The sequence below is a fragment of the Diadema setosum genome, chromosome 2, assembly GCF_964275005.1.
Source record: "Diadema setosum chromosome 2, eeDiaSeto1, whole genome shotgun sequence".
NCBI classification, from domain to species: domain Eukaryota; kingdom Metazoa; phylum Echinodermata; class Echinoidea; order Diadematoida; family Diadematidae; genus Diadema; species Diadema setosum.
In genome coordinates, this window is record NC_092686.1 from 26285159 (window position 1) to 26357247 (window position 72089).

At 38.7% G+C, this 72089-nt stretch overlaps 4 protein-coding genes and 1 pseudogene across 4 annotated transcripts in view; 2 read left to right on the forward strand and 3 right to left on the reverse strand.

Annotated features, from left to right (window-relative positions):
* The first annotated feature begins 4392 nt into the window (after positions 1–4392).
* Positions 4393–33932, forward strand: LOC140243664 (amidase-like). Its single transcript, XM_072323332.1, has 9 exons — positions 4393–4613; positions 4949–5121; positions 5706–5845; positions 27011–27211; positions 27872–27946; positions 29277–29445; positions 30937–31037; positions 31566–31749; positions 33724–33932. The coding sequence occupies exons 1-9, from the start codon at positions 4393–4395 to the stop codon at positions 33930–33932; spliced, it is 1473 nt and encodes a 490-aa protein (XP_072179433.1).
* Positions 16593–18638, reverse strand: LOC140246335 (acyl-coenzyme A thioesterase 8 pseudogene; annotated as a pseudogene).
* Positions 33933–36624: 2692 nt separating the features above from the next.
* LOC140241283 (alkaline serine exoprotease A-like) lies at positions 36625–46684 on the reverse strand. The gene is made up of 8 exons (XM_072321037.1): positions 46532–46684; positions 44030–44176; positions 43239–43371; positions 41739–41851; positions 41321–41462; positions 40507–40691; positions 38380–38551; positions 36625–36909 (listed from the first exon to the last, which is right to left on the reverse strand). Exons 1-8 carry the CDS (start codon positions 46637–46639, stop codon positions 36779–36781), a joined length of 1131 nt encoding a protein of 376 aa, XP_072177138.1. The 5' UTR covers positions 46640–46684; the 3' UTR covers positions 36625–36778.
* Positions 46685–49808: 3124 nt separating this feature from the next.
* LOC140243675 (alkaline serine exoprotease A-like) lies at positions 49809–57533 on the reverse strand. Its single transcript, XM_072323343.1, has 8 exons — positions 57420–57533; positions 55662–55808; positions 54625–54756; positions 53911–54051; positions 52404–52545; positions 51494–51678; positions 50563–50734; positions 49809–49939 (listed from the first exon to the last, which is right to left on the reverse strand). The coding sequence occupies exons 1-8, from the start codon at positions 57531–57533 to the stop codon at positions 49809–49811; spliced, it is 1164 nt and encodes a 387-aa protein (XP_072179444.1).
* Positions 57534–62564: 5031 nt separating this feature from the next.
* The window catches only part of LOC140243686 (uncharacterized), an 18647-nt gene continuing 9122 nt past the window's right edge, over positions 62565–72089 (forward strand). The window contains exons 1-4 of the mRNA XM_072323352.1: positions 62565–62792; positions 68303–68558; positions 69393–69459; positions 71072–71124. Of these exons, the coding sequence (XP_072179453.1) occupies positions 62565–62792; positions 68303–68558; positions 69393–69459; positions 71072–71124 (604 nt within the window). The remainder of the gene's footprint in view (positions 62793–68302; positions 68559–69392; positions 69460–71071; positions 71125–72089) is intronic.

Consider the following 72089-nt stretch of genomic DNA (forward strand, 5'->3'; position numbering starts at 1 on the left):
TTTCACATAATTTCATGCAAGCTAGTCTGCATAACTAACCCAAACATAAATATTATATTTGAGGTCACTGCCATCACTGAAGACACGTAAGCTTCATTTCTGAAGTAATTGACCGCTCACATTCCTGAGACCTGTTACTATGAACCAATGCTTTGTGGAATGTGCATACATACTTTGATTATAACGTCAAGGCATGATTTGTACATGATTAAACATTTAGGATTAAACCAATGAAGCCAAACATCAATATTTGCAATCCTACACAAATTGTTAGTGATGTTCTAAAAGTCTGACCTCACATTTTCCTTAGAGGTCAAAGTTGGATATACACAGGGTAATGACCAATGTTCTGTGGAATGAGAAGACACTTCTTGTACAATGTAGTATAAATGCTAATAGCATAATGCATGATTGCACACCAGGTATACATTTAACCACTGAATATATATCAAATATCGGTATTTTGATATTTTGAGGTGATTGACTTGTCACAGTCCTCAGAGGTCAAAGGCAGAGACATGTAAATAATTTCCCTTTATCTGAGGAATAGGAAAACGATTCAGTTGTAACACAAATGAATTTTTTAGGACATCGTTATGTTTATCATCAACCAATTGCACCAAATATCAAAATTCTGATAATTTGAGGTCAATAATTGACCTCTGGAGGTCATAAGAGGTCAAAGGTAAAAACCTGTCAAGGATCTATGGAACATGAAGACAATTCCAGTGTAACAAAAATGAGTTTTTAGTACATCATTACCATATTATTTAACATTAATCAATGACGCAAAATTTTTATCAAATTTGAGGTCATTGACCTCTGGAGGTCATCAGAGGTCAAAGGTAGAAACCTGTCAGGGTTTTATGGAACATGAAGACAATTCCACTGTAACAAAAATGAGTTCTTAGTACATTATTACCATATTTAACATTAATCAATGACGCAAAATATCAATTTCTATCAAATTTTAAGGTCATTGACCTTTGGAGGTCATCAGAGGTCAATTCAGACTTACCTCCCGATCTTAAAATGAATCTGATAACAATGTACTAACACTGGTGAAAGTTTCATGCTTTAGTCAAATTTTGCACAATTTTTCGGCTTATCTGCTCTACTAATGTGTTTCTAAACCAGTCTATTGTTACACGTCACACACCCGCACAACCCCGCGAATGCACTTTCACCTAGACAGCGAGCATAACTTGCATGTTTCCCTGCGGTGTATTATTTTGTTATTTAGTAATATGCAAGCTATGTTCAGTCTAGAGAGAGGTACTTTCCAACACCGCTATGTTTTTCCTTAATTTATCAACACGATAACACTGAAAAAAAAAGGGTCGGGTGTTAAATATGAAACATTAAGTTAAATTTCCGGTGCTCGGTTGTGGTGTAAATCAACACCTTTTGGGTGGATCCAAGTCATTAAGAGAGAATATACGTGTAGGAGAAATGATCATAGACTGAGATATATGGCAGGTATCGTATCTATTTGGGAACTTAGCGATGTTGATGGTATCAAGTATCAATCCAATTCAACGTGCATTTGCAATGCATAAACAGATTTGTATGTTTGAACTCGAACTTTTACAACTCATAACTTTTTTTTTTCAGTTCAGTTCAGTTTCATTTCCCTCCAATATCCAACAAAGATTACGACAAAATGCAAGTATGCATTACACCTTCACATTATTTCGTCACTAAAAGGAAAATACATAACGCAATAATAACAGCAAAGTAGAATAACTAAGAACATCACTGCATACTTTTTAAAGATTGACAAAAGGAGGGAAACTGAGTGATCCACTAGAAAAGCAAGGCTTGTAATACGTGGATCACTCAAAACGTAATAATATAATACGTCCCTAAACAACCTTAAAAATACACAGTAATCATTGAGTTTAAACAAAAGAAGTTCCAGCTGATCTCACAATATTACAACCTGGTGCAGGCACTATTCGCTGAGCCATGTTACCAAACAAAAGGATGAATAAGAAAGAATAAAAATCAAACAATAGTTGATACATACACACATGCTCGTCCGATATTTCCCTACGGTGGACTCTGCTTCTCTGCTTTTTCCCATTAAGAGATTACCGGAGAGATCAAAGGTTGTACACAATCAATTAACTATACACAGTGTGTACCAAAAGACACATGTTGATTCGTTTGTACAAAGTTATTATTTTCTCGGTTACCGGTTTAGGCCTTTCTCGTACAGATTCAAACTCGGGAAACAGGTCCACGAGTTGTCTATGTGTAGCTGTGACCTCGGATCTTTACGTACTATCTCCCGACCCTGGACTGGACCCTCGCTTCCGTGGTTCGCTGACTGCATTATACTACAGCCGAAACCTTGTCTGATTTATAGAGTCTGATCTTTAGAGAAACTATAAGCACATTCACATAGAACGGAGGACGATGGCAGAGCATAGATACGGAAAAGGTAAGTATTGGATTTAGATTACAAATTCATTCAAGGTTTTGAACTGGGTGAAACTTAATGTAAAGTGACCTGACATAAGTACTAACAGTGTGCGTCGGAGAGGATACGAGTGTCTATGGAGGATCTCTAATCCTGTACATAGATACCCTACTGGAAACATCGTAATCTAAAACGCATACATGCACTTGACTGGGCATTCACGCTTATTTTACGAGAAGTAAAATAGGAATATCGATAACACATATCACGAGAGGGTATAAATAACCGCATAATAGCTGCCGTGCAGTATACCGCAGGATACGTTTCACTCTTCTACATTTCTCCCGTTTTTACCGTGCTTTTGGTGTGTCTCGTCTGTTGTTGTCGACAGAACTTGGGAGTTGCGCTCCGCCATTTTGAAGTGCGCATGAGAATGTTCTTTGTATTCAGTAACTATAAAGTGCAAAGTTCATCATGTCTGCGCGCTATCCCAATGTGGAGACAAATCTATTGTTAAACATCATGATTATATCTGACTTCGAAAGCAACCAAAGGATAGAAGAGTGAATGCCATTGCAGGAGTGGGCTCCAAACTTAAACTTGACTTGCGTCGATTTATGATACCCTAAATTAATCATTGTGTGGCTAGCAGAATACCTATATGTGGCATATATTTTGTGATATTTTCGGCTATTTTTCTTCAGATTACTTTAGGATCCGCCAATCAAAAACAAAAACAAAAACAAAAAACAGAATTCTAAACTAAGATTATGCCAACGACATCATCCGCCAATCACTGCATGCCATATTCTAATATTAACAAAGACAAAGGTATGCACCTCATCCCCCTGGAGTGAGCATAACTTGCATGTTTCCGTACAATAAATTGTCATCATACTTTGGTTTGGAGGTGGGCGTTTGTTGGCGGACCCAAGCAATCTGTAGAAAAAAAAAGATAGAAGCAAACGTATTATCATTGTATGGCACGTATGATAGATTTACATTTACCCACACACGTACGTAATTATCAGGGTAATGTAAATTAATAGAAGTCAGCATGCATTGTGCGTATTGCACCTAAGTATCAAAGCGCAATGGGTGATTTCAAGTTCGGTGCTAGTGCTAGTGCTAGTGCTAGCCGCCAAATAACAGCGTTAAATCGAGCTCCAACACCGACGGTCAGATTAACAAGGCTATACCGATCAAAATCATCGATCACCAGCACTAGGTGTTGGAATCACAGCACCACGAGCTCCGCGGGAATTGCGCGACGAAAAGTGATGGCGCGTGATTACAGTCAAATATTAAAAGATGTAGCCAAAACTGCTTAGTTTAAGACGGATGAAAATGCCACAAATTCCATCCATTCCCCAAAATACAACTATCTTAATTTGGCTCCCAGGCTCAGATTTATAGCAATGTCTGGAGTGTTCGTGTACGTTACGTGGGCAACCACGGCATTGGCATAGACTTTGCACGTAATATGTGCATCTATTATGGAAGTGAATACGGGTCTCGCACGGCAACGCTAACACCAGCACCGAACTTGAAATAAAGAAAATGATAATCCCTAGGGGCTAGTGTTAGTCAATGGGGAAAAGCACGTAAATCGCTAACACAAACGGCGGAGCTCGGTTCAGCAGACGACATTCAACATCGAGCCCAGCGCCAACTACCGGACATACGTCATAATTTTAATTTTCATTAACAAATAATGAAAATAGAGTCATCTTGTTCCATTCCACATAAACTCTTCATTTGCTCTTTGTCAATCGCCATGAAAGATTTAACACAACTGTCAAGGTCACGGAGAAAGCGTTTTCTATTAGGCAGTCTAAAAGAACTGAGACGTTCGTTAATTCATCAATGATTGTGACGTCATAAATTCATATCCAGAGCAGTCAACCTGAAAGCAGACAAAGTTTCCTGTTTCTTTATCACCAAAAGGTTGTCTATACCGGACACCGATGGTGGTAGGACCGACACTTCAGGAACTCGAAGAACTCTCTGTCGAACTCGACCTTGGACTAAAAGGTAGCCCTGAACTCCGGGACTACCAGTCCGCCATCGATGACATTGTGAGGGGGATCAACGAACTCGACGAGCTGGTAGAACCCACTCCACTGGTCAAATACCCACGGACTCCTGGTCAACGACCAAGTAAAGCCGATAATCCGTGTAATGCTTGGTTAGCAACAGATTTTCTCCAGTCTCACTCAAAAAAGAAAATCAATAGTTGTAACTGTAAACACATTTTGGTAAACTGGTACTAAAGACGAAAAACACGCGTTAGCCAATCATTTAATCCGAACGATTTGACATTCAAGTAACAAACGCAACGAACAAGATTATGCATGAGGGTGCGTTTGATGGCTAAATGTTAACTTTTTATAACTTTTATAAATCCTAGGGCATTAATAACAAGGAGATTTGAAGAAAAACTTTAAGGATTTGTTTGGCCAGCCGACGCGTCTCGTACCCAACATGTGTGAAGGATCTGTTATCTATCGTTACTCCTTGCAGGTATTATAAATCCACGATAACTGGAGCACCTAACGGGAAACTGTCGGGAAAGCGTGTAGCCATCAAGGACTGCATTGCGGTAGCAGGAATCCCGATGATGATGGGTTGCCACGCCCTGGAGGGCTACGTTCCAGATTTCGACGCTACGGTTGTGACTCGAGTGTTGGACGCAGGTTTGTATGACTTCATTATTTTATGTTTTTCAAAGAGCAAGCTTTTGTTTTGATTTCGTCTTCCCTGGTTGGGTATTGTTTCACGCGATATTGCAATGTTCAGGACTGATGAATTTGATAAGTGCATTTAGCACCTGGATTGAAATGCATGAAATAACCAAATATTCCAACTATTCAATTAAGGATCAGTGGTTGATAAGAGATATCGGTTCAATACCCGAGGCGTACTGTTTTACGCGAATAAGAATTTTGAAAGCTCTCTGACGTATTTAAGATTCATGAGTAGCTATGTGCAAATTCTTGTAGTTCTCTTTCTTTTCCGCTATCTATGTATTCCAAACTTTGCCATGCATCGCCTAGAACCGTCTACGTGAAGATGGATAGAAATTTAAAAAAAAGAATAGATGTTGTTTGCAATAAGGACTCTGCAGACAAAGGGGAAGGTATGGATTATGTCTTCATTAAAGTTAGGCAGTCAAAAAATGGAAAACAAAACTAATGTGAAAGACCCATCTCCCCTTCTCAAACACATGCACTCACATACTCACATGCACACTATGTTGTTCATTGCATGTGGAATAAAGGTGGCGTCATTCTGGGTAAGGCTACATGCGAAGACAACTGTTTTTCTGGGAGCAGCTACACCAGTGCGTTCGGACCCGTGTCGAACCCATACGATGATACCCATGTTGCAGGTGGATCGAGCTCGGGTAGCGCGGTATTGGTGAGTATGATGTTAAGGCCAAAAAAAAAAATGGTTTGTTTGCCCTTCGCGACCGACCGAAAATCACGGAAATTTCGGGTCGCGTTTTTTTTTTTTTTTTTTTTTTTTTTTGCTCTTTCAAGTTTATTTTTTTCCACAAATTTCACCTTCTACAAATTTGTGAATGGTTTTAAACCCAAAATTATCCATTTTAAGCTAGAGAAAGAATAAAAAAAAAAAGTCTAAAAATGTTTTTTTTTTTTTTTTTTTTTTCATCTCATCGACCCGTCGTAATTTTGTTCGGGCCGCGCGGGTCCACAGGCTACGTTTTACAGCATGCATTGCATGCTACAATGTAGCAACCTTTTTGGCTCACATGCGTGCACGCGCACGAAATCCAATCAATGCATGTATATCATGCACTTTAATAGTACAGGTCATGCCAGACAAGAAGCATTGATAGAATTAGAAGCGCACGCATTTCTGGGTCATTTTACTCACGATCCGATCCCGGCTTCGCAGCAGCGTGGCGGGGGTTGACATGTTAGAATTAATTTACTTGTGTCGATTTTTAGAAAAGTAAAAACATATTCGATATTCAGCGATAGAGTAAATGGATCTGATTGCGTTCAGTTTCATTTTACACAGTCATTTCACAAATGAATATTTTCATTCGTTCAGAATGATCTCACAATGAAGATAGGCGCAAAAAGGATCACGAAATCGGCCCTTCCGTGTACTTTTTAGGAACGTATGCACAAAATGTGAAGAGATAATACTAGGGAGAAAAAAAAAAAATCATGAAATCATCGCAGTCCCGCTTACATATTTGAGGTAGAAATCGTCCCAAAAAGGATCATGAATTCGGCCGGCCGCGTCGTACACCTTTCAAAAGCTCATGTACGAAATGCGAAGAGATTATAGAGGAGAAAAAAATAAATAAAGGACACATTTGGTACGTGCATCATAAAAGATTACAGCCGAATAAAAATTCATGAAATCAACGCAATCCCGTTGAAATTTGAGGAAACAATAGGCGCAAAAAAGGATCTTGAATTCAGTCCTGCATGCCGTGTTGGTTATCAAAACGCATGCACAAATGCGGCGAGATTATCGGGAGAAAAATAAAAAACACATTTTCACCCTTCTGGTGCGTGCATTACAAAAGATTACATCCGAAGTAATCAATGAAATCGCCACAAACCCGCTGATATTTGAGGTAGAAATAGGCGCAAAAAGGAACGTGAATTCGGCCGTGTCGTATACCTTTTAAGAACGCATGTACGAAATGGGGAGAGATTAGCGGGAGAAAAATAAAGGACACATTTTCATCCCCTTTTGGCGCTTGCATCATATAGATTACAGCCGAGTAGTAATTCATGAAAATTTCGCAATCCCGTTGAAATTTGAGTAAACAATAATAGGCGCAAAAAGAATCTCGAATTCGGCCCAGCATGCAGTGTATAGTTTTGAAAACGCATGCACAAATGCGAAGAGATTATCGGGAGAAAAATAAAGAACGCATTTTCAACCCTTCTGGTGCATGTATCACAAAAGATTACAGCCGAAATAATTAACGAAATATCGCAATCCCGCTGATATTTGATGTAGAAATAGGCGCTAAAAGGATCGTAAATTCGGCCGTTACGTATACGCATGTACGAAATGCGAAGAGATTATAGGGAGAAAAATACAGGACACATTTTCAACCCCTTTCGGCCCGTGCATCATAAAGATTACAGCCGAATAATAATTCATAAAATCATCGCAATCCCGTTGAAGTTTGAGGAAACAATAGGCGCAAAAAGAATCATGATTTTTGGCCGTGTCGTATATCTTTTAAGAACGCATTTACGGAATGCGAAGAGATTATGGGGAGAAAATAAAGAACGCATTTTCAACCATTCTAGCTGGTGCGTGCATCACAAAAGATTACATTCGAAGTGATTTACTAGTATGAAATCGTCACAATCCCGCTGACATCTGAGGTAGAAATAGGCGCAAAAAAGTATCATGAATTCGGCCGTGTGGTACATCTTTTAAGAACGCACTTACGAAATTCGAAGAGTTTATCGGGAAAAAATAAAGGACGCATTTTCAACCCCTTTTGGCGCGTGCTTCGTAAAATATTACAGCCGAAGTAATTTATGAAATCGTCACAATCCCGCTAATATTTGAGGTGGAAATGGGCGCAAAAAGGATTGCGAATTCGGCCCTGCATGTCGTGTACCTTTCAAGAACGCATGCACAAATGCGAAGAGATTATCGGGAGAAAAATAAAGAACCCCTTGTATCGCGTGCATCAGAAAATATCACAACTAAAATAATTCATTAAATCATCGCAATCCAACTGACAACCAAGAGCAGGTTACGCAGCAAGTTCGTGCGCCGATGTTTAGAAAAAGTCGCAAACGCATTTGATACAATCTGATTTTGTTCATTATCATTTTACACTAATTCACAAACAAACATTCTAATTTTTTCCTGTCTTTATTTTTAAATTTCTTGTGCAATAAATAATGCAAGTTTAAAAAAAAATATTAATCTGTAAAATGTACATGGGGGGGTACATCCATAAAAAACAAGAAAATAAGTTTGCAAGTCATTTAATGTTTTTTAAAATGTTGTCGTTGTTGACCGGTAAATTTTCTGTTCGGACCTGTAAAAAATGGTAAAACGGGGCATTTACCGGTCCGACAGAGACAGGTCGGACCGGCAGAAAAAATGGGTTAGTGTGCAGCCCTTCACAAGATGGCTACTTTTGCAGCATCCGTTACCAGCTGTCATGGCACCAAAACTGTTTGGAGTTCAGTTGCCAGCATCTCACTGGAAGGTACTTTTTTTGGAGCTGTTTGCAAAATTTAACAAAAATGAACGTTATAAGTGTTTGTCAGTGAGTGTTTCTGCCTCACGTACCGGGCCCTATAGCAAGACGTAAATTTGAATGAATCTCTTGGAGTTTTGAGTGCATTGACATGGAAAAAAGGGTACCCTGATATTAAAAAAAAAAAAAAAAAAAAAAAAAAAAAACGACCTACCGACCCTCTTGGGTTTTGGCAATTAAGGGCAAACAAGCAATTTTTTTTTTTTGGCCTAATGGAGAAAAACAGCCAGAGAACTCAATGTCGCTGTCTGCGTGGTTTATCTGAAATAGACAAAGAACTTTGAATTTCGCGTCCTTCGCAAATGGGATGGTGTCACCCTGTCCCGAAATTGGCACAAGATGGCTATACGAATGTGACATTTTATTTATTTTCTTTCTTTCTTTCTTTCTTTCTTTTTTTGTGTGAGGTTAGCTCCGAATTGATAGTCAAAAGTCAATCAAGAGCCGAAGCAAGTACGAAATAACCGGAGGAAAAATATGCCGACCGCGTGATCAAGTCCGTACGTGTGGGTAGGCTCTCAAAATTTGATTTTCTCACCCTTTTGATTCAGTCTTAAAGGCAAAACCAGTGTTTTAGTCTCCGTCTAACATAACTCCAAGATGAGTTCGGATGCCAAGTCAAGAGATCCACCAAGTACCGAGAACCCGCCAGCGAAAAGGAAGCCCTTGTTGGAAAAAAATGGAGAGCTCTGCACCGCCGCAATCAGCTGGATGTTTCGGGCGTGGGTAAGCTCGAAGACTCGCTCACACCTCCAGCTTGGTTTCAAGCCTTCAAGGCGCGCCAGGAGACACGCTTTGCGACCGTCCTGTCTGAGTGCAGAGAAGAGCATTCGGCTATTCGTTTTGAGATGGGTAATCTGAAAGACGAGGTGGTTAAGTTGAAGGCTGCACTATGGAGCTCAGGATAGATTGACGACTTAGAGAACCGCAGTCGTCGGAATAACATCATCATCCGGGGTGCACCTGAAGGAATTGAAGGGCGTGATTGTGCCAGTTTTGTGTCATCGTTGATTGGAGAGTCTGTGAAGAGAGAAGCTATACAGAGAGCACATCGAAGTGGGCAGCAGGCCAGATGGGTTGCCACCAGCAATCGCCCCCCGCCCAGACCGAGGCCATCCACGTGGGCTTTGGATCTTTCCTGCAGAAGGAGGCTGCGAGAAAATCTCTTCTTGAAGCGTTCAAAGCAAAGTCGTACACCCATGAAGGGGTCACCTCAAAGATGTTTGTCTCCGATAATTTCTCAAAGAGGATCCAACAACAGAGGAAGGAGAAGCTACAGAAGTTGAAAGAGCTGAGAGCCAAGGGTCAAAATGCCTTTTTCATATACCCAGCTTCTATCAAAATCAGAAATGCGTCCGGGCAAATAGTAGATCCTTGAATGACCTTTTGTGAGCCCAAACATTTAGAACTCAAGACCAAGTTATGAAGAACAATATTTATAGTGTTCTATTGTTTGAGGGTGCTTCATTGGCATTGCGGAGTTTAATTCCCACAAAGGACAAATGAGAGTCCTGGACCTTTTGTTATCTGTTACAATCTCGCAGAACTTTTCGCATTGTTTTTGTTTGCATATGTTCAATTGTTGTTTAACACATATCGCTATGGTCAGTCAAGTGTTGAAATCACCACAAGTTTTATGTAAAAGTTGGAATATTTTCTCATTATCTTGTCTTTACAAGCTGTTGAGTATTTTTGTTTTGGGTACGAAAATGATATTACAAATAAGATCATTTAATTGTAGGGGTTTACAAGATAGTTTTTAAAAAATTTAATCATTTTGAAAAAAAAAATACTGATATATTACTTTTACAAGAAACACATTCTGATAAGGGAAATGAAAAATATTGGTCATCACGGGGGGGGGGGTGTCAGTCTTGGTTTTCTAGTCATACATCCAACAGCAGGGGAACCGCAATTTTGTTGAAAGCAGGTTTAAAAGCTACAGAAATATCATGCTGCAAAGATGCAGAAGGACGGTACATAATTTTAAAAGCGATTATTGAGAACATTTCTCATATGTATTGGTTAATGTGTATGGTCCAAACAGAGACTCGCCTGAGTTTTTTTGTCAACCTTTTTGGACAAATAGAGCAAATTGGTGCCGCCAATTTAGTGGTTGCAGGTGACCTCAATGTCACTCTAGGCCCTTTGGACTATAAAGGCTCCAGTAAATGTCATTCTAATGAATTTGCTAAACAAGAATTACATACACTTATGGAGGCGGGAATACAACTTGGTAGATTTATGGAGAAGGAATAATCCTGACACACCCAATTTTACCAGACACCAAAAAAAAACCCGAAGTTTATTCTCGACTAGATTATATTCTGATATCTAATGATCTTGTTAGCAGTGCTAAGGATCCAGATATTTGTGTCGGTATAGACTCTGACCATAGTGTGGTTGAGTTGAAATTTCTTGGCTTTGCTTCGTAAACGAAGATTTAGGGGCATTGACGTCCACGTCTGGCGCAAGCTCGCTTGTGGCTGAAGAGGCCAATTCGTGACAGGCACAATCGACCACAACGGCTGCAGGGGAATGACAAGTCCAGGTTTTGTGTTGTGGCAACACGGTTCTTCCTCCTTCTTCGCTTTTCTTCGAGAGTAGCCCTACGGTTGTTCTCAAAGGAGGACACTGATTGGTGGACTGTTTGTCGCCAGGACCCTCGGTCAGCGGCAAGGGATGACCACTGCCGATAGTCGATGTTGCAGGTAGATAGAGACTTTTTCAGAGAGTCTTTGTACCTCTTCTTTGGTGCTCCTCTGTTACGGTGCCCAGTGGAGAGTTCACCATAGAGAGTGATCTTGGGTAGGCGGTGATCCTCCATTCTCGTGACGTGCCCTGACCATCGCAACTGCGTTTTCAACAGCATGGCCTCGACACTGGTGATCCCTGCTTGTTGAAGCACATCCACGTTTGTGATGTAGTCGCTCCAATGGATGTTGAGGATAGAGCGCAGACATCGTTGGTGGAAACGTTCCAGGAGTCGTAGGTGGTGTCTGTAAGTGACCCAGGACTCAGAGCCATACAGGAGGGTGGTAAGTACCACAGCTCTGTAAACACTGATCTTTGTGACTTTCTTGAGGTGCTTGTTTTTCCAGACACGTCTGTGGAGTCTGCCAAAAGCACTATTAGCCTTTGCCAGTCTATTATCCACTTCCTTGTTGATTTTTGCATCAGAGGAGATGATACATCCCAGGTAGGTGAACTGTTTGACTGCCTTCAATTCTTTCTCACAGATTGTAATGTGGGGTGGGCAATACGCTTCCTGGGGGGCAGGCTGATGGAGAACCTCTGTCTTCTTCAGGCTGACTTCGAGACCAAAGAGCTGAGATGTCTCTGCAAAGCAGGATGTTACACGTTGCAGGGCAGCCTCTGTATGGGTTACGAGGGCAGCATCATCGGCAAAAAGTAGCTCTCGAATCAGTTGCTCTACAGTCTTGGTGTGGGCCTGTAGACGTCGTAAATTGAACAGGCTACCATCGGTGCGGTATCGAATGTAAATGCCGTCCTCGTCACCGAGGTCATCCGTGGTCCGTTTAAGCATCATGCTGAAGAAGATAGTGAAGAGAGTTGGTGCGAGGACGCAGCCCTGCTTCACACCGTTTGTGATTGGGAAAGGTTCCGAGAGTTCATTTCTGTTTCTGACCTGGCCACACTGATCTTCGTGAAGCTGCATGACCATGTTAAGAAACTTGGGTGGACAGCCAAGACGCTCCAGGATCTGCCAAAGGCCTTTCCTGCTCACAGTATCGAAAGCCTTTGTCAGGTCTACGAAGGTGACATATAGGCCCTTGTTTTGTTCACGGCATTTTTCTTGGAGCTGCCTGAGCACGAATACCATGTCAGTAGTACCCCTGTTCGATCTGAAACCGCACTGGCTCTCTGGCAGGTGGAGTTCTGCCACAGCAGGTACTAGTCTGTTGAGAAGGATTCTTGCTAGAATTTTGCCGGCGATGGCGAGGAGAGTTATCCCTCGGTAGTTTGAACAGTCAGACTTTTCACCTTTGTGTTTGTAGAGGGTGATGATGACAGCATCTCGGAGGTCTTGTGGTAGCTTACCCTGTTCCCAGCAGCATAGGAAGAGTTCATGAAGTTTTGAAAGCAATGCAGCTCCTCCATGCTTCCAAATTTCTGGCGAGATGCCGTCGATGCCTGCAGCCTTGCCACACTTCATCTGGTTTGTGGCCTTGATGACCTCTTCGAGGGTGGGAACTTCGTCTAGCTCTTCTTTCACAGATTGCTGTGGGATCTGTTGAATTGTCGGTTCGTCGACAGAGCGGTCGGCGCTGAAGAGGGTCTGGAAATGTTCTGCCCAGCGATTCAAGATGGATGTTTTGTCAGTGAGTAGTGCCTGGCCGTCTGAACTGCGCAGGGGGCTGACCACTTGGTGCGAGGGGCCGTAGACTGCCTTTAGAGCTTCGTAGAAGCCCCTGTAGTCACCGGTGTCGGCACAAAGCTGAACTTTCGAGGCGAGGTTGGTCCACCACTCATTCTGGATGAATCGCAGCTTGTGCTGGAGATTGCTGCAGGCAGAGCGGAAGGCAGTTTTCTTTACAGAGCATGATGGTTGTGCAAGGTGGGCCTGATGGGCAGACCTCTTCTTCTCCAGTAGTTGATGGATTTCTTTGTCATTTTCGTCAAACCAGTCTTTGTTCTTTTTTGTGGAGAACCCTAAGACTTCTTTAGAGGACTGCAGAATGGCAGTTTTCAGGTGTGCCCAAAGCGTTTCAGGACAGGGATCTGTGGGAGGGTCTGAACCTTCTAACTTCAACTGAAGATTTGACTGGAAGTTGGCTCTCACATCGGCTGACTTCAGGCTACCAATCTGGATCTTCTTCCTGGGCGGACCTCCTCGTTTTGGCTTTGGCTTGAAGTGAAGGCTGAGCTTGCATCGTACGAGGCGATGGTCTGTATGACATTCTGCACTGGGCATCACTCTGGTTTGAACAACATCTCTGAGGTCACGTTGGCGCACAAGGACATAGTCTAAGAGATGCCAATGTTTGGACCTGGGATGCATCCAGGTTGTCTTGAGGCTGTCTTTCTGCTGGAAAGTGGTGTTGGTGATTGCGAACTGCAGCTCTGAGCAGAATTCCAACAGGAGATGTCCATTGTCATTACAGTTCCCAACTCCATGTCTGCCAAGAACACCTTTCCAGGCTTCCGAATCTCGGCCCACTCTGGCATTAAAGTCGCCGAGGATAACAATCTTGTCATCTGCAGGGATGTCCCGCACTAAATTGCGCAGGTCTGTATAGAATCTGTCTTTTTCCACAGGTTCTGCTTGAAGAGTCGGAGCATACACACTAAGAAGGGTAACAAACTGCTTCCTTCTCAGTGGTAGCCGCAAGGAGATGATGCGGTCGGAGTGACCTGATGGGAAGTTTTCCAGCTTTGAGACTATGGTGTTCCTGATCATGAAGCCCACACCTGAGAGGCGTCGTTCTCCCTTCGGCTTGCCTGACCAGAAGAGGGTGTAGCCTGCACCGTGCTCTTTCAGGCTGCCTGTATCTGAGAAGCGGACTTCGCTGAGGGCAGCAATGTCAATGTTCAGGCGGGAGAGTTCATGCGCAATTAAGGCAGAGCGTCTTTGAGGACGGTTGCTCTTCGCTGTATCTAGCATGGTTCTGATGTTCCAGCATGCCAAATTGAGTCTAGTTGCACCTTTAGGGGCAGGTGCGGAGCCACTACTCTTCGAAGTTGTTCTACCGCTTGAGAAGATGCCCGTTGGCCGCGGCTAGCCAACTGGGTGATATGAAGATGAGCTTTGTTTAGGCCACCTTTTCTAGGCCTGTCTCCATGTGGAGCAAGCAGTGCTGTCCCTAAAGAGGGCTGCTTGGTCATCCAGGATGCTGCCGAACGATGTTGTCATCTTCAGGTCAACTATCAGACGACCAATATCCTGAACCGCCTGTATGTGGGATTGGGACTGCGGCTCCCAGTGACATCTTTCACCTACCGTTTTCGCACCTTTCCCGTCGCTACAGGACTTGTTAGAGTTGGGATAGTAGGAGTGGGGGACGTGGATTTGTCCCTAGGGCCTGCGCAAAAGGCTTTTTTAGGTGAGAGACGGTGCGCGCAAACTGTTCCCACCCTTTACACCCGTGGTTCATCTGACATAGCCTAGCAAGCTGGGACGGTGACAGCGAGGTCCTCGGGTCGTAAGTTTTACATCAGACTTTCCTTGTCCTAGATGGATTGCCTGCCAAGGCTGTCGAGCTCCATCCACCCTGAAGTTACTGTTATTTGGCACTTGAGGTGATGATGTTTAGATTTAGGAAAACCTTTGTGGCTTACCTAGGCCTAACCCTGAAGAGAGCATGTGCTTGATCTTATTGCTCTGTTCACCAGCAGTTTAAGGCACTAGCCCATGGGCTTGACCAGCTGGTAAATCACTCACAAGAAGCTCTAATAAGGTCAAGCCTAGTCTACACCCTATCAAGGCCACAGGAGGTATCCCAAACCAAGAAACAAGTGGCTCACTGCACGTTGTTGTTTGCAGACAGTAACTGGACGTCGCTGGCTGTACTCGTCTACGGCATTACGGTAGCAGCCTGCCCTAAACAAAAGGCAGACTGGCCAGACAATATTGAAGTATGTACAAGAGTGTCTACGTATTACCAGATGAGGTGTATCAAGCAAAAAATGACTTGTAGCAAAGAGATAATTCTGTGAGTTCATAAGCAGGTTTTACAAAACTGTGCATTTGATTTTCATCCAACATTAACAAACTGCTATGCACTTATAACTGTAATCAATGAATTGGTCAAGCATAACATACCGTTGTTCAAAGTTTCACATACATGTGAAAGACAAACTTCACAAAAAATGACATACACGATTACAACCACGCTGGACAGCTAGAGAGACAAGATATGAACGAAATGGATCCAGCACTCTTGAAACGGAAGCAGAGAGTGAGATGAAATACTGTATACCATCTGAGATGTCCTGGTCATTATGGCATTCCTTAATATTTGCTGCATCTCTAAGGCAAACAATATAGATGCCCTAATACACATACAACTTTTGTGAAAGACAAACTTCACAAAAAATGACATACACAATTACAACCATGCTGGACAGCTAGAGAGACAAGATATGAACGAAATGGATCCAGCACTCTTGAAACGGAAGCAGAGAGTGAGATGAAATACTGTATACCATCTGAGATGTCCTGGTCATTACAGCATTCCTTAATATTTGCTGCATCTCTAAGGCAAACAATATAAATGCCCTAATACACATACAACTTTTGTTTTCTTTAAACATACCTTACATGTACATTGACCATGGTAGCAATGTGGTACCAAGCCCATAACCAGTTGCACAAGTTGATTTAGAATGAACCTGAAAATGTGGGTCAATGAAGTTGAGTTTGAAAGTTTTTAGGATAAATCTACATCTTAAGAATGAGCACAGAAACTTTAGTGTAGTAGACTTTGTTGTTGTTGAGCCAAAGTATTTTGGTTTGACAATGATTTTGCATTACATTTCAGCATTACATTCCAGGCAAAAAACTGCAAGAAACCCTCCGATTTTTTTTTTTTTTTAACGTTCACAACATCAGACTTTACTTCATATTTCACAGGGATAGGAATATGCAACCTGACATCATATTGGCATACTGTTGTATGTCATGAAGAATCTCTCCTATCTAGATCTGATCTGCACTGAAAAAGCTCATGCAGCAACTTTGTGCCAGCTGTTAAGGGGCTAAGATCACAAATGGCCTTCACATAACAATCAATGTCTGTCAAAATGTGGCCAACGTCCACAGCAGGAACTATGCAATGATAATAAGTTTCTACAATCAGCATAAAGAAAGAAAAAGACAATTCTTCTAAAATGGATACAAGCCGAATACACTGTATCTTCCTCTCACAGTTTTGGTCGTAAAAGTAACTCCTGGGCAACAGTCACAGCCAGAGTGCCGTCACGCCTCCAGAATCGCCCAAATGACATTCCACGGCCATGACCTGACTGTGGACTTTCACACTCGTACAGCATCCATTCATCGATGCGGAAAGGTGCATGAAACCACATGGAATGGTCCAGAGAGCAGATCATACCAAGGGCCTTGTCCCTGTTGGGCATGGTGGGGATTCTGGCAAGGAAGAGGTCTGAAATGTAGGCTACACAGCAGTGCTGCATATTTATTCCATTCTCACCCGAGTTTTCTCCAATATGACCTTTGACCTTCACCCAGGTGAGGAGAACAGGGTCAGCAGGTTCACATCTTGAGAGATCCAGAAGTTCTTCTCTGCCAATCCTCTTGGATTCAAATGGGATTTCCTGAGCTATCTGCTTCTGCGCCCATTTTCTTGCTTTTTCTGGGAGATCAGGATTTTTTACATATTTCTTGAGCTCTTCTATGTCTGTCATCATGGTATCGGGATGTGGAACGGAGGGCATGCTGTACTGATGCTGGAACGGGGATTCCTCATAGCGCTGGCTATAATGCCATCATGGTAAGGCATGACTCAGAATTTTGTTTGGTTTATTAAAAGTAAAATAGATGATTTTAAAAGTAACCATGTGGGTTGTACCCAAAACCGAATGTGATTTGGGATGCATTCAAATGCACAATAACAGGAAACTGTATGGAATACACTATAAGAAAGAAAAGAGCTATTCGCAAGGAAAAGAGTGATCTAGAAGCTGCAATTAGTAAAGCGAGGGAAGAAATTGCGTCTCAGAGTATGACCCGTCAAAATGGTGGTTCTAATGACACCTCCCATGATTTATTGACTGAGTTAGAAGACCTGCAGTCTAAATTGAATAAGGTTTTGGACAATGAAACTGCCGGTGCAATTACACGGTCTAGAATAAAGTGGGCAGAATATGGAGAGAAAACTTCTAAGTATTTCTGCTATCTGGAGAAAAGAAATTTTGAGAAAAAGAATATTCGTCAAATAAAGGTGGACACAGGAAATATTATAAATAATCAAACACAAATTTTGGATGAATTGAATTTGTTTTATGCCAACTTATAGAGCTCACAGGAGACTCCCCTTTCAAAACAAAAGGCCTTAGATTTTCTTGACAAGGTGGACATTCCTGTATTATCTAATGATCTCAAACTCATTTTGAATGATCCAATCACGAAAGCTGAAGTGTTGAATACGTTGAAGACCATGAATAAAAATAAGACTCCTGGATTTAGATGGTCTACCAGTTGAGTTTTATGTTGTATTTTTTCATGAAATAATAGATTTGTTGTTAGATTCTTCTAATTATTCTTTTGAAAATGGACATTTGTCACCTTCACAAAGAAACGGGATAATCACATTAATTCCTAAGAAAGATAAGGATCCTTTGTTTGTCAAAGATTATCGACCTATTTCATTATTGACAACTGACTATAAATTGATAGCTAAAATCATAGGCAACCGTTTGAAAAAGGTGTTGGAAAAATTAATACACTCTGATCAGCAAGGATTCATGACAGGCAGAAATATCATTTGCAACATTCGAACAATTATTGATGTAATTGAATATGCTGATATGAATGATATTGATGGAACAATTTTATTGCTTGATTTTGAAAAAGCTTTCGACAGAGTGGAGCATAACTATCTGTTTGAAGTCTTGAAACGATTCAATCTTGGGGATAACTTTATTCAGTGGGTAAAGACGTTTTATAATCTGAGGACGAGTATACGGAATAATGAAAATATTGAGGGTATTTCTTTTGATGGTTCGGTTTAAAAAAAAAATCAGCCAATTTGCTGATGATACTACTATTTTTTTTTAATGGCAAGGGCAGTTCTTTCAATTCCCTCTTTGAAACATTACAAACATTTTCAGAATTCTCTGGATGTAAACTTAACATGTTAAAAACAGAAGCCATTCATATTGGCAGAATGAAAGACGGTGACTTTCAGCCTTTTAAGTCTGAAGGTTTGGGTTGGCGTACCCAGTCATTTCAAACGTTGGGTATTACTTTCTCCTTAAACGTAAAATCTCTCTATGAGTTGAATTTTGTACCAAAACTTCAGCAACTACAGCGTACTCTTAATTGTTGAAAACGCAGAAGCCTGTCTCTTATTGGAAAGATTACTGTGATCAAAACTGTGGTTCTTCCTCAATTATTGTACCTGTTTTCTGTACTGTGTATACCTATACCAAAATCTTATTTTAAAAAACTGAATGGAATCTTTTTCAAATTCATTTGGAATGATGGTAATGACCGGGTGAAACGGTCTATTCCCAGTAATGACTATGATCAGTGTGGTTTGCGCATGATAGATCCTGAGACCTATGCTAATGCCCAGAAAATGGTATGGGTGACCCATTTATCAGACCCCCAATATAACAGCCCATGGAAATCATTAGAGGTACACTTTCTAACAACAATTTTTTCCCAGATCAATCAGTGTTATGGAAAACTAATGCACTAGACAGTGTATTGAACAAATTACATAATTGTCAGTTACAGGAAATTATACAAGTTTGGTATTTGTATAGAAAGCAGTGTATTCTTGATATGAATTTGCTGAACTATCATTTACAAGAGTTTTGTGGTGGAACAAAGATATCAGCTTAAAACATACATCATATTTTTATTATCCGATTTGGCTAGAGAAGGGTTTAATTGAACTCTCTCAGTTATGCAGTGGATCTAGGGTCAAGCTCTTTGAAGAAATAGTTATCGAATATGATATTCCAGCAGTGGCGTATCTGGGGGGGGGGGCAAGGGGGGCACGTGCCCCGTGCGCCACTCCTTGGGGGCGCAAAAAACGAAAAAAAAACGGAAAAAAAAGAAGAAGAAAAAGAAAAAAAACGAAGAAGAAGAAAAAAGAAAAAAAGAAGAAGAAGAAGAAGAAGAAGAAGAAAAAAAAAAAAAAAACTCGCCCGGAAAGGGGGGAGGGAGAATAGTGGGAGGGGGGGGACAGAAAACCAAATCAAACAAGATAAAAACAAAACATGATGATGACGCGGACAAAATGACAATGTTTATTGTGTTCACACAAGAATTCCATGTTCTGTCAGCTGAAAAAAAAAAATTTCGGCTCACTCGCTGCGTTCGCTCGCCAAAATCTAAAGAAGGTAAGAACAAAACGTGATGATGACGCGGACAAAATGACAATGTATATTGTGTTCACATAATTATGTCATTTTATATTTAGCAAGCAAAATGTTTCACGGAGCAGCGGCTGCAATTTCTTTCGTTCTGAAGCGATCGCCAATTGGATCAAAAGAATGCGCCAACGGTTTCGAACATACGGGGGGGGGGGAGGAGCGCAAAAAAAAAATCAAGCAAGATAAGAACAAAACGTAATGATGACGAGGAAATATGCAAATTTCGGCTCACTCGCTCGTACAATTTAGAGTATTTTTTTCAAGTCCACAGTTTGTTGGTATAAATCGTTTTCTATAAGGCCGTCACTATTATCTTGATTAGGATTGTAAGATTAAATAAGCAAAAAATGACAAGAATTCAATGTTTTGTAAGCTGAAATACAAAAATTTTCGGCTCGCTCGCTGCGCTCGCTCGCCAAAATTTATCAAAAAAAAGAAAAGAAAAGAAGAAGATAAGAACAAAACGTGACGATGACGCGCACAAAATGACAATGTCTATTGTGTTCACACATGTCATTTTATATTAAGCAGGAAAAATGTTACACGGAGCAGCGGCTGCAATTTCATTCGTTCTGAAGCGATCGTCGATTGGATCAAGAGAGGACGCCAACGGTTTCGAACATATGGGGGGGGCGCAAAAAAAATCAAAAAAGATAAGAACAAAACGTAATGATGACGCGGAAATATGCAAATTTCGGCTCACTCGCTCGTACTAATTTAGAGTACTAGTATTATAAGTCCTCAGTTTGTTGGTATAAATCGTTATCTATAAGGTCGTCACTATATCTTCATTAGAATTGTAAGATTTAATAAGCAAAAAATGACAAGAATTCCATGTTTTGTAAGGTGAAATACAAAAATTTTCGGCTCGCTCGCTGCGCTCGCTCGCCAAAATTATCAACAAAAAAAAAAGAGAGATAAGAACAAGACGTGATGATGACGTGGAAATATACAAATTTCGGCTAACTCGCGCGTGCTAATTTAGAGTACTTTTGAAAAACCTCATGCGGTTTGTTGGTATAAATCGTTATCTGTAAGGTCGTCACTATATCATGATTGGAATTGTAAGATTTGATTAGCAAAAAATGACAAGAATTCCCTGTTTTGTAAGCTGAAATACCAAAATTTTCGGCTTCCTCGCTGCGCTCGCTCGCCAAAATTAATCAAAATTCATTACATTTAAATCACCCTCAAAATACCCCTTTAAAGTGCTTGAAAAAGCATATCATGTGGACTTTGTTTAAAGTCCCTACCGGGATGGGGTTGGGGTTGAACACTTTTTCAGAAATTAGGGGCGCAATTTTCGCGCTTGCCCCGGGCGCCGTTTTCCCTAGATACGCCACTGTATTCCAGTCAGAGATCGAAGGAAATGTGACTCCCTAATGAATGGAATCTTTTTACAGTGGTTTGAATTCCCCCAACAGAATGAGGACATTGGAAATTTGTATGATACAATTTTCTCACAATTATTGAAGGTAAAAAAAGTTCCACGTCATTCGTATAGTGTGTTGGGATGCTTTATGAATTCATGCAAGGCAGAAAATAAATGGAATGATGTATTTCAAGAGGAAGGAGAGGACTTAAAGGATGTAGATTGGACTATTTATCATACCAACAATTTCAGATATACAATCGAGACTCAGCTACGAGCATTTTGCTTTAAAATGTTTCATAATGTAATAGGGATCAAAAGTTTCCTTTTTAAGATTAAAAAGAAGAATTCACCAAATTTGCTCTTTTTGCAATGAACATCCTGAAACCTTGGACCATTTGTTTGTCAATTGCCATAAAGTTAAACCGCTTTGGCATAATTTGATTTCTTTGATTTCAAAAGAAATCGGTATGAATGAGGATTTTCCATCATTTCATCCAATGTTTGGTATTGATGAGGAAACAAAACATAAAACATGTATCAATTTTCTGTTTTTATGTTTGAAGTATTTCATATATATGTGTGCAAATTTCAAAATCGCCATCCAACTTTTCAGGCATTTCTGGGTTTTGCAAAAATGAAACAAAATATTGAAAAGAAAATTGCTGAAAAGAAAGACAAATTACCGAACCATTTGAATAAATGGACAATCCAACTTAACCCTCCATAATGTTGTTCTTTTAAATTGTATGCCCCTTTTATGTGATGATATATTGTAATATTTGAAAATTTTACAAATAACACCCAATTCCCACAAGATATTGACAGCCGTAACTTCGGTATAATTAATATTCTGGATACTTAGCATGTGATTTGTTGACCTTGCTGATATTGACTTTATGTGTACCTTCTGTACATATTGTAAATATGTTGTTTACCTGTTAGTTTACATCCAATAAAAAGTTTTTTAAAAAGTACGAAATAACCTACAGAAGGTGATGGCTGTCTTAGAATTGAGGTCAAATTTGTTCTGTTCTCTTTCTTCTTTTTCTCTCTTTCATCTCTCACTCTCTGTGTTGTTTGTTGGTTTGTGCACGCAGGCATGTTGTGAGTGTGTGCGTGTGTGTGGGGGCGCTTCTTTTTCGAGAACCTACCCCACCACAAGGGTCTGCTTTTTCGTAGTTTGCTTCCCCATACATTATTTTGATTTTCAAATATAAATATGGTATGCTCTATAGACCTATTGAAGTTTGCGAGTATTCTTTCTTTCTTTCTTTGCGAGTATGACTATACACGTTGTAGTTTGTAGTTTGATGCATTGATGATTGTATGTTACGATTGTAATTAGTGGAAAACTTTATAAATGAAATGAATGAACAAAATGAAATGTAATGAAATGAAATGAAATGAAATGAAATGAAGTCAGTATGAATCCAGACACGTCAGCCATGCGTTGACATAAGTTAGACATCACTTGGTGCGGATATGCCCCAAACATTCGCCAAACGAGATTGAGAATGTCTCGAGAAGTATACACAAACAATTAGCTAATACGTCGAGAAATGATCGGACGAACGTCGCTACATGCTTTCATGGAACGTAGGACAAGACATTATCCAAACTGTCGGAATCTGTTTTGGGTTTCACGAAGATTTTGAGAACATTGCGCACATCTTGAGTAAGTCGTGCGCATATGACGAAGCTCTTGATACATTTTCGAGAGTAAAATCATGAGCAAATCACATTCCGGCATCTGGAAATGTTCGCAAGAAGTTTCGAATTTTTTCAGCTCCCACCAAACAAAAAACGACACCAGCGAACAGTTGACTATAAAGCTTTCGAACCACGGGCCCGGTTTGGCGATATTTTACGCGTGTTTTGCAACTTAGAATACGAACGAGGGACTTTGTCATTTTTCCGACATTCGCATCCTTGTCAAATCATTCGCGTGCCCCATGAAAACAGCCCTTGGTGAACTCGTCACACTGTCCCGAAATTGAGCAAAAACACATGAAAAAGAAAATGTTCAAATTCAGCTCTGATCGTGTAAACTTCTGTCATTCAAGGCACCTTATAGCCATCGTATGACCGCCGATGGAGTTTCTCCTGCTCCGGCAGCAACTTCGTGAGGGGCAGCGAAATCTTTGGCAACCAAAAATTAGCGCGAAGATCTTTTCAATTTCAATTTCAATTTCAATTTTATTTTTCATACTTCTCAATGAAGGAATGTACAGCAAATATAATAAAACATAGTGAATCATAATATCCGGCTTGGATGTACAGTAAATTAATGTAAGAATATAAAACATAGTGGTCAATCATCGTACGTTTGGTTCTATGTATAACGCTAAAGAAATATGACGGAACCTACTTAAAAGCGAGCTTGTTAAGCGTAGGTCCCAAATTCTGAACAGAGTGTAAAGATGAGGAGCACGGATGCAACGTAGGACCACAATAAAGAGAAACAAAAATGAAAGGCAAAAATACCTGGTGTACTAAGAGAATCTTCTCAATACATTAATAGTGATATACAGACAACCACATTCTGCAGATGTAAGAACAGTTGATTTAACAATGTTGACAATAGTGTAGTAGTATGATTTGAATAACGGTGAAGAGAAAACAACTCGACATGCGAGTCCTCGGAGGAGATACGGGAAACCTAAAAAGTGAACATACAAGTACTAACATTCAAAGAAAATTTGGAATAAATTAGAATTAGAATTACCAGCCAGTATAGCACTAAGGGGAATACAACAAGCCAGCTGTTCACGCGTTCCGAAGTCTTAGGGTATCAAAAAGGGGTACTGGTGTGAAGGAATTTAAGAGCGCAAACAGAGAGGCTTAGCTGATTTGAATAACAACAACCAACACAGCAGGTAGAGGCACATAAACAAGAAAGAAGGAAATTTCAATGGACTTACGCGATGTAATTATTCAATAAATTATGTCTTAATTTGTATTTGAAGGTCGACAAGGACAAACAACCTGCGAGTTCTATGGGGAGATCGTTCCAGTACTTAGGCCCTGCATACATAATTGTTTTTTTCGCAAAAATGGTTCGGGTACGTGGTAGGTGATAATCGTCACGTTGGCGGGTGGGATAGTTATGAATAGAGTAATTTCTTTTAAACATATGCAAAAAAATATCAGGAAGATCATTTTTGGATAATTTGTACATGAATATCCCTAAATTGTAATAAAACAAATCTGACAATTTTAAAATTTTGTTCTTATGGAAAAATTCATCTGTATGAGATAGATACCCGGTCTTATTAATTATTCTAATAGCGCGCTTTTGTAAGAGAAAGAGCGAGTCAAGCAAAGACTGGGTCGTGTTACCCCATGCCAGTATTCCGTAGTTGAGGTAAGGGGAAATCGTAGTCGAGTATATAATTTGCAATATATTGGTGGGGAAGTAATCTTTCAGTTTATTTAGAATTCCTGCATTCCTAGATAAAACTTTGGTTAAAAAGTTGATGTGAGACTTCCAAGATAAATCGCTATCAATATACAGTCCGAGAAACTTGACACTATCAACCTTCGTTAAATTAATGCCATTAATTTGGACATGACCAGGAATAAATTGCAAAGAGTTACTGAACAGCATATAATATGTTTTATCAATGTTTAGTGATAACTTGTTGGCATGAATCCAGGATTGAACAAGTTTCAATTCGCTGTTTAACATATGAATAAGCGTATTAGGATTGCGATGTGAAAGAAATAGATTTGTGTCATCTGCAAAGCATATAAAAGAAAGAATCTTTGATGAATTTTGGAGATCATTTATGTACAAAATGAATAGTAGCGGGCCGAGTAGGGAACCCTGGGGGACACCACATGTAATTGATTTCATTGAGGACTCATGACCATTAAGATAAACATACTGCTTTCTATCAGTAAGATAATCTCTAAACCATTCTAAAGCCGTCCCGCGAATGCCGTAATGGCTTAACTTATAAAGGAGAATATCGTGGTCTATGGTTCATCTTGTAATAAAGATTCACATATTCGTGTAGCCTTCTAGTGTGGTACTAGAGTGTCATCGTGTGACCTGTATAGGCATCGTATTTGCTTCGGCTCTTCAATGGCTCTGAAACAAGTTCAGTGTCAATCTCGTGCGAAATTGAAAAGTTCATATTCATATGGCTATATCTTGTATCAATTTTGGGACCGTGTAACACAACCTTGAATATAACAGAATTGATGGCAATAATAACAAGGGAAAGGCATTTTTACTAATTTTCTCCTTACACATTCTGGAAACCTAATCCTTTTGAATCGACACCTCCGATGTTTCTGCTTAAACTTAGCCAACAATGGCAAAGTTAAGTTTTATAGAATTCAATTTGAACATGAAACTGCGCGATGAAGACTCAAAATGTTCTTCAAATTTCTAAATAAAAAAAAAGAACATTAAATTATTTTTTTTACCTGAAAGCCCGGATTATTGCAGTAAATTTATATACAATCAGCGACGTTCCCTGTAATGTTTTCAAATCAGTGACAACTCGAGATACAAAAAGATGTGTCGTGTAATGTGTTTTCTATCGTTAAAAAGAATGGGATCAGCCGACCTCATGAAATAATGATTAATTATATGGGACCGATGCATTTATCAAGATTTTGATAATACTAATCAAGTTCAAGTTTCAAGTTTATTTCATATTTCCATTTCTCAGTGATGGGATTACAAAATGATTGACAATAAAACAAAAGTACAAAACATATACAACCATATCTTATGTTTGAAGAAAAAAAAAAGACAAACAAACATTACACACAAATATAAATGGTCATTTTCATCTGAGGATATCACAAATAAATGTCAGAAATATGATGGGGCCTACATAAAAGCAAAGATGCTTGTAAAAACTGTAGGTTCCCGAGTTTATAGGCGTGAAATTATACGGAGAACGGACATGTTTATCTCGACCAACTTAAATTGTACCAGTGCAAAATCAGTATTAAAAACGAACTATCGAACCACATGAATACTTTAGTATCGCTTAAACAAGACTGTACATATTTCGCCGTGTTTACACACACACACTCACACAAAAAGTGCTATAACGGTATCGTCAAATAACTTGGAGCTGCAGACAAAGACAAAAGACTGGGGGTATTAAAAAAATGTTGCTAAGAGCCGGGTAGTGTGTATCCACTAAGTAATAGCCGTTTTAGTTTGCGTTTGAAGGTGAATAAGGATAAGGAAGAAGTAATATCTTGAGGGAGGTCATTCCAGTATCTGGGTCCAGTAAACATAATTGTTTTCTTTGCAAAAATAGTGCGAGTACGGGGAAGGTGATTAGCGTCACTCTGACGAGTGGGGTAGCAATGAATAGAGCGATTTCTTTTGAACATGTGAATAAAAACGGATGGTAACTCATTAGTTATTAGTTTATACATGAAAATTCCAAGATTATAATGAAATAGGTCTGGAATTTTCAGAATTCTGTTTTGATGAAAAAAACAGTTGGTATGAGCAAAATATCCGGCGTGGTTTATAATTCTTATTGCACGCTTTTGAATACGAAGAAGGGAATCTAATAGTAGATTGATTGCATTTCCCCACGCCAAAATTCCATAATTAAAGTGTGGAGATATTAAAGAAGAATATATACTCTGCAAAATATAAACAGGGAACAAATGTTTAAGCTTGTTTAAAATTCCAATACTAATGATCATACGCACATGAAGAAAAAAAAAGAATGTTACCAACTTTTCATTGGTAATAGCGAATTTCTGGGATGAGAATCCGTGTGATCCTTACTCACATGAGAGCATAAAATGAAACTCTTTCACATTGTTGTCGATGACAATCTCGTACTCTCTGCAGGTTGCAAAGAACGAGGTTGATCTAGCTATCGGTGGCGACCAGGGAGGCTCGGTTCGGATCCCGGCGAGCTGGTGTGGAGTGGTGGGACTGAAGCCAACTTTTGGACTGGTCCCCTACACCGGCGCAGGTTCGGGGGAGCTGACGCTCGATCATCTTGGTCCAATAACTAGGACTGTCGAAGACTGCGCACTGATGTTGGAGGTAAAGTGGCAACCTGGTGCCATGAAGCGAATATAAGATCTTCTGTGTAATTATTGTCATGTTGTGCCTGATTTCACTAATACTACATATTATGATGTATCAATAACTCCTGATTCATCCATGCTAAGGCCGTCATCTAAGTTAAATCCAAGTTATAGTAAAAAAATCTCCTCTCTGAAATAGGTGTCAAATCTAAGACATTTGGTGATAGGGCTTTTGAAAAAAATGGTGCAATCATCACGGAATATATCTCCCTCTCAGTATTAGATACATTACATATTTTGACTCATCTTTTTGATAACTGTTAATTATATGTGAATAGAGAAATATTTGTTTCCATTTGAACACGCATAGAGACTTATGGTATTATCCGTTCTAAGAAGTATTATTATTTTATCATTATTATTACTATTATTATTATTATTATCATATCAAACATACGCATATTTTCGGTGTACAGGAATAAGATGTTGGAGTTGGTGATAGCGCACGTTTCCAAAATCTTGTTATACAATGTAGGCCTACCCACATGACCCATGCACAGTACATTTGTGTGAGTATGTTTGTTTGTGTTCATCTTTTTAAACATATACTAGACATTTAAATGTATTAATGGTATCATTTACACATGTACATGTTCTTTCCCTTGTATCTCAACAGGCCATTGCAGGTTATGACGACGGTAGAGACCCAAGGCAGCCGTGCAATATCGATGTGCCAAATTACACAAAACATGTAAGAAATTCTTGACCATGAGTATGACTCTCCTTTGCAAAATATGATATGGAGAAAGGGACGTTCTTTCATGAAAATGACGTCTATAAATTATGATAGGCTGAATTCTAGCTATTCAGAAACAATTCAGTTTTAACATTAGTGCTAACTGGCATTGTTTTAATTTTTGTGACACTTTTTTTTTATATTGCATCATTTCATCGTAAGGCGCCAAAAGGATGAATGAACTGTGTTATACAACTTCCATAAAATGAGAACAGAACGGATGAACGAATAACTGCGGAAGTATGGAATAAGGTGTGGGTTGGAGTGCTAAATATAATGACTGCTTGCGTTTCTGCTGAAAGTTTATGCCATCTTTTGCTCATAATATCTATCTCATGTGAACATGCACTGAAAATATGCACTATTTTTGCCGATTATTATTTTGATGTTGCCGAGAATCAGCATGCCTTCATGTCGACTGAAATAAAGATGTCGATAAAGCTGCATTTACACCATATTCCCGGCAACCACGGCAGCCCCGTTTTACGACAGCGTGGACAAAATGGGATGGACTTGAAACAACGCCTTGAGACGGGATAGGCAAACGCGACAGGCCCTGATTGCCGTGGATGCCGTGCCAGATTTTTAGACTGTCAAGAAATTTGCCATGGCAGTCCCGGTGCTAATGAGGAATCTTGTATGCAACGATTACACGGGTTGAAAGTAACAAAACGGGGCGGTACGTATTAGGCCGTAACAAAACTTGGAGGCTGTCCGTAGCGGGACGCGACTGAAAATATTGATAATCTAGCCTGACCAGACGCCATGAGAACAGCGTCTGATAGCAATATGTTCACCAGGGCGAGGACTGAATGGAAGAAGACTAGAATGCTAAGGTGGGAAAAACAGGAGAATGTCTTATCTACCCACGGCATACTAAGTTTCGGTCAAATGGGGCTGCCGTGGCCGCCGGGAACATGGCGTAAACGCAGCTTTAGTAGAGACATCGTCCTATTTTTTCCAAACAACTGAAGTTTCCTGCCATGGTATTTGAGAAGGAACAACTGACTTCCAGATGTTTTGGGGGACACTCAGTAAGGGCAGTTCAATCCAATTCAGACTGAATGCATTCAATGAAAGCAATTCAATCTAATTCAAACGCGTCTTGTAGATAACGTAGTAGGTACCACACCTCGCCTACACACGAGAATTCTGAACACACCAATTTCTTTTTTGTAATCCCGCTTATTCCCAATATGCTTCCTAATATGCTTAACATGACGACCAATCATATTTAATGAATATATACATATATATTTCTGTACCTTTTCATTGTTTTATCCAGTTGAAAGACATACAACCCGAAACGATATCTGTCGCCGTATTGAAGGAGGGCTTTGGACAAGATTGTTCTGATCCCGCCGTCGATCGAATCGTAACCGATACCATTGATCGATTTGCAGCAGCGAGTGGTGCGACTGTTTCACGAAAATCAATGCCTCTTCACAGATTCGGTATTTTTTTTTTCTTTTATGATACATTTGATAATGCTTAGAATAACTAGTTTAAATCCCACAAAGTTTTGCACATCTGTACAGCAAACTTGCTATTGCTAAATAAGTTAAAGAAGAAGAAATTTGTTAATATGTTGATATTATTGAGTTATCATGTTGATATTTTACATTGTTCTACAGTAGTTGTGAACGTGAACATAGTTTTTTAATCTTTAGAAAAAAGTTATTCATGATAGTTCATATATCATAATCATAGGACATTGTAAACCGCTATAACTGTTGTGAAATATGATATGAAATATTCGGCATAATTTGCTTTCCTATGTTATGTCCCATTTTTAATTAAACTATTGATGTTGTTCAATCCCTCTCTACTTTCTCAGAGTCAGCTTGAGTGAATTTGCCTCATGACCAAGGATTTTCTTAATCGTGATATCACTGAATTTTCAGAACGTTCTGCCGAAATTAACTTTACCATGATTACATTCGTTTTTGAAGCTGGGTTAAGAAGGAAGTTATTGGCTTCATCTTGCTGAAAGGTATACTCACCGGGCAGGATTTGAACTCAGCCTTACCTATCTACGAGTCGATAACTTCTGTTCACTGTGTAAAATGCCAATGTTATTAATATATTTTAATGAATTCTGTTTCACAGGTAGACAACTAGGACTGCCAATTTCAATAATTGGAGGGTTAGATTGTGCCATGAACTCAGGAGGTAGGTATCTACTTTCGTCCAAATGGATGCAGCTTGTGTTGTAGTCCTTTCTGCAAAACTCTACAATTTTCAGAAATTTGTCTACATTCCAATGGTTATCCAAATGATCGTCATATAACTTTCAATCTCGTCCTTCCGGTGTTGGATGGATACAGTGCTATTTAAGTTCAATATGGCAACTGGCTGACAATTCAACATTAAAACTAATTGTTTATAATCATGATGCACCTTGCTTGTTCAATCGCACCACTAAGGGTTTTGTTTTGTTATGTTATGTTTTTTGTTTTGTTTTGTTTTTTGGTTTTGTTTTTTTTTGTTGCTTTGCTTTACAGCAATCAATGTTTTCATGCCCTCTCATAGGTTCAGGAAAGAGTTTACGTTAATGAAATGGTCACTCTGTTCTAGTTATAATGCTGCCTGACATGGATTTGATTTTAATATGGTCAAAAACTGGTGCGTCGAATCAAAGTGTGTGAAAATAATGCCGACAGTGTAGCAATGATGTTCACTGCATTTCAATAATAGACTTAAAGAGAGTCAAGCTATTTATGTTTATGTGAAAACGTGTTCGTATCTTGACTGTATCTAACTCCATACAATGATGTGCTTGATTAAATATCTGCTACTTTATGCTCTCAGAATGTTTGTACGAAAATCTATGCAATCAATCAAGTTCAGAATCTGAGTGGTTCTGCTAGCGATGTGACACAATTACGATGTATTAAAGACTCTGAAGGCATAGAATGTTAAACCTCTTCGTATACAACTTGTAGGTGCCGGCCTGCATCACACGGGATATTATCCAACCAGCATGATGAGGATTTTTTCCACGCAGTTTCAGCAGCACAAGAGTAAACTCGCCCCCTTAAACAAGGTATGGTGTACTGTGTCTCGTTCAGTCTACTTCACAATAGCGTAATAATAGTTCAAAGTACTGAAAGACATAAATAGAATGGAGGTTATTGCATTATTAGTAAGAACTCGCAAGTTAAATAGGAACATATGAAATGAAAAATGTCAATCGGCCAATGTTTCATGCAGACTTTCACTTTCGTCTATTTCATTGATCACTTCTTTTACGGAAGAGACCCAACCATTCGAAGATGAAAGCTGCTTCAAAATTTATGCTAAAAATAATCACTCAGTATAACCAGAGACTCCCTATTATCTATTTGAATTTCGAAAGGATCAGAATTCTGATGTCATGAATTGTTCGCAAGTTTTGTGAAAAAAATATATATATCTTCGTGAACAGGTGAAATATATCTATTTTGTGATACAATTTATACTCATCCGTCTGATTGTGTTATATTGATGTACATGTATCTATCATTGGAAAAAATCATTCGCTCTTCGCATTACCTGGCACTACACAATATTATTTGCAATCACATGCATACAGCTCCTGTTTCTATCTGCAACGTATCTGAAGAGAAACTATTGCTCCCTCTACGGCAAAGCACAAAATCTTCGTCAGCTTCTGACGCAGCAGATGGAGGAAGTGCTACAGTGTCACGATGTGATCGCCATGCCAACCATTCCTTTCACCGCCCCCAAGATACCCTCAAGGGAAGCAACAGAAAAAGGTAACCGATCGCGCAGATCCCAACAATGATCAGACATAGACATTTTCGGAGTAAAGAAGATACCGTAAAAATTTGCTTATTAAAATGATTTCATATAAGGTAATATATTTCTCCGCCTATCATCAATTATTTATATGTTTGTTGGTTGTTGTTGGGGTTTTTTTCTGTCGGGGAAACCAAAGGAAAGGAAAACAGTATTAAAAAGTCAAATCACTCACGAGCTACTCCTAGACTAGGAGCAGCACATATTGTTTTAGCAAGGATTTAATCAGTCTACACAGGAGATCTGACTTTGATTCGACTTCATTTTGACTTCACGTTTTCAGTCCCGGAAGGGAAGCTAGTGTGGAAATAAACACATGATGCATATCTAATTCCAAACATTCTCAGAAAATGACGCATGTCTAATTCCCACAAAGGTGCCCCAAATATCCTTACATATTTACTGATGCCTAAATCATAAAGCAAATGCCGACCTCTTGATGAAATGGACAAATGGACTGACGGATTATTTGTGGAGAATAAGGTTTTAAAAGTAAGGGATTTGTATTATTATTACCTTGGTCAATTTATGTACAGTTTGTATAATAAGTCACTTCCTTCAGTTTTTGAAAATATGTTTAATAAGAATAAAAATATTCATAAATACCCCACTCGTCAAACAGATGAATATCGTTTTTCCCTTACCCGAACTCTATTTACAAAATCCACGTTTATCTACAGTGGCCCAAAATTTTGGAATTCCCTTGAGAAAAATATAAAAGATTCCATTAGTTTGAAATCATTCTCTAGTAATTTAAAGAAATATTTGATTAGCTCATATGTACCCCATGATTAGTTTGACTGTTTGGAATTGTTGTTCTTTTTTCTTCTGCCTGTATCGAGAATTACCCTGCCCTTCGCTCTCTCTACTCTCCCTCTCCCCCTCCCGCCCTCTCTTTCCCTACTCTCTTCTGTGTGTGCACAATGTATGTGGATGCATACATGTGTGTGTACGTGCGTGTGTGTGCGTATGTGTATGTGGGTACGTGTGTGTGCTTGTGTGTATGTGTATGTGTATGTCTATGTGTATGTGTGTATGTGTATGTCTATGTCTATGTGTATGTGTATGTCTATGTCTATGTCTATGTGTATGTGTATACATGTGAAAGCGTATACACTGTACTTCATGTAACCATCCGATTTGATTGAATGAAAACTGTATACTTTCAATGATTAGCTTGTACGGTACATACCGTTGTATTGTGTTATAAAGTCATATATAATTAATGTATTGTAGTAACGTAACGTAAGTGAGGGGACTGCAATCTACAAGTTCGCTTTTTAGCAGCCCCTCAATTTCCATTTCCATGAAGTTCTTTTAAGAACCAATATGTATTATTATGTTCCAATATATGTAATCATGTCAAAGTGTATTACCTGTGTTTGATTGGAAATGAAAATAAAAAAACATGCATGTGAACATGCATGTGTAAAATGAAATGAAAAAATGAATAATTATTCGACAGACCGACGACAGCAATGAATTATTTAAATTGTTTTACTTATGAAATAATTATGATGATACTGTTGATGATAATGATAGTATTAATAATGATAATGATAATGGTAATGATAACAATAATATTTCAACAATGTAATATTAACATCTAAGCTGTCCTCTCAGAAGCACTGTTTTCCAAGCGGGAAAACACTTCCATCAACCCTTTCATAACCCTATAAGGGCCCAGCAATGCTGCACACCAGTACATCACAGAGCTCGATCTTGAATAAGAAGATGAAGAATGGATATTGGCAACGTATTATTCCTTGATGTGATTCTTATGTTCACAAGAAGTGAAATAGACTTTGCGATCATTATGACAGTAATAGTAGTAGCAGCAAATGTATCGACACATCTGTTATTCTTTTTTGTCCTCATTACCACTATCAACATCACCACCGTTCTCAAATTTCTCCCGTTTTTCATTGCAGAAATTTTAGAAGTGGGCAACAACATGCTGACCAACGTTAAAGTGAGCAACCTGACGGGCCACCCTTCTATCACCATCAACGTTGGTTTTGTCGGCGGACTGCCAGTGGGTCTGCAGCTCACGGGGAAGAAATTCGGCGAGCTACGTCTTCTGCAGATTGCGCAGACCTTCGAGGAATTCGTTAATACGCAGCCAGCGCAGGACGCGTGACGGACGGAGATTTCAGTACCAGTAGATCACGAGCAGAAACGCCGTCGACGCTTAAATTAGCCTATATGACGCACAAAATACTATTGCTGCCATTACTATAACAGTATTGTAATCAAACCGACTGCTTTTAAGGGAGATTAACTCATATCAGTAATTGTCCCCGCCGAACGAGTTCGAGCAGGGGACTATGAAACGGGCTCCGTACGTGTGTGTGTCCGTGCGTCCGTGCGTCCGTCCGTGCGTCCGTCCGTGCGTCCGTGTGTGATCAAAATGTTCAATTTGCTACTTCTCTGTCATTTATGAGCCAATTTTGATTCTGTTTGCTTTATATGATAGCACTAAATGGGAGCTTTAAAACTTGTACACAGAATTTCAGTTGTGACCTTTGACCTTGACCTTTGACCTATATTGTACATTTTGCTACAAAATGCTACTCCTTCGCCATTTCTAACCCGATTTCGATTCCGTTTGCTTTATGTGATGGCACTAGGTGAGGGCTTCAAAACTTCTACACAGAATTTTGACCTTTGACTTCTTTGACCTTTGACCTTGATTTTTGACCTATATTGTACATTTTGCTACAAAATGCTACTCCTTCGCCATTTCTAACCCGATTTCGATTCCATTTGCTTTATATGATGGCACTAGTTGAGGGCTTCAAAACTTCTACACAGAATTTTGACCTTTGACTTCTTTGACCTTTGACCTTGATTTTTGACCTATATTGTGCATTTTGCTACAAAATGCTACTCCTTCGCCATTTCTAACCCGATTTCGATTCCGTTTGCTTTATGTGATAGCACTAGGTGAGGGCTTCAAAACTTCTACACAGAATTTTGACCTTTGTCTTCTTTGACCTTTGACCTTGATTTTTGACCTATATTGTACATTGGCTACAAAATGCTACTCCTTCGCCATTTCTAACCCAATTTCGATTCCATTTGCTTTATGTGATGGCACTAGGTGAGGCTTCAAAACTTCTACACAGAATTTTGACCTTTGACTTCTTTGACCTTGATTTTTTACCTATATTGCACATTTTGTTACAAAATGCTACTTCCGGCGGGGACATATATTACGCACCGCGTAATTTCTACTTTTCCTTGTTACAGTAATGACATAGTCTTGCCTACTTGAAGAAAAAGACAGTAAGTAATCGCAGAATGGCACAGAATTATACACCATTTCGAACAAGGTGAAAGATTAGATGCCATATTTAACTCTGTTTGCCTCATTGAACATAGCGTTTCATCTTTCACCAATTTCGAAATGTCGTTCAGTGCACCATGTAATAGGGGTGTAGGCCTACTAGTGACATCATTGTGCGCGATCCAAAACTGCTCGATGGCATTTGTACGCTCTTGATTTGGAAAGTGTTCAGTGTACTTGCAAGCAAAACCAATGTCATATGATAGGCTGTCAACAAATCGGCTAGTAGGAATCGTTTCGATGTTTTATCCTACTTCTCTCGACTGCAATCATCTTTCTGTGAATTGAAATGCTGTACATTGTCAAACTCTAAACGCCATATCGAGTGGATTACAGCTGCGATATGCATTTGCGCATGTGCATATTTGTCCTCTTTGATTGCTGTTTGATCTGGTGATATTTTGTCACTCTCTCTTTCTCTCCTCTCTAAATCTTTCCCCACTCTCCCTCCCTCTCCCACACACACACACACACACACACACACTCTCTCTCTCTCTCTCTCTCTCTTTCTCCTCTCTCTGAAACAGTGTGAAGCGTGTGAACGACCTCAAAGTGATGTAATTACGTTTCAGTCCACTCGGTCGTCGCGATCGGCCTCGAGGTCCTTTGTGGATTCAAACAGATAAATGGAAGGAATGGACTGCTTACGAAAAGATATTCCTGTTAATCCCATACTTTAATGATAAAGTGACAGGCTTAGGTAAACGTCACAGACTTGAGAGTGCTGGATTTGCAGCAGTCGAATAATCTGAATGATTGACCGCAATAGGAGCATCGATATCTGAAGGAGGGTTATATTCTACAGGTGGTTGTTTTGTTTTCTGGTTTGGGGTTTGTTTCTCTGCATGAAGAGTTTGTGTAGTTAGCTATAGTTAGACTTTTATTGTTTCTTTTACGTGTAGGTGCTGCAGAGACTGATTTCGTTTATATTTAGTGTCTTTGATGAAGAGTGTATTGTTAACCTGTGTTTGATAAACATATTCTTCAGAGCGGGTAGAGTATCTTGCTATATGTATTTTTATGATTTTCGGTATATAAGAGACAATATTTCATTTCCAATTGGAAACTGAGTCCGCGCTTAGCATTTATTACTTACTTCAACATCCATCCATACAAAATCACGCAGGTGTAAGAACCAACACATCACGTAAGGTACTTCTCACTTTGCTTTACTATAGATGTTCTCGGTATCAGGTTCTACAGCATTGCGCACAAGATGTAACACCATTAATCATGGTTTTGTTCAAAATATTGGTCACGAAATGACACAAACTGTTCATTGGTAGAACTTTAAACCATTTCATATCATTCATTTATACCATTCCATTACATCTATAGATTTGAGTTTATTTATACCTTTCGTGTCTTACAGTCGAGCCTTAAACAATCCATCAATTATTAGAATTATTCCTTATTATCATTATCATTAGTAGTAGTAGTCTTAGTATTATCAATTTATCATTATCATTATCATCATCATCATCATCGTCATCATTGTTATTATTATCGCCTCCTCAACTTAAATACACGTGTGCTATCATGACATTTGTGTTGTAAAAAAAACAATCTCAGAATCTGGAGGGTTTTTTACATTTCTGTTCCTCGCTGTATGGTAGGGTTAATGAAGCTAGTTTAGTCTAGGAGCAATAGGCCAGCAGGTTTGGGGCTGCGTTTGGATTAGTCACCACTCCCAGCGTTGCCGAGCTGATGATTTTGTCATACACCTGTTGTGCTGAGTATCCCTGGCCCAGCAGCACGGCGGCAATTCCTGATGGAAATACAGTAAAAAGGGGGATAACTGCACAAAATGTCGATATTTTCCCTAGTATACCGGCAATTCAAAAGCACGAACAATGTTGGTGACCTAAGTATAACGTATGGGGATGTTTTAATTCCTCTATCCTGTAGTCGCGCAACGGGACCAGAGTGTACAAATGATACAGTACTCCTTTCCTACAATATTTTACAGGGATGGTATAGTATTGCTAGAGATGAGGATTGGACTTTTAACTTTTTGCGAGATACCAAGAAGCCACTTACGAAATAGTATGGAGCATACCATTGTAAGAGGAATTCAAAGTTTATTTGATGAAAATCGGTTTTGGAATGGCTGAGACTTCCAAAAACAAAGTAAAACAAAGCGATTATAATAAAAGGTGGGTCCCACCTTTATAAGGATTGCTCTTTTTGGGGATATCTTAACATTTCAAAACCATTTTTTTTTTTCAAATAAATGTTGAATTCCTCTTGGAATTACATGCTCTTTCGTAGTTTATAAGAAGTTTCTCATTGTCTTATCAAAAATGTAAGAAACGTGAAGATTGGTCTCAACTAAAAATATACGATGCCTTGAAGCTCTGTAATGGAGGTTGTCTACTAGTATTTGATTTTATACCGCTGTACTTTATCGCATATTTGGATTCGGAAAATATAGAAATCGGCGCGTAATCAGATTAATGAACCATTTCATGTAACATCGTTCTTTCTCATCGAGGAATTCGAATTTTCTCCGAAGGCTCGTAGATGTTGCGAATGACTGAAAGCTCCATGGATACGCTTGAGAATTATCTCAGGTATATGAATTAATCTCATACAGGTATCACACTGAGTCATGGGATGGTTTATACTGTGTGTAAGAATTATTTACTGGTTAACAGGGTCCATTTCCGGAGGAATGCAATTTAACCTTACTTCTGACCTTTATATCATACCATGTTTTCCAATGGTTTCCAACCCATTTTTGCATAGGTTTGTTGTTTGATCTGTCTCCAACATTTCTTTGTATAGTCTTACTTCGTCTACTACATGAAGTTTCATTTGTCTTAACATGTTAAATCATGTTAACAGTCCCGATGTGATTACAAAGAATCACGGTATTGCTACAGCGGTCAATATTTCTAATCTGGTCACACGGGTTGTGGTTTTTATGTTGCATTTCAAAATGATTTACATAATGCAGTAACAAATATAGAATTTATGTACTAGTACATGGTTTCCTTACCTGTGATATATACGCGTTAACATTCGTTTATGTTGTAATGAATTTTAAATACTCTTTTTGCGTTAGCATGTTGACTGAATTGGTAAACGGTGCACAATGTTGTCAATCTGCTTGATACATTATGCTTTGTATCGTAATTATGTGTTGGGAATAAACTGAGTTTTTTTGAACCAATTTTGACCAACATTATTATTGTACATATACGTAACATACTATCTTTTGGATGGGCCTTCTTACCAGCAACGTGAGGACAGGCCATGCTTGTCCCGCTGTAAGTCCTGGTCCCGTCGTTAGAGTCATGGGCCAGACTGATGATGCTTGAGCCGGGGGCGAAGAGCTGAACGCATCGGCCGTAATTTGAGAAAGACGACCGAACATCATCCCTGTCGGTCGACCCGACGGTGATGACCTGCGCGCGCCGGAAGAAGGAAGTAAAGCTGTTTGCTAAAATGTACCATAAAACAGACTATAGGGCTCACACGGGTAAAAAAAAAAAAAAAAAAATCCCCATAGAGACGTGTGTTAAAATTCAAAATTCAAAAAATTCTGTAAAATGGCTGGGAGAAATGAGGTATTTCATCTTCACTAACCTGGATAAGTGAGCTATACCCTGACATCCATCAAATTTTCAAGGCGGGTCCTTGCGCTCAAACTCTGTCCAAGGGTCCGCAAAGCCAGACTACGAGTTCTTTTCACTCAAAAAATCACTTTTTTCTGTACATGCACCCAATGAAATATAGTCCCTTCAAATTCCATGAGAAAAGTTTTTATCTTCAAACCAAGATGCAGTTTGTAGAGGAATTCATACTCAATATCTGCAGCTATTCAGTTTTATGCCAAACTGCATTATTGATTTCTTCATTTATTTTGGTATCTTTGGTACAAAATTTGTGAAGGGGTCTTGGACATTCCATTTTATTTACAGGTGTGAGTCCTATAAAGCCGATTTCACGCACATGAACACAAAAATCAAAGCATGGGCATGGCTTATCACACACACGTGTGAGCGCGACCTCGCACTCTCTCATGAAGCTACGAGTCTTAATATTTTCTTTAAGTCATACTCAAATCCCTTCTGCCGCACAAAGGCAAAATTACATTATTTCAAATTACTTTCGTTACACTTTTTACACACCTTCTTTATCTTTATGACAAAAATTCATTGTAAATTGGCAGAGAAAAATTAAAGCAGCCAAGAGAACTAAAACAAATATGATAATGCAACAATAAAATGTACACGAGATTATTCATTTATCACTACCTAGGTCTGTCTGTCTGTCTCTGTCTCTCTCTCTCTCTCTCTCCCTCTTCTTCTTCTTCTTCTTCTTCTTCTTCTTCTTCTTCTTCTTCTACTTCTTCAGTGAAGGTATAACTCGAAACATATTCAAGTCAGACATAAACACCCCTAAACCCACCCCACGCACATGAACTCAATTACCAAAGCATGTGCATATTTTTACCGGTTCCATGACATTTGCTCCTGGAACAATAATTGTTCCCGTGAAATATCGGCATGCCAAACATAAATTCTACCCACAAGTATAACCCTAACCCTAATCTTAACTCTCACATCAAATTAAAACCTTGGAGAAGGCAGGAACAATTGTCGCAGGAGCAAATGCCATGTCACCATTCTTACTACAAAGAAAAGCGCCAACTCCACGGTTACAGTTCGATATTCCGAAGGTTCGTTATTCCGAAGGTTCGTCATTCCGAAGGTTCGTTATTCCAAAGATTCGTTATTCCGGAGGTTCGTTAATCCGAAGATGTGATAAGGTTTGTTATTCCGAAGGTTCGTTCATCCGAAAATGAAACAAAGCTCGTTATTTCGAAGGTTCGTTACGGACCCTATTTAATTTTCGAATCAACGAACCTTCGGAATAACGAACCGTATTTCATTTTCGGATAAAGGAACATTCGGAATAGCGAGTCCTAAATTTCATTTTCGGAACAACGAACCAAACTTATTCGGAATAACGAACCTTGGGAATAACGCCACAAATGTTCGGATTAACGAACCCTTTTTCATTTTTGGATTACAGAACCTCTAGGTATATAGGGAATTTGTGTGTTTCGGATTAACGAACCTTCGGAATAACGAACTCCACGACCCGACCTCCTGATATGGTTTATTAAAGCGCTGGACGTTTGTTTATCCATTATTGATCAGTTCATTATTCTATCCACTTATTCATTTGTTTATTTATCTATCTATTTATCTATTTATTTCTATTATTGGAGAAACCTGCTCTCATGACCTTTTTTTTTGTGTGTGTGTGTGCGTGTGTGTGTGTGTGTTGGCGTTACAAGACCAAAAACAAGAATTCACAGTAGGTTTGTAATTATCCCAAACAGGAATCTTACGTCGGGGCTGCCAGCGGGGGACTGGAGGCAGGCGTCCGCGTTGCTGTTACCAGCCGAGGTGACGAGCACGACACCGAGTTGCTTAGCCCTGTTCGCTGCCTGGAACTCGGTGGGAGAGAAGAAACCTCCATACGACATCGAGGCGACAGCGGGCCTCTTTCCTTCTGTCGCAATCCAGTCCATTGCTGACAAACACACACACAAAAGTACAAAACATATGCAAAAGTACACCACTTAATATTGTTCATTTTGCAAATATTACATTTTACTGACATGTTTTTACGAAACATGTATGTTGGAATGTATATATATAATAAACGTGTATTTTTGTGTATAAAAGATACAAAATATCGTTTTGACACAGTCAAATTTATTGATTTAGACATTTTCACCCACATCACTCAAGTATGTTATAAATGGATAGATGAATTTATGTATGTAGACTATATGATATAAAATAGATATTATGTATGCAGATACTACTTAAACATGAATGACGAGAAAATACACTTTTATAAGATATGTTACTTTTAAAAAGTGCCAAACTTCACTGTAGCACTACAAATTGCAACGTTACACACACCCACACAAACACACACACAGAAGGAATGACTGACTTTGTGTTCTTTTCTTAATTTCGATGCGTTGATAACGTCCTATTCATTCTTTTTACTGTCGTAAGTGTGAAAAAGAAGGGGAAATGGGTTAGTAACTAGTGCCTATCATATTGTATTGTTTGCTAATTTCTCCACGAGTCTGAGTGAAAAATGTGAACGAAAAGCTCAGCGTTGTCAATTGTCAATCATAAACGTACCTGCAACTGAGCTGCTGATCAGTCCGGATCCAAAGCAATCGAGAATTCGAACCCCGTACACCGTGGCCTCGCGGGCGATGCCATACGTGTTGCTAGCCGTCGTCCCTGCACAGTGTGTTCCATGACCGTCGCAGTCTATGGCCTTTCAAGAGTTTGACGGTTAATATTCCATAAAGTATAGAAAGGCTGAAAGCATGAGTGATGTACATTGCTTCCCAAGAGGTTTATTCTTAGAGATATACCACGTATAGCCACTGCACAGGCGCAAGAATATTCCGTTAAACAAAACGTCGCACTTTTTTCTCTTTGAATTTGTATCAACAAAAATGTGCTACTTGAAATAAAATTTCACTTGAATTTGAATCTGAATTTAAATTGATCAAAGATGCAATACAATAAAATTATATAGTCTCCCTACCGTGCCATCCTCGTCCACAAAGTCCTTGATAGCGATAGCCCTACCACCAAAATCCACATGATCAGGGTTGATCCCGGTGTCGATCACGTAGATGTGAACACCCTCTCCATAGCCTGTTTTAAATAGGAAAAATGTAAATGCTTGTCAGATTGATACTTAATCACTCAATCATTTATTTGTTAATAGATTAATTTACCGAGGATCATCCTATAGGGAAATCTGATGTCGATTATGACATTAAAAATTGCGTATGCGCCATAATAATGACAAATTCAAGTGAAGCCAAGAAGAACTTTTTGTTCTTCCGAAGAAGACACACTTCCTTACTTTTCACAGGTCTGCCCAGTCCGCTAATCCGTGACAAAACTAGTATCGAGCCAGTCTGATGGTGTTTACTCGGTGCTTTTACGTTATGAACGTGTTATGTGTGTGCTTTTAAGTGTGTGTTAACTCTTATGATTGTCAAGGGAACAAAATGTGTCTGTTAGTATATTTTTCATGCACAAAATCCTCAGCATACATGGAGCATGTGTATGTGCGTGTGGCTGTTTGAAAATAACCAGTTTTGCAATCAAAGTGTGAAGAATAACGGTGGCATGAGAGCAATATGTTAACTTAAATTTCCGGTGTAGTGTGTAGTTTTTGAAGCAAAAAGAAAATAGGAATCGTATAATCATGATAACTGAGCCGAAGATTGGACGAGAGAAGTCATAATTCTATGTATCTTATGGGTTTGGTTATAGATATTCTAGAACATGTTATCATATGGAGAAAATCTGAAAATTGCCGCTGGGTATGAGGTGTCCTGAAGACATTCAAAACAAGAATGTGGATCTCTGCTTTAATGCTTTCTCCCGTCTCAGTAGAATCCCTCCGTTGTTTGATATAATTACTGTACAGTGTGTGTAATATATATATATATATATATATATATATATAAATTATACAATCGGATTTCCGCATTGACAACTTTCAATATGATTAAACTGTCTGAATTCTATTTCAGGGTCTAAAAAATATAGCATCTTATCTATATCTTGCAGAAAACCCCATTTAATTTAATTTGGTTGAGTGGTCACAGAGAAATGTGGATCGTTGTAAGACATGCATATCATGGTCCGTCTCTTCAAAGTTTAGCACTTGGATGCCCTTGGAACTGCATTTACTTGTAATGTGTGGACACAATGGACAGAACTTCTGGAGGGAAGGGATTCCTGACATGCTCTACAGAGATCCTCATTTCTCTTTGACCACTGAAACAAATCGGATGGGAATTTCTGTAAGATGTGGTTGATAAGTTACAGTAATTCATACCCTGAAATTGTCTTTGGATTGATTCACTATTTGTAAACTTATCGTTACGGAAAGTCACGTATTATTATTATTTTTTTTTTCGGCATACGGTAGAGGGAGAACAGAACAAGAAAACAGAATGACGTCACCAGAGGAAAGAGATGAGATGCTATGTAGAGTTGTCTAACATTTTGACTGAGATTTTACCATCAAGGGTCATATCGTTGTTCAGTTCATTGTCCCTCTGGTCGATGCGGTCGATCCCCCAAGACCCGACCACCAGGTCCTTGTGAATCATCTTGTCCTGCTCGACGTACTCCACGCCGGACAGTGAGAGGAGCTAAGACGACAGAGGAAGACATTGAATCATTATTACAGCAGATACAATTCGAGATAATACAATCATCTATCACATTCCTTTCCATGACAGGGGCGGATCCAGGAATTCCGTAAAGTGGGGTGGGTGGCGCGCGAAAAAATAATATATATATATATATATATATATATATATATATTCTGATGCCACTTTCGGGTTTAATCAGCTGACAAGCAAAAAAAAAAAAGTTCCCGTGCAAATATTCTTTACAAGAGAAAGGGAAGGGAGCACAGTTTCATTTTTCTTTTGATTTCTTTTATTTTCAAAATAATTAAAGAAGGGTGCGCGCCCGGTGCGTCCCCCCCCCCCCCTCCCCCCGATCAGCCACGTATGAGCACTCTATTTCTCACCGTACATCATGCTGATTCCGATCGACTCTGATAATGCAAGGGTTGCCGGCAATATCCTGTGTCCATACATTACCTATTCATTTATCTATTTTCCCTCTTCACCACATATTCTCAGAAAACGAGAAAATTACAACACATTTTCGGCGACGTGTCAAAGGTCACCTATACCCCACTACCCAGGTTCATGTTACGGTGTCACAAATTTGAGCATGTTCATCCCATTGCACGTTTAAGATGATGGCCACGTTTGAAATCTGTTCAGGCCTTATTACCATTTGCCTTCCATTGATGTCGTCGTCGAGCTGGACGACGAATCCGTTGATGACGGTCCGATAGCGACGTTTGACCAAAGCCGATATCTTCTGAGAGTTGGCAGCTGTCATCAATCGATCGATGATGTTGTCTAGATTTTCTCCCTCCTGAGAAAAGGAACAGCACCAAAAGTAATAATAATGATAATAATGATAACAATAATAATGATAATAATAATAATCATAATAATAACAATAATAATTATGATAATTGTAATCATAATGATAATAATAATAATAATTATTATTATTATTATTATTATAATTATGATTGTAATTAATGATAATGATAATAATAATAATAATAATAAATTAAATAAATGATAGACACAGGAGTAAAGTTTTGAGAGCACTTTCAAGGAATAAGCTGAAATGTCAACCACAAAAAAAATGCAAAATTAGAGTATTAAGACAAAACTTAATTTTAAACCGAATGTTTGATTATAAATCTTGCCGGAGGCTTGCTCTACCTAGCAACAAGTAAGTGACTTCCTGCCTAAGGAACTTAATGGGGTGAAGCAGGTGAATTGAATCATTACAAGACTGTATGAAAGAAACATCCATAAATTGCAAGACATTACAGAAACGGTCTAAATTTGACTATGCGGTTAATACTAATGTCACAGATGGAGAGATAGAATGATAGAAAATATCCAAATCAGATATATTCCTCTCATTTGTGTTCCGATTTTTATGAAAGCTCTATACCATTTCGTTCGTTTGATTTTTTTTTTCTTTTTAGTCTATTCATAAAAGCCGTCTGGATCATCAATTATAATCGTGATGAAGAATCTTACTTTCATTTGCCTTTGTAATGAGAAGGAATAAGCTCCACCAGTGCTGCACAAAACACGTCGGGTACACATGAGAGTTAACAGGTGTATGCTTACTTCTTTTAAAGGGCTAGTTATGACGTATAGAGAGAAAGCAGCAGTGTCGTTCGCTTTGTCTGTGCACACAGATATGGCTGTATGGGGGATCAAACTTGTCACTATTCTGAACAATCCAAAGGCAAAAGTTATTTACAGAAATTAGAGAAGGGATACCTTTTCTGGTTCTTTTAACCGTTTTTATAGAAATTTATACCAGATACATGAATGATCAGTCGACGTCTCCATCACGTTCATGGCCTTGGAAACCAAATTCCCTAACCGTTAATTGTTAACCGTATTTTCTAACGGTATTTATTAATGCACAAATATTATGTTTGAACAACATGGTACGAAAGCCTAAACCTGCAGTGAAGTATTGGAAACAGGGGAGAAGCCAACTTATGTAAGATGTCATTGTTATAATTTTATGTGCATTGAGCAGAACGAAAGGGCGAGAGAGAGATTTTCCGAGGTTCTTCGTTATTTTGACTTTTTGCTTTTTTTTATGACGAGAAAGTTGCAATGTTGCAAGTTGTTCGGGATGAAGAGATATTATGACTTGTTCCGGCGCTTTGTCACAATCTCATCTCTAACTTAAAATCGACTCTTCTCCTTCAGTTAGTCCTAAATGGCGACTTTGGAGAAGTCATATTCTAGCCTTCTCGACCAGAAGGCGCCGTGTAAAGATTTAGTGAACCGCCTTCTCGCAGCATGTTTATGCTTCTTTATGTACTTTGCACAACCTGTATCATCTCTAGCCAAACCAAGCAATGTCAACAACCTTATCAGACACCAACGACCAGTCACATGACGTAGGTGTAGTTAGATATTAGTTACTTATAATATCTGTAGTAGTGTCAAGATGGCTTGAGTTCAGTTGGACCAGGCACGCAGCTGATTCATGATATTAACATGGTAGTGGAAAGTATACTCAAGTGAACAGAAGCACCAATTGACCGAGGTTTGTAGTCATCGTGTAGTACTTGATAATTGACCGGTTCATTTCCGGTCAAACATAAAAAGAACAGAAATCACCGTAAATCACATTGAAGGAAGTCCAGTAGAGCACGAAAGTATTATCAGCCTAGTTCAAATAGAATGGGATAATGTTGCGATAGGCATTTACTTCGATGACATTGACTACTTACCGAAACCCGGATCATGAGACCCTTATACCGAAAGAGCATGACGTCGCCTGCAGTGTAGCATGTTCATCGTTATAACTGTGAGATTATTTCATGGTTACAGCATACACCTCTCAATGATTATCTATTTTTCCAAAATATTTGCTTGATCTGGGCTTAATAATGGGCTAAAAGTGGTGGAAACCTGTTTTTCTTACAGGTTTATCTCATGCAGTGCCACTACGTATGTACAGAGAACACAGAGATTACACGAATCAACGTGACTAAAGCTTGATATTGTTAGCATTTTGTGTTTGTAGCACCCATAATTTTGAATAGTGGAGAACATGTAGAATCATGTCTTCTACAGATATTTCATTTCTCTTTTATATCAACTTTAGAACCGCTGTCGTGAGTACTCGGGTCTATGACAAGTTTAATTGACTATAATTACACGAACAGCTGACCTTCAACACGACGATGTACTGGCCTGTCACACCGACGTCAGCCGGGGCGTCGTAGAGCTGCGTTCCGGTGGCCGCGATGGCAAGGGACAGGAGCAGCAATAGTCTCATGGTGGATGTTATAGAGCAGGGACGGCTTGAGATAATCAATTCATAAACTCACTGCAGCAGGGATAATTAAGGTAAAACGTATATTCAACTTATAGGTGCTGATAGCCGTTAATGATTTTTCAATGGCACTGTTGGCGTATGTCACCATATCTTGCAATCATCTTCTGAATCTTATTACCAAATCACAATTTCTTTTATCATAAATATTTGTTTGAGCCTCTCGGAGCGATTCACCCTATACAGTAATATAGCAATAGAAACTCAATAACACTTTACAATTTAATAGTACACACCTATAATTCACGCAGGGCTCCAACAAAATCGGTTAATGTGAAACGGCGCGATTGTCAAGTTCGATAACCGAGGGTTCTTGTGCTCATGGATGCTAAATATGAAATAATTATGTAGATTGAAGCTAAGATTGCACTTGATGTCATACCAACGGCAAGAAATGTTTTGTATGGCATATCTTCCAAGATTTTCTGTGATCTGCGCTTCGGTTAAAAAAAAAATGGATTCAGTGAAAATGATTCTGGCAGTTACTATTCAGTTATGGCTCACCCGTGATAAAATCTAATTCCAAATTTAAAGTAAACCCGAGTAAGAAGAAAAAAAATAAGCGTACGTATTCAAAGTAAGTATACTTGAGTTGAATAATTAATCTGCAGACTCAGTTTTAGAAAACCACATCAAGGAACATGTATCCTCTACGGCCCGAATTCACGAAGGTGGTACAAAAGAAACCATGGTTTAAACCATCGACAAAAACCATGGAGCGCCAAGTGTCGCACGGAATATTTCTTTACGAAATTGGTAATTTCGTCGACAAAATGACCGTTTCGTACACGAAATGTTCATTTAGTTACAAAATTTTGTCATTTCGTTACAAAATAATCATTTCATCGACGAAATGACTGATTTCTTAACGAAATATTCCATGCGGCACTTGGCGCTCCATGGTTTTTGTCCATGGTTTAAACCATGGTTTCATTTGTACCACCTTCGTGAATTCGGGCCTATGAGTCTAATGATAATTCTATCATATCTACAATAAGATGGCTTACCTGTCTTAGCTTGGCTTCAACGTCTTTATTGGTCCGAGTGTTGGACAAAAATGAAAAACAGCCCAGTTTTAGGCTCCTTTACATGTAGACCATTAATTTATTTACACATAAGCTGCGTGGGAATTGCTACATACGTTAACCATACCCAAATTGCGTAATTAAAAGATTTTTATTCCGATATGAGAATTTGTATTCAAAGGTTAATTACCAGTCAAGGGGCCATCGAGTGTAGTTTCGTCACCTCGCTCCGATTAGATAATTTGAACAAACATTGGATATTTCATAAAGCTCAAGCAGAAAACACACACACACACACACACATACTGTGTACCATCTCGGTGAATCGTGTTGAAGTGTGAATATTGCAGAACGGTGAATATAGAAACAGGTGGTATATAAACACAATTTCATGTTGCAAACCCTCGTTTTGAAATATGACGTAAGTCCGAGACTTAAAAGACGATTGTAGTTTTGTAAAGACGCCGCCGTCCCGGAATTGGTAATCATGTTAGTCATTCACAATGGTTTTTTTTTTTGTGTGTGTCAGTAGCCATAGGAAAGGCAATGGGGGAGGGGATCTGAGGATCTTTATGTTCACAACAGTAGTAAATTAAAGAAACTCCGTGAAAGTTTTGTGTTGTATATATATGCATATATATATATATATATATATATATATATATACATATATATATAATGATACTTGTAGTCCGCGTGTTGGTACCAGTGTAGAAAAGATGAAAAAGTTGAGTGGTAATGCATTTTGACAGTCAAACAGTGCTATTTATTCAGACCAAATTTTCGACGATACATTCGTCTTCCTCAGGGTCGACAATGACAATTCAAATTTGGTCTGAATAAATAGCACTGTTGGACTGTCAAAATGCATTACCACTCTACTTTTTCATCTTATATATATATATATATATATATATATATATATATATATATATAATGAGACATACTTACATACATATATTATGATAGGCCTATAACTGGAATTCATAAAACGGGATGGATAATTCCAGCGTTATCATTATTTAGCTTATGCACATTATTATAATAGACATGAACACACACGCACTCACACCATTCCATAAGCACTTCCATACATGGATGTACGTTATGTAATTATGTTCATAAAACAATGATTGAGCAGATCCTGCTCAAAGGACTGGTTTAAAGAGTAATATGCCTGCATATGACCTTATGGCGCTTATTTTGCTTAACAACAGTTTTGCCCATGTATGAGAGGTAATTAGTTAAGAATACTGAACGATCACTAGCCCTTTCACGTCGCAAAGGTGACCGCGGCCGCGGGCGGGCAAGATTTCATCGTTTTATTTACTCACGACGAGGGTAATTTATCAAACGACTATAGGATCTGCTTCATCAATTTATAAAACAAATTATACGCATCATTTTGTTCGAGCATTAGTATAATACTAAATAGCCACATTCGATCAGTATACCTTCGGAAACAGTCAAATGCCCACGGTTACCATACTGGAAAGAACACAGTGTGTTCACAATGTGTTCACAGTATTTTCATGATATGAACGACTATAGTCGACATTGTGAAAACGCTCGAGTGAAGATTATTTCTCACCGCGGTGAAGTTTTCACAGATTGTTCAAATGCTTTATTAGTAATGCTTTGTTTCACACTGTGAACTGACGACTCACGGTGTGTTCACACTTTCAAAACGCTCGAATTTAAGAGTGTGAAAAGATTTCACACTGTGTTCACACTATGATTCTCACACTGTGGGACATTGTGTTCTTTTCAGCAGGTTTATTGCTTCGGGCCTGTTGGGCTGTTCGAAAGGTACCTTTAGTGTGTAGGCCTTATACTAATGACCTCATTAATAATATTGAATGGATCGTCAAAATAGATAGCCAGTGCCATGAACACTATACAAAAACCAAAACGACAATGGCAGTTTGATAGACTCCTTCCTTCATTTATTTTCAACCTACGATCAAGGGTTCATCGTGTCTCCGTCCAGCTATTTCGCCGTCTTCTTCAGTATCATCATCATCATAATCATAACTATCTCCACAATCACTATCATCATCACCATCATCATCATGAAGTGTAACATCTCAGGAGCAGTAAGCGAGTAGGTTCGGAGTTCCATTTGGGTTGACGACTTTTCCGAGAGTTGCCGAGCTGATAATTTTGGCGTAGACTTGTTGCGGGGAATATCCTCGTCCAAGCAAGACTGCCGCGATTCCTGCAGACAACAAAAAAAAAGAACGACTCAAAGGCTAAGCAACCGAACCCAACAGACAAAGTGCATGTGTTTTCTTAGTTATCCGTAAATACCGACGTAGAATATCACATGTATATTTTGAATTTGCTCAACAATATTTGAAGATAATTCTAGAAATGGCTGTAATCTAAAATGGTTGTAATCATAATAACTCCTGTGTTCATCTGTTTGCAACGTGCATGCATGTCCAGTTGTTTTTGTATGTCCTCTTGTATACGTCTCTGTTCACCGTGAGCGTCTTGTGCCTGTGTTTGTGCTTTTGTTCCTGTTTATTCTTCTTCTTTTTTCTGTTTTGCAAGTTCTATTTTCTGCGTGGTCCACATTTCTACAAGCTTGTATTTTACGTGGGCCTCTCTTTTCCAATAACACAGTTACTTTGAACATGTATGCGTATTATATATATTGTTGTATACATTGTATTTCTTCCCTTGAACTTACATCAACAAAATGTGCTATTGGAAATAAAATCTCATTTGAATTGAACTGAATTGAATTGAATTGAATTGAATTGAATTGAATTGACTTGAGATACTAACACCAGATATAAAGCCCGGATTGTTCACAATTCATTGATTAAGACTTACCTGCCACATGGGGGCAGGCCATACTGGTCCCACTGTACGTCTTGGTCCCGTCGTTTGAATCGTGGGCAAGGCTCGTGATGCTGGAACCGGGAGCGAAGAGCTGTACGCAGGGACCCCAGCAAGAGAAGGAAGAGCGACGGTCCTCGCTGTCAGTAGAACCAACGGTAATCACCTGGCAACGCATATGGCATGAAATTGAATGAAACTGATATCAAACTTACTATTTATTTTGAGTATAATGACGAATATTAGTAACGATACTACTACTACTGCTACTATCAATATTGATAATAATGACAATCATACCACTAATGATAATTATGGTAACAATAATGTTGATGATGATATCGAATCAGACCATACACAAAACAGATAAATAATGATAATAACATACCTGACAATAACGACTTTGATTTACAGTATTCCATTTCAATCTGTTTAGATACTCAAGTTGTTGGAAAAACTCAAGACAACGAGGCAGCTGGATTATGGGATTCATAAAAATTTTCCGGTGTAATGTTGATAATTGAGTTTTGAGAACATAATCTAGCTTGCCTCACTGGTTGGGTAAAACGAGTTGTTTAGGGTTGTTTTTTTTAATCTCGACTTGGTTCGTGCCTGTATAGAGAGATGAGTCTGTATGGTTTTGGTGTACCATTTTTATTTGTCCTGAAAAGAACTTTTCATATTCTTAAATGGTTGCGTATATAACATGGACAGAATTCAACAAGCGCTCCGGAGATCGGCGTTTCGGACAAAAGCAAATTTTGTCTTCAATAACCGATGTCTGTTTCTCGTGTTACGTATACAGATCGTATTATGTTTTGAAGCCATTGCTACTAATTACCACGTATCATATCTATGGGAATTGTAATCTCTTACATTACACATAGAAATGAAGGATTGCACCATCTTGGCGGAAGACGCTTACATCCGGGCTACCCGCTGGCGACGACCGACACGCATCATCGTTGCTGTTTCCCGCAGCCGCAACGAGCACCACACCCAGTTCTTTGGCTCGCTCGGCCGCTCGCATTTCGCTTGGGGAGTAAAAGCCTCCATACGACATGGACGCTACTGCGGGTCGCTTGCCCTCTGCGCCAATCCAGTCAAGAGCTGTGGATCAAACGTCATCAGTCCATAACACTTGAATGTTCTGTATCTTTCTACATTTCTTCCTTTCCATCTATGCTTGCGTTCTTTTACTTTGATTGAAAATGACACATCGACCGCCATGTGCTATGTTTGTATTTCTATTTCCTTTTGTATATATCCAAGCTGGACATTCTGTATCTTTATATTTTGTTATATTTTATGTATTTTCCATCGAGAAATACGACGATAAAATTGAAATTGAAATTGTGGGGCGAGTTGAGCTAAGTCTCTTGAAAAAAAAAGAAAGAAACGATTCCTTATGCTTCGCATGTGTTAAGTCAAATAATTATGCATACACAACATTCACGACGTCACGACGTTTGGGAGATGAATTCCTAAACTAGCGTTTGACGGCAAGCTATGGATGAATGTCAAAATGATAAGTCATTTTTCTTCACGAGTGCAGAATTCCGATTCAGTTGCGCTGCACGGAAATCTGGCAATATTAAAATATCTAAAATATCTAAAATATCTAAAATATTAATTGAGTTACACGTGTAATACAGTATTTAGAAAAGTATAATACCAAGTAGGCCTACATTCGAGAACTTACACTGTGCACTGAGTGTAAGGTATCTGCTATAATTATCATGGAAAAGTGAAAAGGCCCGAAAAGATGGTTATTAGACTTGAAAAGGGTCCAGGTTTAAAGCGTGGGGATCAAGAACGCCCTCTTACGTACACACCTGCCACAGATGAACTCACAGCGCCAGACCCACTGCAGCTCAGAATTCGAATGCCATAGAGATTCGCCTGACGAGCGATCCCGTACGTATTGCTGCCCACCGTCCCTGCACAGTGGGTGCCGTGGCCATTGCAGTCAATACCCTACAAAGGACAAATACAAAATACGCATGAATTTACGTCATTACTTGATCCCATACGTATAAGTGGGAGTCCACAATGCAATTCCATATCAACACGCTGATGTCTGAATACCACCTCTAGTACCACCTCGTACGGAACTACGCTACTTCCTCGTATACATGTATTGAATAGATTTCAATGTGCTTGGAATCCAGTTTTGCATGCACTAGTTGTTGCTTAGTCTAGCAAGCTTCCAGCAAGTTTTTCTTATTGTCATGAACAATCTGTGTCACAAAGGTACGCATCGTATCTTGAATAAAAATGCTGGTAAATAGGTTACAGCAGTTCTTTGACTAACCGTGCACTATTGGGCAATCCACATGTTATAATCAGTTATTCTATTACATTTACTCTGGAAATACAGGGATTGGTATTTACGCAAACATGTGACACTAAGACAATTAATGGGAATTGAATGCTAAATGATTGAATGATATCAACAAAAAGAAATAAAATGAAATGTCGTTCTATTATCTGATAGATGAAATAAACAAGTGGACAAAGATAGGATGTTTGTGCTTGTATGTGGACGTACTCAGCTTAGCCACTTATAAGGACGCAATAAAGTCTTATTAACAATATGAGCAAGCTACCAAGGGACCGACGCAATTAAGATGCCTTTCCCAGAGGCACAACCGCTGATGCCAAAGTCCGTGGTCCTATATCTACTGAGCTGCAACTGATTCGTAATAATGATAAAGCCAGCTACATGGCCGGCGCCACGTTTTCAAAAGAAGGGGGCCCACTTTAGACTTCTGGTGCCACTTCCGAGTTTCATCAGCTAACAAGAAAAAAAAGGGAGTCTTCAGCGCAACTTCTGTAGGGTGCCACTTCCGGGTTTCATCAGCTAACAAGCACAAAACAAACAAACAAACAAACAAACAAACAAAAACTTCAGCGCAAAAACAAAGATTTACCACGCTCACTTCAAGGTTTCCACCAATTTCTTTCTAGTGCCACTTACGGGGTGAAAAAAAAAAGTGGGGGCCCAAAGTGGTGACACCTTGTGTATTCCTTTGTATGGTGCAAAAAGAAAAAAAAGGTGGGGGCCGAGTCCCGCCCCCCCCCCCCCCGGTTCCGCCGGCCGTGCTACCAAATGGAGTCAGCGCTTATGGATGACGTCCAGTGGATGTAGTGGTGGAGAGTGATATGTGAGTGACGTTTTAGTGTATACAACATCTGTGGGGGGTACCGACAATATCAAAACAGTTTCTACGACTGGTAATTGTGTGGACGCAAGAAAATTAATGGAAAAGATAATTTTTCTTTTAATATCCCCAATACGAGATTGTTTAACAAACAAGCAAGCTGACACTATTTCCTCACCGTTCCGTTGACGTCAACAAAGTCTTTCACAGGTGCTGCACGACCTCCGAAGTCGACATGGTTAGGGTTGACGCCAGTGTCGATAACGTAGACGTTCACATCTGCCCCATATCCTGCCAGACGAACCATTATGAATCCTTGCTTAACCCGAGTATGTTATTTGTCATTCTCTTGCCTTCATATTGTCTCCTATTTCTTATTGCTACAAACTTTACAGCATTATAGATAGAATTGTAGTCTGGCAACTACGATTCAGAGGACAAGATTTCTAACAACATGCTTGTACCTGTTAACTTCAAAGACCAGTGTTATTAACAATTATAATTATGATTATGATTCAATAGTTGTTACACAGAGGATATGACTGCTATGTTGTTGTTGTTTTTTAAAGTAAACATGCGTTTTCCACATTTTTTTTTTTGCTATATGTAAATAAAGTTGCAATATCTGTCATTGCATGGAGTTTTGAATCTACTGTCTGATTTATTTAACCCAGTCAAAAATAGTGAGGAGTCAACAATTTTTCGAACTTAATGCTGAACATCAGATCACAAATAACCGAATAGCCTTACAGCAGAAATAACATTGTCTGTGTGACGAAGTGCCATAAACAGGAATGTTACTCTGATACATAGTAACAAGTTATGAATTGAATGAAGTACTATCTTGAATAAATAAGCTTTTTTAAGAGAAAAAAAAATACGCAGGTTTAACATCGATTGTCATATCATTATCCATCGGCAGGTTCCGTTGATCTATGCGATCGATACCCCACGATCCGACAACTTCATAGGAGTGGATTATCTTGTCCTGTTCCACAAATTCTACACCGGGTAACGACATCAGCTACGACAGAGAATAGAAAACTATGCAAAATTACATACTCAAGTGAAGTTCGTCGTACGAGCTATGGAAAATGAGAATGCGTTAACCATGCCCCAGGCAATAATGGTGCTGTTGCAAACGTATTTTTGTTAGTTCGTTTTTGACATCGGTGTGTGCAATAACAAAAATACGTAAAAGGAATGCTTTTGTTGACAAACGTCGTTGCCGTGTTCGTTGTGATGGGACATGTTGTACAGATTTCCGCAGTCACGGTGGGATGTCATCATATACATGATAAATTCTTACACCAAACAAGATTTAATATTTATAGCGAAATATCGCAAGACATTTATGCCATGTTATCTGGGAAAATAATCACCTAGGACTAATCGATGTCTGCAGGGGATGCACTCAAAATGACAAACATTTACTAAGTAACCGCAACTCTTTTGCCATTCTTTAATGCAACGTGTATTTGTACAGCTGTTTGACTAAGATTCATGAGATAGTCATTTTGGAGAAGTTCTCATGTGGAACATATTGCGATGAGTCTCGAACGAAAACTGGTTTACTTTGTCCTGATTAGATACATCATAGATGGGAAATACAACATTCAGATCATGGACACAAGGCCACATTTACTAGGTAAAGTAAACATCCTTGTCGTGAGGGAGAATTCAAACGTTCAAAAGGTAGAGTTAAGAATATGTTCATCTTTTTTGGCTTGTATTACTCTAGACTAGACCTCTGATTTTTTTTTTTTTTTAAAAAAATGACACATTCTATGCTGATATCAAATACATTTTTTTTTCTGATATTAAGATGGATAACGAGGCAAGGGCTTGTAATTGAGGCATACTGCCCTTTAGCGACTCTCTACCAAATACAAAACACAGTGGGCCATACATGAATTGCCATCGACTCACCAGTCGAAGTCCGACGCTTTCGTCGTCGAACTTCGCCACGAACCCAGTGAGGAGAGTTTGGAAGCGGAGCAAGATGGACGCCTTGACGTTCTGCGCAGCGACATCGACCTCGAACTCATCGACGACCCGCTGCAAATCGATGCCATCCTTTATGCCAGGGAATGAGATCGAGGAGGACCGCGTGAAAGTGATGAAACGTTGCCGAGTGCATAGTGGCAGCATGATACCACATGAGGCTAGAGAGTCATTTTCCCTAGCCTAGCCATTTCACTTCTCAATTTTCAGCAGTTTTAGTGCCTGTCAATTCCCGCGGTTGTTTACAGTATACTTGTTGCATACATACACATTCTGTATAGCAGTTGTATACAGTAAACAGCCCAAAGCTATGATTGCAACTGAAATCCAGCACATTCTGTTTGTGTGCAAAAAGAACATTCACGATAGCGAGATAGGGAGATAGACATGTGCATGAAAATACAGATAAAATATGAAAATACAGATAAAAGTGTAAAGACGGTAAATGGACTCTCTCCATCTCTCTCTCTCTCTTTCGCTCTCTCTCTCTCTCTCTCTCTCTCTCACACACACACACACACACCTGCAACACACACCGTCGCAGACACGCAAAAAGTTACAAAATTACTGACGAACATTCTCAAGCTTATAATGAAACTCATAATGGATTAGATTGATAAGGAAAGTCATTGAAGTTGAGATGAAATATATCTGGCTTACATCACGCATTCTCCATTTTGGGAATTAATGAACGCAATGATGAAAAATCAACACAATAGGAAAAAACTATCGGTATTTCCGGTATAAGCACTGAGCGGATACGTATTATTCCGATATAGGCCTATTCTTGTAATGATTCCTTATATGATAGCTAATAAGATCTATACACAGCTATGGTAATGGGGAAATGACAGACACAGACGCACACGCACGTACACACGCACACACACACACACACACACACACGTGTGTACAATGTAAACAAAATGCCTCTGCAACTTTGCATTATTTCTGGACATGGGTGTGTGTTATCTATTATCTGACACAGATATGATATTAGTGTACAGGTCTTGAATTATTGATTAACACACTCATTTTAAAACGCACCAATAATACACGTATCATGACGAAGGGTATTTTGCAAAGAACTGTCCAGAGTGCATTGTGGCCAGCTACCTTGTTCAAATACGTTCGATTTCAAAGCCCTAGTATGATTTAGATAAGGAATATTTTACCTAGGGCAGAAAATATGATATTAAACCTGGCATGAAGGACTGCTTATGAAAGATTCGATGGACCAGTTTTACTCAGGTTTGGTTTGGTTTGGTTGTGTTTTGTTTTGTTTTGTTTTTAGTCAATAAAATGAAAGCACTCATTGATTCATATCATGCAGCGTGTCATCAACATAAACATGACTTCTGAATTAGATGTTTTCTAACTTCCGAAAAATGCTATGTCAATGCATCAATGAAATTCTATTTTCCTTCACATTAACACAATCTTCATCTCAAACAGTGTCAAACCGTCGCGGAATAGACGGGAATCTTGACAATATTGTTTAGTTATTTCCTTTTGATGATGTTAAAATCAATTCAATTTTCAGTTCAGTTACACTGTACTTCCATCAATAAAAGGAAATGATATAATAAAACATAATACATTTATCAATTTAACTTTTAGATAGTTTAATTCAATTGTAAAATGACAAATCATTAAGTATAGTGAAGTATAAGATGAGTATACCTTTAAAACCACGATATACTGGCCATTGATTCCACCCCCAGGAGCTTCATGGAATACTGGCGCAGTGCTCACCGCCAGGACAAGGGCGAGACCCAGAAGAACTCGTAGAAACATCGCGGCTGGAATAATTCTACATAATGTATTGAAGTCAGAATCAAACGTTTGGAACCACGACACTGATGTGAAATTTTCTTTTCATTTCATTTTCATTTTATTTCATTGTTTCCAAAAGCTTCTTTTTTTCACAGACATCTTCGTAATCATATTAAGAGTTTCATGTTCGTCTATGTCTTTAAATGAAGATAAACATGACTCGTAACAATGATCGGACGCGTCATTGTCGAGATCAACATTATCACCATTGTTCTTGATGACACTATTCTGATGTGTTTTTTGTTGGTTTTTTTTTTCAAATCTCTGCGAAGCAAGCATTGAAGTTTTCAGCCAGGGTTTTTTCCCCATTGTATCGGACTCCTAAACTCGTATAATTTCATCTATCCTTTCATAACTTCATTATATCATCATTACATGATTTAACTATTGCCATACATCACTGGACTGACCGTTACTTGTCTTTATAGTATTGGTAATAAGTTTTTTTTTTTAGCTTTATGTATTTCAGCTGCTACACAATTTCTTGCCTTTTTATATCGGTTCCATTTTGTTAATTTATGCACACATTTATTTTTTTTTCTTCGAATCACGTACTTTGTAAGATTTGATTTATGTGTGAAATTGTTTTGAAGAAAATAAATCAGTCAAACAAACAAACATATTTTTACTTCTTTGGGGTTTTGTCTCTTTTTTTTTCAACGAGGTGCAAAAGCGTATTTGTTATTCATCTATTATTTTGAGTTAGAAATACCTTTGCTTTTCCCAGTACAGACTCAGATCGCAATGCTTGACCACGTTGCTCTAAGCAGCTTGGATGCAGCTGAAATAAGGTGCTAATTACATCACTACACATTACATGATGTACAGCAATAACGCAGGTGAAAAGGGGAGCATAATATAATTTAAGGCTCACAGATAGACCCAATATAACGAATTTGTATGAGATGATATTCCGTTGGTGTTCAATTATCTCTCTTGATTACTACACTTTAAATCACCTTTTACATTCTACCACAATTGTTAGAGTTGACAACGACAGAGTTAAAGGCATTATTTACCATAAGCAGTGAAACAAAAACCCAGGGAGCACTTCAAAAAAGTTGTAAAATGCGAGTATAAAGGGATAGAAACAACCAATGCAAAATGTTGATCAGTATACTAGTAAATAATTTTAAGTATTGTTAGATACAAAGTGTGAACAATAGTTATGATAGAATTGTTTCTAGACTACACCTTCTACACTTATGGTTTATTGAGAAAGATTGTGATATTTCCGTATTAGGCTTTATTGCAAAATCTGTATATGGTATAGGAAGGTTTGTGATACAACTGACCTGCACATAATTATTATATGCATCATATAGTGTTATTACACTAACATTTTTTTCAGCACTGCTCCCAATGGTAAATGATACCTTTAAACATGACGTTAGTGTTTTCGAAATACATATATATATATATATATATATATATATATATATATATACATATATATGTAATTGAAATGTACAGATTCAAAGCCGTCGAGATAAGTAATTAAGGCGCTCATATGAGAACCATGTTTTCACCATGCTTGACAGCGTTCTTACTTCAGATATACCATGGTTTGAGCCATTCAGTGGTTCTACAGACAGTAAAACAGAATGTCAATGAATTCGTCCAGCATGAATTAAAACAAAATTAAAATAAGATGATTGATTTGGAGAGGAAAATGTCACAAGAGTCTTTGCAATCAAAATAATTTGAATGAATAGAGAGAGATAGAGAGAGAGCATTTACCGAGATTAAACTTGCGCTGCACGATCATTTCATAATTATATTTTGGTGGTTACCAAACTTATTTTTGACGGTTCTATAATCTCAGCAACACCTATTGAATCCCCAATGTTCACAAAACATCAATCAAGCAACCAACTGTCTAAACAGATACTGAAACTGCAACATTCAAATTTTTCAACGAGTAAGCCTTACATAGTTTCGTTTTAACAAACATGACTTTAACCATCTGTTTTGTACATGAAAATTCATTGTTCAATTCAACCATAATTCATATCCCCAGGAAATTTAACATACTACTCAGTCATACCACTCATTGTATTTTTTTTTTTTGTTAGATTGTTGAAGGACTTACCTTCAACAAGATTTTAGTACAAAGAAATCCTTACTGAAAAATTACATACCTTCTTGAGAGTGATGCTGTCGTGTAAGGGGGCCTACTTCTCACAGCAGCAGATGAACACAATGACATGCAGTTGGCTGCACTGTTATGCGATCTCTGTGAAGAGTTGGTTACCAGTACACAGTGGATTATGTGTCTATCCGACTAACGTTATCATTTTATCTTCCAACGTAAATAGTTCGATCTCAAAGGCCGAAAAATTTTGATATATAGGGTTTTGGGCCATGAATATTGTGTAGTACTCTCGGAGGATTTACATCACTGCGTTTCTAGCCAACAAGAAGAACAGATAATTATTATGTCATCATTAATCCAACACGTCCCAGAAACCACATTTCTAAGCGATCGTTATGTATCGCTTTAATACAGTTTTACTTTTCAGACAATAAGGCCTGTTCATTCTAATAGTCTTAAGATGTCATGCAGCTGGGGAGTGTGAAAACCCCAACAGGGCCGATTAGCATATCTCGGTCATTAGAATTAGCTCTCCTTCAGTCTCACAGAACAGCTCCGACATCGAGCATTCATTGAATCGTCAGTGTTTAGTTTAGTTTGTCTGCGCCAACAATGAACCAATCATTAAGGAAATCGACGTTTATAGCCACATTTAATTAATGCCAATGTAAGCCAATTCTAGATGAATGTTACTGTGTTCGACCAAATTCTACGTAAACAGAAGGAAGAGACGTAGCAACGAGACTAATGGTTAAAGCAGCTTAAGTGATAACGAACAATAATGAGATAAACGATGATCATAATTTGATAATAGTGGAAGTAGCGGCATGATGATAGCGATGATGTTTTGATTTTGATACGATTTTGATTTTGATTTTATTTCTGAATTTCTTTCTCATACATAAATAAATTAAATACAAAGTCAATTGAACGAATTAATTGAGCACAGCATAATTTGAATCTGACAGTTAAAATGAATAAATGATTAATTCAAATATTCAACTTTTTTTCAGACATAATGCAAAATGAAAATAAACAAACTATTCTGTGCATACATTTATGCAACATGATAATAAGCTTGCTGCTCGAGCCTGGTATAAAAATCACTTTGGAAGGTAGACAGAGGGGCCTACAGTTGGAAATGAACGGACACAAAATATCCATTATTAAAGGATGCCATCTCTGTCAAATAAATGCACATCTTGCATGGGAACTGAATTGAACTGAGACCATGAGTTAGACCTCTACCGGGAGGAGAATCATAGCGTGTAGTCAGGTGCGCTATATGGTAATGAAGACTAATCATTTTTGCTAATGGATACTATCCACTTGTCATTGCGCTCTATGCAGATGACACATTTATGTCATCATTGTTATTATAAAGTTCATTAACTGATAATGACACTGCATGGACACAAGAATAAGCAATGTTTTCATCTGTAGTGCTATACTATGATATCTGTGAGTTGTGCTATAATTACAGAAAACGATGATCGTTACACTTACCACCTTGGAGTACAATCGTCTTACATACCATGTTTACCAAAGCTAATGAGTTTCATAGACCCAGTAAACATGGTACAGGTGCTGTATAATTAAATGATCTTATATCAGTTGCCGTACCATTTAATGGTCGTTATTGGACATAATTATTAAGACCTCAGTTGAGATCACTTCAGTGCGTTTGTTTCTTATCTAATTTACTGGGGGAAAGAATGAAAATCTGTATTGATCTATTTTGTATATCATTTTATATCAAGCGTAAAGTTTATAGGACTTGTAAACAATGCGAAGTTTGTCAACGTGATCGATACACCAGAAGTTATAGATTGACAGAGGCTTTAAAAGCTAAGGCTCACAAGCTCTTGCTTTTCGTATATATAGGTTTTATTCATTTCTCCCTTTCTCTCTCTCTCTCTCTCTCTCTGCTGTGCTCATTACACCTGTGTTTTGTGCATGTTATGTATTTTGTTCTAGCACATATTATCGTTTCTTTTTTTAGAAATATGAAGATAAACTAGAAAACTGAAAGTGCAACTGAATACGCCTCCAACCCCTTCCCTTACACAACTCTCTGCCTGCACTTTAGACAACTTGGATTCTCTTTTCCCTACATGGAACTGGTGTCCTAAATGAGCAGTGTGTTTGCCGTGTTTGAATAGACCGTTGTGAAAGGATTTCGTTCTGCATGCTTTGATTAATGTTATACCAGGGACGCATGGATCCACCCCTCTTGATTAAACATTGGATGAAAACTTACCTCACAGCATACTGTTGGTATCAGTTTCTCTCCTCACCAAGACCTCTTCAAATCTAGACAGGGAGTAGCTTTGTTTATTGATCAGTTCTGCAAGGCTGTAGGTGCACAGTTGCACAGTATGTATTGTCCTTATGAATAGTCACCGAGAGGGAATAATGGGGGGAGGGGGGCGGGTAATCAGCATTATTTTATTGTAGGCATCGCTCTTTCTCTTTATTTACATAAGTTCATTGGAAGAGTCTCACTGAAAAACGCACCATGAGCCTGTGCCAATACACTAATTTTGACTATTCTTAAGAGCGTGCCGATTTGAGAGAAAGAGGGCATATCCAGACAATGACATACCCAGAGTTATAGGTCTCTGAATTCGAATTGAATAGCATAATCATATATCCTTGTCCGTTCAAGCATTGCAAGTAGACAACACCTTGTGTTTGACTGGACTATTACACGAGCACCCAGCTCGTATCGTTCCAGCACTGAAGAGAACTTTTGGTTCACTAACGTGTGACATTTGCAGCAGTGCAGCGGCGGCAAGCACTTTGCCTGTTGGATTCTTGCAAGGGTTCCATAGCTTCTGCAAAGAGGATCCCCAGCAGTGTCTCTGTCTGACGTCGACTCGGTAACAGCTAGCATGATGTCGACCGCCGATATCGAATTCAGCGTTTCGGACCAGAAAGCCGTAATCCCACCCGAGCCCAAGGAAAAGGGAGAGTCGGGTGGGGGCGGTCGATTCGGGGCAGACTCAACCTCATCATCTACGTTGGTCGTGCTTATGCTCCTACTCGTCCTCGTTGTTTCCGTCATTGCCATCGTACTCTCGGCTGTCAGCCTCTCCAGGAATGGGAACTCGACATCGTCTGCCGTAGTCTATCAGGGCGGGGACTCATCCGGTACGTCTAATATAGTTCCTTCATTCTCCCAGCACAACTTACACAAGGCGACTAAAATGGCCTCAAAATATTTGGCGAAAAAAAAAATGATGATTATTGCCCTCAAACGCTATTCCTTAACGTAGCTGAGAATAACATTTGTTGTTGTGTTAGATTTCTCATCATTTGAGTGCATTATTCATGGCTAACGACGAAGAGATACTTACTGACATTTTACAGACAAGCAACAACAGAAATTACTATAGCACAATCAATCTCAGTAAAGATGAGTACATTCTCACGAGTGTAAGCCAGTAGCTTCGAGCTGTTAGCTATTATAGCGACGCTGAATAGTGCCACAACCTTTCATGTGTATATTTTCTCCATGTCTTTGTTGAAATGCTTTCAGTTAAGGGTTGTTTCTTTGAGTGTTTTAGTGCGTTGTGAGTCCTTCATGCGCAACTATCTGTTACTTGTTCTATCGACTTGCTTTATGTTTTGTGTTCCTTTTGTTGACTCTTGGTGACGAATTTTGCTTTGCGTAGCTCCTTTTAATTGCCTGCTTTGTTTGGGTTTCATAAAGTATGAATATCTCCTTAAAGATACAAGATCTATCTAGGTAAAACATTAACAAACATCTACAGCAAGACATGAGTGTAAGCAACAGAATCCATCATCTCAAGAAATGATAGCGTCTACACGTGGTCTAGATTCTATGAGGATTTTGTGTGTGTGTGCGTGTGTGTGTGCGTGTGTGCCGAGGCTGCATCTTTCTCTTTTTCGTGATATAGTACACAGAAAACTGACCTTTCAAAACTAATAGGATATGAGGGAAGTACAGAAAATTAATAATAATGTGTTTCGTGTTATAAATAATAATGACATTCTGCAGGAAGTGCTTCTCTTTAAACTCAGGGCCGGCGGAAGGTTTTCAAAAGCGTGGGGGCCCACTTCCGGGTTTCATGAGCTAACAAGCAAAAAAAGAAAGAAAAAATGTCCTCAGCTCCTCTCTCTCCCCTTCCATTTCCGGGTTTCTTCAGCTGAAAAGCAACAACAACAACAAAAAAAAAAAGGTCCTCAGCTCGGATCTCCCCTACGTACTTCCGGGTTAAAAAAAAAGAAGAAAAAAAGGTGTGTGGGCCCAAAGTGATGACACCTTATATATTCCTTTGTATGGTGCACAAAAAGTGTGGGGGCCCGAGCCCCACGGCCCCCATGGTTCCGCCGGCCATGAAACTACCCCCCCCCCCCCCCTTGGCCTCCCTTTTTCTTTCTCTGTATCTTTGTGCATCTCTTCCCAAAACATAACTTACACTGTGCGGTATGCATATAATCGCTGACGCATATGCATGCATCCATACTCCTTAATACTTAATAATGACAATAATAATAATAATAATGATAATGATAATAATAATATTATTAATAATAATGATAATAATAATAATAATAATAATAATAATAATAATAATAATAATGATAATAATAATAATAATAATAATAATAATAACAATAATAATAATGATAATAATGGAAAGACTCATATAAAGAGCTCATTCTACCTAAAAAAAAAAAAAAATGTATAATGCTAGATGGGAGTCCGCTTCTGTCATGTGATTACTTCCAAAAAGGAAGTTATGGTTTTCGGTTGTTTAAATCTCCTTGGATGTTTGTCTGTCTGTCTGTTGTTCCCGAATCTATGGTAGAGGCAAGACGAGGACCCATCTCAACAAAATACATCATATATATCATCATATAAATTACATTTATCGTTATAAGATTTTTTCCCTAATGAAAATATTTACTTTATCCCAAAGCGCATTTATATAATTTTTATGTGATTCAATTTTCGGTGAGTAACAAAGTTTTCTGGAAAATCGTATCACTGAGGTAAGCTTATTTCTACAAAAATGATATTTTGAATATTGCGATTCTGATTTACTCTTTAAAGCTAATTCATATAATCTATTACTAGTCTTTATGGATAGTAATATACTTTTGGTTACCTAAGGTTTTCTATTTTTCCTATTTGTTTTTGTGAGGGTTAACGGTATATTTTTCTCGTATAAATCGAATATATCATAGGCCCTGACAGTATTGGACTGATGAAACGCCTCTGAACAGTCTTCCAAATCAGAAATTGATAATTCAATATTCATGGGAGTTTCTTTCCTATACATTTTCTTAAGTTGGGGTATAGGCGGCGTAAAATGTAGGTGGTCAATGACAGTGAATATCGGTATTGGTCTGATATGTCATAATACAAAATTCCGTGAGAACAAGTGACATGAGTTATATTTGAAAATATATTGTCAAGGAGCGTTTGTGATGTAGTCGAAATGCGAATTGCCCTGGAGAATAAAGAGATAAAGGAATAAAGAGCATACGAATTAAGGATGCAAACAAATTTTTGTGAGGTATTTGCATCCATTTTCAATAAATCAATGTTATAATCACCCACCAAAGAAACATATTTATTTTCACGTGTTATATTATCTAAACATAATTCAAATTTATCCAAAAAAGAATCTGCAGAATTACCGGTCGGTCTCTACATTGTTCCTAAAACAATATTCTTTTTATTTTTTATGTAGTATTTCAATAAATAATGATTTACTGCTCTCTATCTGTAAATCTGGTTTTGATTTAAAATCATTCTGAGAATGAACATAGGGCGCAACACCGCCCCCTTCAAGTGACGGCAATCCAAACGCAGATACTGATAATGTGGAATTCTAAATACAGGAGGTGGATTTGCGTTAAGCCAGGTTTCTGTTATTCCTGTAATTGAAAAATGATCTTTTTTACGGATGACAGCAATAACTCAACGGAATCCAATTTTTATTGAGACTTCTCGCATTTATGTGGATTAAATTAAAACAATTCAAACAATTTTATTCAAAAATGTTAAAATATCTGAATCATATCTCTGATTGTGTAAAGAAAAAAATATCACTGATTTTTTTCTATTGTATTATAAATACTCGAATGATTTACAACAATTTGGTCACATATTATATTATGATTAAAATTCATATTGTGCATTGAAATACACCGAAATGTTGTGAATTATGTATATATAATCATGAATAAGGAAAGAAGGGAACTCGTTTGTCCAGGACACTGTTAGAAAGAAGGCAGAAAGAGGGGAGAAAATTCGGGAGAAAAATGAAGACAGAATGATTTGACAATAACACGTATCGAACATAGAACATACACACAAACACACACACACATTTTGTATACTATACCTATCATGAATTTCTTTAACAAACTAAGACGTGCGCTACACGTACTTGGCAACAGAGGTCCCACTGACGAGAAAAAAAAAATCATGATCAATCAGCTATTTACAAATAAAAGATATTATACAGGGTCGTTGCTTGGCAGGAAAAAACACATCATAATTACTGTATCATTCTTAACACATATTAGCAATTCCAAAAATATATCTCACAATCAATAAACACTAAACACCTCCGGTCTCCTACATCACAGAAATCTTAATAGGGGGTTACATCTCGTGGTCGGCAGTAGCCCAAGAGAAACGCGATAATCATCCATGCATTTCGGAAAGTATAACAATCCCTACTTTTTTATTTCCATCATAGAAAGCAAGAACAAAAAGACAAAACTAAATATAGCAAACTGAGGGGTGACTTGGTTTTAAAAAGTTTGGAAGCCCCGTGTGTTTACCTCGGGATACAGTCAAGCACCTCGGTGAGAGGTGAGCACCCTCTAAAAGGGTGCAACTTTGCAGTCCCAAATAACACAAATGTGCAAAAGTTTAAACAGGGTAGCTTATAGGGCAACGACCAGCCAACTATGAACAACGATATGTTGTGTTAAGTAAGACTTCGTTGCCAAGAGATACCGTATAATATTATGTTTTGCACGTTGATTCTCACATTTCAATACGATTTGTGAATGGCGAGTGTTATTAAGCTTTTCTACTGAGGCCAGGATGGTACATACATATGACCCAAACCAAACTGGCCTGTAGCACGTGACATGATAAAGATGAAAAAATATTTCATATCAACGACCATGTGTTACAGAGTAACAAAAGAAAAAATAGAACAGCAAAAGACAGGGGGCAGGCCAAACGACCTGTTGGCTATCAAACAGCAATGTTGTGTTACGTAATATTACGATGACACGTGTCCCCATTTTTAACATGCAATGGTAATGCTACAATTACCATGATTAAGAAAATTCACCTTCGAATTACAAACTTTTCGGTCTTAGAGCCGGGGTGGCAAAACTCAGAAGAATTCGACGTAAAAGACTATTCATGGTGTTCCCGCCAAGTGTTTCATGTTTCAAAACGAATAAAACAACATCAGCAGATTGGAATTACCGAGGGGAGTGGGGCCATCGACCTCTCTAAACTCTAAATCATTGAGTCTGTTTTACGTACAAGTACAATGAACGTCTTTATTATGATTGTGTGTGGATATATAGCCAACAGCTTTAACAGCTTGCAGGCTATTATTTATGAGTGGCGGGAAATCAAAATAAAACAATTAGATGAAAAAAAAACTTCATGGAATGTCACCGTCGGAAAAAGCAATACAATGTACGCCGGACGGTTGGGGCGAAGACCATCTAATTCTATGAAGATGATGTTACATTACGTAATTCATTGCCAAGTTTTAAACCAGCCCACATACTTAATAGAATGATTTTTGAGTGGCTGCTAAACAGAATTTTCCTAGTTGTTAGACAAGAGTGGCATTAGAAGAAAAAACAGTCAGTTCTGCTATTACATAAGATTTCCTTATCGTGAATCATGTCGTTATGTATGCAGATACATTGGACCCACAGCTTTAGGAAAACACAATTATTTATGACTTGCAAGGCATTGAGAGTTCATGTGCAAAGTCAAGGCTTTATGTACAAAAAAAAAATAGTTTAATGGGGCGACTAAGCAACGACCAACTGACTATGAACGACGATGTTGTGTTACGTAAGACTTCGTTGCCATGAGGCAGCAACAAGTAACAGCAATTCCCTTTTCTTCCTTTGTCTAAACAAGAACGATATAAAACAGTTTCATCAGACTGCAAGATAGAACAAAATATAATCGTCGTCGTAGTCTTTCGAGGGGGCATAAAACCGGCTGTTTCATGGCTGCATGCTTGTCTACAAGTATTCAATGCTTTTTACGTGTTGCACGCAAAACAAGTTGTATACAGTTCGTGTACTGCTCCGTACTAGGCTGCACAAGTCATGAACCCATTGTAATTCACCTGGCCTACCTTGGAGATTGAAAGATACATTCGCAGTCTACACAAAGGACGACCCTGGTTGAATAGAATCCAGCCCAAATACACACTTATGGTTTCTGAATATGCGAGCTTTTCTATCACATAAGCTCGTACAGAGATAGTCCCTCGAAGGTGAGACATCAAGGAAACGTACTATTGCTTAACTCGCTAAATAGTCCAAACTTATATGGAGAAGAAGCTGACTGGCTCCTCAAACGATGTCGGCGTTCGAGGTCGAGTTGAGCACGTCCGATATCAAGGCAGTCATTCCTCCTGAGTCAAAGGAAACTAAAGAGTCGAAAAGTGCATCCTCGTTCTCCTCCTCCTCCTCCTCCTCCTCGACTGAAATCTTCATGATCGTATTGATCATCTTGGTGCTCGTCATCTCCGTTATCGCCCTCGTCCTTTCTTCCTTGAGCTTGACGGAAGGCGGGTTTATTCAAAAGTCGGTGGTCGACGCGGGCGACGGAGACTCTTCCACGTCGGCAGGTTCGGTTTTGATAATCCCAATTATTCGATGGCGACATGCAGAGAGTAACGTTTCATTATTGCTGCACTTTGTTTGTGTCTCGATGTCTTAGCTAGTACAATTGGTTCTTTCTCTGGAGTAGTCCAACAGTGAAATATCTGAGCAGGCATGTATCTTAAGTATTTCACAATGTTTTTCTTCGGCTTTATTTCCGTCGTTATACTTTGGCATCGTGATAGCGTAAAATATAGATTGAGATACTGGTGTTGAGATGCTCATCAGGGGATAAATCATCTTTTCCATGCATCCTAGAATTTGATGCACTCTATGATCATTGGCTGTTCTGTGTAACTGTGAACCTCTGAAAGATTACAAGGAACCTTCATTCATCATGATGGGATGTTACTCTTCTATATAAGCGATATCAACCAAATTTCGACCCATGAAACAGAGCAGTTTGCTTCAAGACGGAATTTTGGTTACATTTTGAGTTCTCATCTCATCCATGAGCTCACTACGACCGTTTCACTCACTCCACTCATGATGATGATGATGACGAAGACGATGATGATGATCGAGTGTTGGAACGTCCAAAGCTATGACACAATTTTTTCTCTCTTTCATATGATTATAGCTTCAAGTATAATGTGCGATATCTTCGCAGTTATCTCGGCGATTGTTTCACACTTGTCGTACAACGATGCAGCTGCAGGCAAGCCAAACAAAATTTAGCTTAGGATAAAAATCAGACTGGACAGAAATCATAAGATTGTGTCGTGAATCATCGCTCAAGCGATATTGTCGGTGTTAGAGTAACCCTTAATTGCAGCCTTCTTTTCTTCGTTCTTTTACAGACGACACAGATTCCGGAAAAATATGGACTTTCGCCATAGGACATGACGGTACCAATCTTGAGTACATGTAAGTCTCTTGTTTATAACATTTCACACATTTTATTCATGTTTGACCATTGCAGTATATGAAGAATGTGTACCCGGCTTTTATCTCGAGTTCATCTCTCAGGTTAGGGTACCCCTTATTAAATTGTTCCCATCAGAAACAGTAAAATGGACCCTACGCGCACGGGCCCGTCACTCCCCTTCCCCCACGTTAAAAACGTATTGAGGAACCTACACACAATCAACAGACACAGATACACATTCACACTAGTCACAAACACACGAAATCATTTAATGAATAATAATAATTGTGCGGCGTCATCAAAGAGGGTTTAATGTTTAGTGTCTATTGTTCTTGTTTGTGCATTAAAGGGATGGTACAGTATTGGTGGAGATGAGAATTGGGCTTTTAACTTTTTGCGAGATACCCAAAAAAAAAGCACTTATGAAATAGTACAGAGCATACCATTTTACGAGGAATTCAAAGTTTATTTGATGAAAATCGGGTTTGGAATGACTGGAACATCCAAAAACAAGGTGAAACAAAGCGATCGTAATAAAGTGTGGGTCCCACACTTATTAGAATCGCTCTGTTTTGGATATCTCAGCCACTTCAAAACCAATTTTCATCAAATACACGTTGAATTCCTCATGGAATTACATGCTGTTTCATATTTTATAAGAGGTTTCTCATTATCTCACCAAAAATGTTAGAAACTTGAAATTAGGTCTCAACCAAAACTAGACGATCCCTTTAATGCCCTATCATCATATGGCTATATTGAACAAAAGAAATGCCTGATGTGTGGGATATAAAGTAGTTCATAAATACGTACTTTACAGTCCAAAGCAATAACATAATATCAACAACGTGCTCAACATCAGTCAGAAAACTTGGCAATTTGAATACCCCACTCTCACCAAGGTTCTTAGAAAGAGTTTCTTAAAAAGTTTCACATCGGATCACGAGTTGGGGTCACTCTAATAAACCGACACATGTACCTCCCCCTCCCCCCCCCCCTCCCCCCCCCCTCCCCATTACAATGGACATAGAAGTTTGATAATTAACATACTAAGATTTCGTCTTTGGTTATTTTCACCCGTGGTGCCTAGTAACAAAATACTAAGTACTGTTGACTAATGTCTTGCCAATCGAACTTGGAGCCCAGTTTGCATGTAGTAGTTTTACTGTGCCGGGCAAGTGACAACAATAAGCTGTTTATGTGACTGTAGAGAACAGCCTTTATTGTGACAGTATGCCAAATATGTTGTCATTATATTAGTAAAAATATTACGTGTGATTATTAGTGTATCTGTGTGAATGAATTTCCGGGTCTCTGCACATAATGCATGTTATCGATGTGGAATCATAATCATTATACATTAGAAGCATTGTACCAGATCTAGGCAAAAATTCGTAAGAAATAAAACTATCACACGGTGAACGTTTCTTGTAACGATAAAACAAAAACTAAGACGTTGTTGCTGCAATGTTGTTTCCGTCTGTCTGTTTCTTTTTAACTGTTTATTTGTTTGTTCGTTCGTTTGTTTGTTTGTTTGTTTGTTTGTTTGTTTGCTTGTTTGCTTGTTACATTTAAACTCCCGTTTTTAAATCTTTACTCTTCAATACACAGCGATGATGTGTCGGGGACTCTGCGTGGATTTCATGTCGACCTCGTAGATGCTGGTGAGTTGTATACTCTTGCTGCAGTTAACCACTGAATGATTTTTGTCAGAAAAACTGGACATTATCATGGCGCAGTGTATGATCAATCCACTTTTAGGTAAAGAGAACACTGCTAGAAGTGTTATACATTGGAAGACACACTGTGTATGACATTCGCATTTCTCTTGCTTGATTGGAGTATCTATCTTTATAAGGGTGTGTTGTGGTTCAGCAGATCGTGGACTTTTAGACACGAGGTTCGTGATTCGAATCCCCTGTCCCTAGACAAGGCACTTTGTCCTCGTTTAAGTTTTTCGTCGGGGACTTGAAACCGTTCCTTGTTCTGATTGGCTCTATATGGAGGCATCAATTAATGAATGAGGACATAAAACGGTCTTATAACAACTAGCTGTCTGGAAGCTATAATCACATTCAACATAGCTGGCGCTATGAATATTTCTGTTGTGGCTATGCGTTGATAGTAAAGAGTTATCCATTTCTCGCGATGCAGCTGGTCTGCTCATACAAGCCTGGTGTAAGTCCGGTGTTGGGGATTATGACTAACAAATCATCTTTTTTTCTGTTGAATGAAGAATTCTTGAGATCAATGAAGAAATTTACTTCAGGTCTATTTTTCACACATATGCTTGTAATGTTTTAGACTATATGAATAATGATTGTAAATGATATATTTATCATTTTTTATAGTGATGAATAATTTGAAATGTTGTGAATACTCAGGGGTTTTTTTACCAATTTTGTATCGTATTTTTTTTTTTTTTTTGTAAGCAAATGTTGCAATTCAGCCGTTTGGTTGTGAGAACATTTTGATCTAATAAACCATACCATATGCTGTATGAGTTTGGTATATTACGTGTTTTGTCTCAACTTAATATATATGGGCTAGAAAAAATTAATAACAGCAACTGGATGAACATTTTTTACGATATGATTACAAAAATGTGTGCCGTTCGTGGAAAGTGAGA

Bases quoted from the DNA above. Each gene is read 5' to 3' on its own strand.
- LOC140243664 (XM_072323332.1), top strand. From the start codon at position 4,393: ATGGTGGTAGGACCGACACTTCAGGAACTCGAAGAACTCTCTGTCGAA. The intron at 5,122-5,705 runs GTTTGTATGACT...TGTGGAATAAAG, and splicing joins GACTCGAGTGTTGGACGCAG to GTGGCGTCATTCTGGGTAAG. The intron at 29,446-30,936 runs GTATTTTTTTTT...TACAACTTGTAG, and splicing joins AATGCCTCTTCACAGATTCG to GTGCCGGCCTGCATCACACG.
- LOC140241283 (XM_072321037.1), bottom strand. From the start codon at position 46,639: ATGAGACTATTGCTGCTCCTGTCCCTTGCCATCGCGGCCACCGGAACG. The intron at 41,463-41,738 runs GTAGGGAGACTA...AACTCTTGAAAG, and splicing joins TTGTGGACGAGGATGGCACG to GCCATAGACTGCGACGGTCA. The intron at 40,692-41,320 runs GTACGTTTATGA...TGTGTTTGTCAG, and splicing joins GATCAGCAGCTCAGTTGCAG to CAATGGACTGGATTGCGACA.
- LOC140243675 (XM_072323343.1), bottom strand. From the start codon at position 57,533: ATGTTTCTACGAGTTCTTCTGGGTCTCGCCCTTGTCCTGGCGGTGAGC. The intron at 52,546-53,910 runs GTGAGGAAATAG...TGTCCTTTGTAG, and splicing joins TTGTTGACGTCAACGGAACG to GGTATTGACTGCAATGGCCA. The intron at 49,940-50,562 runs GTAAGTCTTAAT...TGTTGTCTGCAG, and splicing joins GGCCTGCCCCCATGTGGCAG to GAATCGCGGCAGTCTTGCTT.